This window comes from Nothobranchius furzeri, chromosome 1 (assembly GCF_043380555.1).
Source record: "Nothobranchius furzeri strain GRZ-AD chromosome 1, NfurGRZ-RIMD1, whole genome shotgun sequence".
Taxonomy (NCBI): domain Eukaryota; kingdom Metazoa; phylum Chordata; class Actinopteri; order Cyprinodontiformes; family Nothobranchiidae; genus Nothobranchius; species Nothobranchius furzeri.
The window spans coordinates 35,247,530-35,319,618 of record NC_091741.1 but is presented as its reverse complement, the minus strand read 5'-3'; the positions used below and the strand labels follow the sequence as shown (position 1 = coordinate 35,319,618).

General features: G+C 41.9%; 4 protein-coding genes across 8 annotated transcripts in view; 1 reads left to right on the top strand and 3 right to left on the bottom strand.

Moving 5' to 3' along the window:
* dgki (diacylglycerol kinase, iota) overlaps positions 1 to 3,624 on the bottom strand; it is a 100,695-nt gene extending 97,071 nt beyond the window's left edge. For all 4 annotated transcript variants that reach the window (XM_070544025.1, XM_070544061.1, XM_070544071.1 and 1 more), the window contains exon 1: positions 3,171 to 3,624. In XM_070544025.1, coding sequence (XP_070400126.1) covers positions 3,171 to 3,403 — 233 coding nt within the window. In that variant the 5' untranslated portion in view covers positions 3,404 to 3,624. The remainder of the gene's footprint in view (positions 1 to 3,170) is intronic.
* Positions 3,625 to 12,475: 8,851 nt separating this feature from the next.
* creb3l2 (cAMP responsive element binding protein 3-like 2) lies at positions 12,476 to 47,839 on the bottom strand. 2 transcript variants are annotated; one of them, XM_054739885.2, is made up of 12 exons: positions 47,508 to 47,839; positions 22,166 to 22,409; positions 21,271 to 21,473; positions 21,115 to 21,193; positions 20,670 to 20,863; positions 18,911 to 19,057; positions 18,657 to 18,715; positions 17,693 to 17,761; positions 15,810 to 15,909; positions 15,551 to 15,680; positions 12,846 to 13,074; positions 12,476 to 12,763 (listed from the first exon to the last, which is right to left on the bottom strand). In XM_054739885.2, the coding sequence occupies exons 1-12, from the start codon at positions 47,604 to 47,606 to the stop codon at positions 12,688 to 12,690; spliced, it is 1,629 nt and encodes a 542-aa protein (XP_054595860.1). In that variant the 5' UTR covers positions 47,607 to 47,839; the 3' UTR covers positions 12,476 to 12,687. The 2 variants fall into 2 exon arrangements, with proteins under 2 accessions (XP_054595860.1, XP_054595861.1); XM_054739886.2 differs by having other exon boundaries at positions 21,271 to 21,470.
* Positions 47,840 to 50,507: 2,668 nt separating this feature from the next.
* Positions 50,508 to 63,148, bottom strand: ssbp1 (single-stranded DNA binding protein 1). Its single transcript, XM_054739887.2, has 7 exons — positions 63,030 to 63,148; positions 55,690 to 55,774; positions 55,309 to 55,366; positions 54,312 to 54,452; positions 52,663 to 52,750; positions 50,941 to 51,029; positions 50,508 to 50,868 (listed from the first exon to the last, which is right to left on the bottom strand). Exons 2-7 carry the CDS (start codon positions 55,711 to 55,713, stop codon positions 50,825 to 50,827), a joined length of 444 nt encoding a protein of 147 aa, XP_054595862.1. The 5' UTR covers positions 55,714 to 55,774; positions 63,030 to 63,148; the 3' UTR covers positions 50,508 to 50,824.
* Positions 63,149 to 64,663: 1,515 nt separating this feature from the next.
* The window catches only part of lamb1b (laminin, beta 1b), a 39,236-nt gene continuing 31,810 nt past the window's right edge, over positions 64,664 to 72,089 (top strand). The window contains exons 1-3 of the mRNA XM_015962333.3: positions 64,664 to 64,800; positions 65,071 to 65,243; positions 68,089 to 68,224. Of these exons, the coding sequence (XP_015817819.3) occupies positions 64,767 to 64,800; positions 65,071 to 65,243; positions 68,089 to 68,224 (343 nt within the window). The 5' untranslated portion in view covers positions 64,664 to 64,766. The remainder of the gene's footprint in view (positions 64,801 to 65,070; positions 65,244 to 68,088; positions 68,225 to 72,089) is intronic.

The following is a 72,089-nucleotide window of genomic DNA, read 5'->3' as shown; positions in this document are numbered from 1 at the left end:
GAACTAACAAACGGTCTCAGCTGTGACGTGAACCAAATGTTCTCCGTCCAAATGAAATTAATCCAACTAGGGAATCCACTGAAGCCGCTGACTGAACTCAGACACAGGGAAGAGCCTGGAAATAGAGCACGAGGTGACAAAGGTGGGACATTTATCACAGCTCGCTGAATAAATGCTTCACTACATTTTATCTTATTATCTTGTTGTCCTAACGACATTTACCATTAGAATAAATAATCACATACATACAAGAGTATCAGAGTGATGTAAATAATATATACCATTTTAGTTTGATTTTGTGGTTTAGAAAAATCAAAAGGAGCCTTGTTATGAGCTAACAAGATATCTAAGATAAGTACACAGACCAGAAGAAAGAACTCGTGCTTTACTAGCTTGTACCCAATAAAAGAACTAAAAAAGGCTAATTGTTATTATTACTTTAAAGGGACATTATGGAAGTGTGACAGCCAAAACATGTATAGAAATAATAAATGTCTTCTTCATACATTCTCCTGCAATGCCCTGGTCCTGTAGAATGAGCCCTGGCATTTTTACTGTGATTGCCTGTTTTTCTGTAAAATCACAGAAAAAGAGAGATGCTCGGGTCGAGCAGGCTGCTTCATGCGCGTTCACGCTCAGGCATAGCCCGTAGCATTTGCTATCCGTAGCTTTAGCAGCAGAGAGAGAGGCAGTGCCACTTTGTCGCTGTTCCTAACGCCTAGTGACAAAGCTAGCTACATTTCTGAGGACCCTTAGCTACTTTCTGTAGAACTTTCTTCTAGATATTTCCTGCTAATTAGCAACAAAATAGCCGTTTTCACTCCGAACCGTTCTTTGTTTCAGCTGTCATCAAGGATATAAATGTTACAGATACAAAGGATGTCACTGGTGTGTAGCCCACCTAGTAAGATGTCTGACTCTCATGTAGAAGACCTGGGTTTGATTCTGGATGTGAACATAGTTTATTTAGAGTTTCTTTTTTACATTAATGGTATATTTTTTACAGTAAGATGCCCAAATTTTTATTTGAGACTCGCCTAACGGCATTGAATTCACAGATAAAAAAGATGTGGGTTCAACTTTCATTTTGGAACAATTTTTCAAGCAAGGGAAGGGAATGATCTGAGCATGCAGGAGGACTGACCCATCATAAACCTTTGTCGCTGTGCTGAAGAGAAAGCTACAGAACCACATTATTTAATTAATTAGCTGCACGTTCTCCTGTCCTCTGTCCTCCGGGCCACGCACACACACACACACACACACACACACACACACACACACACACACACACACACACACACACACACACACACACACACACACACACACACAACTGTCTCAGCTGTTATTTTCGTTAAGAAGTGTGCACGTACAGCATGCGCGCCTCGTGCACGAGCCTACTATTGAAGCTGCCGTTACGCTTTTGGCCTGAGGGGGCAGTCGCGAGCATAAAAATTCAAAAGTCCGTCCCTTTAAGGAAGCGCAACATCATTGAATGCACATTTGTGGTTGCAGTGCACAGTAAACTGTTAAAGATGTAAAACGGTGAACGTTCAGATGTTTTTGATTACCAAGACTAGAATTATTCTGAAAGGTTAGCTCCCAACTCGCACAGGAAACAGTTTTCCCTATGAACTACACCTGACCAGCTGTGGCACTCCCTGATTTCCTCAAAAACTAACTTTTGAATAGAAGTGGGGGGTAAACAACCAGAGGAAAACAGCTCTGATGACGAAAATACAATAGCATGGGAAGCCTCTGGTGGGTAATGGGTTTGCGTTTTGAATAAATCTAACTCAAGTGGCAGTTTAAAAAGACCCCAGATGATCCCTGGGAAATGTTAAACACTGAAAAGAAAAATGCATCATCCTTCAGATAGATCATAAGGGAAATACAGTGCATCGTTCTATTTTAAAACACACTCCTTCTCCCACCATAGGCCAACTTTTAATCGTAACATTTCATTTTAGCATAAATTTTGCCTCCAACTGCAACTTGAACATGAAGCTATTGTATTTTTATCAAATGTCACTAAATTAGATCCTGATTTCTAAAGTCAGACATCTGCTTGGGTTTCAGCTTTTGATGAGTTAGATTTTATGGGATTAATAATGTTATTTGATTGCTTAGACCAATGACAGACAGACAGACAGACAGACAGATAGATAGATACTAGGGATGTAAGAAAATATCGATATGGCAATATATCGTGTTATTTTTTCTAGCAATATTATATCAATATTCAAAAGCCGTGTATCGGAAATATCGATATGGCAATATATCGTGATATTTTTTCCTGCGATTATTACATTGATATTCAAAAGCCGAGCATCTAATTTTTGAAAGAATTTACATGCAAACTTTTGTGTATTTTCTTTTCGTTTTGTACAATTCAATCGCCACCCGCTAGTTGGCAGCAGTGTGCAACGGGTTTTGTTTCCACCACTGAAATGTAAAACCCTCCATCCTGGTTCAGATACCTCATGTTAAACATGTTGCGTATCAGTTTGGACTGTTTAATGAACATTCTTACAATAAACTCAGTAAAAAAATTGCTTGTAACATCTGAATGAATGTATCGCAATATATCGTGATATGTATCGTATCGCCAGAATTTCAAAAATACACATCCCTGATAGATACTGTGTCTACAATCAGCAACAGCTGCCAGTCACAATGGGGTGTCAGGCTGCTGCTGGTATTCACACACACACACACACACACACACACACACACACACACACAGCTCACGAATCAATACCGTTTCTCTCCCTCCCCTTCACAACAACAACAACAACAACAACAACAAGGCTACATGCAGGAACACTCGGGTCCTGAGATCGTCCCGTTGCTCGGTGTGGATTTAATATTCGTGGCAGCAGAGAGAGAACAGCATCACATCCTGGCCTGTCTGAACAAGTCTCCACTGCTCAGTGTGAGGATTTCAACTAACTACACAGCCTGGGCCGTGCAACTGCTAATGTCCATCATGTGTTTTTGCCAAACGGGTCCCGGGATTAAATATTCCAAGTAAACAAAGGGAATTACACACAGATTCCGGGTAATATCCAGAGAAATATAGAAACTACGTATAACGAGAGTAGATCCCGGGAGCCCATCCTGCTCTGATCGGCACTGTCCCCGCATCCTCCCAGCTGTCCACTCACCGATACGAGGTCTGCTTCCTGAACGCCAGTCCCCTTAATTTCTCCTCCAGGGACTCCTGCTCCATGTCGGGTAAGCTGCTGAACGTGTCGCTGCAACCCATGGCTGCCTCTTCCGAGCCCGCTCCGGACTCCGAGTCGCCCCCGTCAGCTCCGAGAGAGGCCGGGCGGATGCCGAAGCCCCCCGCCGCCGCCGCCGCCCCCGGGCTAGTGCGGTCCGTTGCTTGGGGGTCCATGCTGGTCGGTCCTCGCAGTCTCGCCCCGCGCTGGACCCCCGCCTCTCTCTCTGCCCCGGCTCGTGATGGGACACGGATGCCGGTGGTGTTCGGATGACAAGAACCGAACCGTCTACGCGACGTCTACGTTTTGCTGCTGGACTGTTCGGCTCGCTCTGTGGCGGCTGAACGCTTATATACGCCGCAGCAACGTACAGCGGCACGCGCAGAACAGCTCTCACGCGCTCCTGGACCAAGTGGCAGCTGCGTACGTCAAGTTAAAAACGTAAAACAGGAAATGATGCTTTGTACTTTCAGAATAAAATACAGGCTTTGTGAATTTATTTGCCGACCTGATGAACCAGAATTTCTCCATGGCAAAAAGTCTATTTTAATACTACTTTTAACAAACATATTAGTACATTGGATTTTATTATTATTTGAGGGAGTTCAAAATAATCTCGGGATAGCTCTTGTGCTAGCAATTCACAGTTCACAAACGGAGATTTTATATTAAATAAACAATACTTAATACATTTGATTTATGTTATAAAATGGGTGGACTTTATTTAACTGGAATGAAGTAAACAAACTTTTAAAATATATTAAATAGATAATAAATTACTGAATTTTGACTTTGTGTCAAAATATCTGTGTGCACATTTCTTTAATATAGTTTCCCCTTAATTGTTATGAGAGAAAATATCTCAGAAGACTTATTTTGTTGCACATTTTAGCTTTTAAATATAAATGTTTCATAAAGATTGATTTCCCATGGCAAAGACAATGAACAACGGGCAATAAAAGCTTATCTAAATATAAAATTGACTCTAAAATCTATTCAATTTGACACACAGTAATATATCTGAATATTTTACAGCAATAATTATTGTTTTGCCTTGAGGCCATGACATTTTCAGATTTTCCTTAATGTACTAAACATATGATCAACAGTAGCTACCAACATAAATATTCACTACATTTAGATGACTTTCAAGACTACATTTTATTGTAGCTGATGCACAAGCTCCTGTTCAGTACGTGTATGATAATGCCAACAACTACGAAAACAGAACAGTTTTCTTGAAGAACCTAAATATTTGATTTTGATTCCCTAACCGGAAATGTATTGTTTGACTATTGCTAACATGACACAAGTTTAAAACCAGAAAAGCGCGAGCTGGTGAAGGCCGAGACATAGTGATGGGAATTCCGGCTCTCTTTAGAGAGCCGGCTCTTTCGGCTCCCAAGTGGCTCATCAGATTTTCTGTTGCGTAGAGCACATTTATAACCAAAATAATGCAAAACTATATGTAAAATTATTTACTAATGTAAAAAAATTTAATATATAAAATATTTATAATTTCAATGGATTTAATAACTGAACACTTTAAAAAATCTACACTTTCCGACTGCTGGCACTCATTTTCTCACCGTCTCCTCTCTCGCTCGCCTTCTTCCTCCTCCTCATTCCCTCTCGTCTCCCTCCGCCCGCATGTGCTCTGCTGTGTGTCTGAGTCTGATCCTCCCTCTTCCCCGCCCCTACTGCTCTGTGTGTGGGCAGTCTGGACACACAGTTACACATGTTGTCCAATCGCCTGTAGCTTTCACCAAAGCAAGAGGGGAGGGGGGAGGGGATGGCTCCCAATGACGAGCCGGCTCCCGTTGTTCACTTCAAAGAGCCGGCTCTTAGAGCCGGTTCGTTCGCAACCAACACATCACTATTCGACAAGGGCATGCTCATTTATGACTAAATCCAGCCTCCATCTATCGTCATGCTCATCCATCCACCTACCCATCCATCCATCCATCCATCCACTCATCCATCCATCCACCCACCCATCCATCCACTCATCCATCCATCCATCCATCCATCCATCCATCCATCCATCCATCCATCCACTCATCCATCCATCCACCCACCCATCCATCCACTCATCCATCCATCCATCCATCCACCCACCCACCCATCCATCCATCCACTCATCCATCCATCCATCCATCCACTCATCCATCCACTCATCCATCCATCCATCCATCCATCCTTGATCCATCCATCCATCCATCCATCCACTCATCCATCCATCCATCCATCCATCCATCCATCCATCCATCCACTCATCCATCCATCCACCCACCCATCCATCCACTCATCCATCCATCCATCCATCCATCCACTCATCCATCCATCCATCCATCCATCCATCCATCCATCCATCCATCCATCCATCCACTCATCCATCCATCCATCCATCCACTCATCCATCCATCCACTCATCCATCCATCCATCCATCCACTCATCCATCCACTCATCCATCCATCCATCCATCCATCCTTGATCCATCCATCCATCCATCCACTCATCCATCCATCCACTCATCCATCCACTCATCCATCCATCCATCCATCCACCCATCTCAGGGGACAGGCAGTGTGGCATTATGGGATATTCCCTCTCCTCGTTTTTGCAGCATCATCAGTCAGAAAGTAGGGCAGAGAGTGCGCAATCTCCCAGAACACATGTCAGTAACACCCACACAGAATAAATGTCCCTATCTGCCATCATGGTAACACTTCTCCCTCCTCCACCACATCCTCCTTATCTTAACATTTTTGTTGTACTCAGCTACATCAGTCGGGGTCTTTTTTTCCCCTCTCTACGGGTTTTTCTGTATCACCATAGCTTCCTGAACAGCATCTGTTTGAAGAAATAGCATAACAACCCCAGTGTACCAAATGTATGGCAGCATGTGTGTAAAGGAACGTATTCTGTTGCGCTAGGTCCTGAGATGCCAGATTGATCGTCACTGCTCATAACTCAGAGTGTTGGCCAGAAAACTCTAAGGCCAGGCTGTAGCTCAGATTCTCATGAGGTGAGGCAAAGAGAAGAAAGAAAGATAAAATGCAGGTCTCATTCAACTCCATATTCCAGCAGAACAGATGGAGAACATCAGCTTACATCTGAAGCAAACACAAGGCTTATCTTCTAAGTAAGTATGGTGTGTGAGTGTGGTTTCTTGTAAATAATAACAAATGTAGGTATTAATTGTCCTTTGGGCCAGATTGACAATCACACCATAACATAAACACACATCCAAGTTGAACATAACATATTACACCACGGGTTAACAGGGACATGTTATGTAAAATTCACTTTATACATCCTTTGTTCTGCCATGTGGGTCTGTGCTGCCTCTGTAAACACTCCAAACGCATAGAAAAGCAGATATGACAAAAGTGTGCCTAAAAGAGCTGCTTCAAAATGTCCCTTATTGTGACATCACAAAAAGGGAAACTAACAAAGAACCTCACTTACCTGTCAATGCTGACAGGCAGCGGCTCTAATTCGAGCCTCTCCTGGACATCCAAGCTCTTCTCCACATAGCAGCTGATCATTGGGTGGCTGGAAAAGGCCAGCAATAGCTTGTTTTCCCAAAGTGACTGAGTCCTGAAACAGCTCACTGAAACCGCTCCCCCCCCCCCCCTGCCCCCCCGCCTTCGGATTGGTGGACTTCAGCCTGGGGAGGTCATCAACCTGCAGGAGTCAATGTGCTCTTCACTTCTTTCAAGATCTCCCTCCCACCTGTGACTGTACAGTGGCTGAGCGCCGTAGATGGCAGCTCTCGCTGGGGGAAACAGGACACCCCCCCCCCCCCGCCTTCTCATTGGAGTCTCATGTTGTGTTGTCTGAAGTCTGTTGCATACCTGTTGAGGTGTTTTTTTGCAGAGCAAAGCTGCCCTCCTGGTGGAGGGTAACTCTGAAGTGCCTTTTTTTCCCTCCACCTGAACCAATCCTCATGTAACCCTCTGATCTCTATTAAGGTAGCGAGACTCGGGTTGCGAATGACCACAGTCACCAATTCTTGTCATGTGTCTTGCCCATGTATGTCCGATCTCTGAATTGTGTGTACTGAAACTCTAATCTGGGATTAATAAAGTATCTTTGATTGATTGATTGATTTTTATATCTTATGTCCCTCTTCAGTTCAGGTGAATGCACAATTAACAGGTACGATTCAGCAGCTCTTTTCTCAGCTTGATGCATACGTGGAAAACTTCATGAAGGTGTTTTCCAGGAAAGGAGGTGTCCTTGGGAAAAAGAGAAAGATGACAAGGGTCCCAGTGACTCAGATATGGCCGAGTCCCAGCAAATGAAAAATGTTTACTCAATTTTCCTGGAGGATTGAATGTAAGTCAAATAGAAATCAGTGGAATCTGATCTTCTTCCTCTTTCTAAATCTTCCTTTAAGATTTGAAAAGGCTGGAATTAGAAAGGTCTGCATGTGAACTCTCCACGAGCAAAAACGTATCAAAAATTCATAAGAAAACTGCAGTAGCTGCGGTGTTTCATCTTCTGTCTGCGTACATTTCTGTCAGCTTTATAGCAGCTTCAACGCTGGAATTTATCAGTGAGAGTTATCGGGAAGCTACGAGGCCGGGAATCGTCTCGGGACTGTCGCAGCAATTCACACTTCTCATTATGAAGCGCTGCTGCTGACCTATTTTTAGATCCTTCTTTGTCATAATAAAAGTAAAAAAAAGGAGACAGAAGCTCCTCTGTCTGATAGCTAACAATAAAACTCCTCTCTGGCTAATAGAGTTAGGCCTTAATGTGATTTAACTTTGCATGAGAAATGCTTTGAAGTTAGTGAAATATGTACTTCCTCCAACCTAAATGAATTCACGTGGTCTGCAGAAATTTTATTTAATTTATATCCACCTGCTCCAATATGTGTGGTTAAATTTTATAGCTGCATAGAAGTTAAGAAGAGTCTAATTATTAGTTGTTTTAGTGACATTCAATTTTTGCTTCAGGATAAAAAACTTCAGCTGTAAATACTTAAATTATAAAAATATATCAGAATGCTTCTGCTGCAGTACAATCACGTTTCATGATGGATTCGCCACCGTGCTCAACAGCTGCGGTTTGCTTCTAGTATGCATCAAGTTCAGTTTTAATTATTAGTTATTTGTGAAAATTATTCAGAAAAATGTTTATGCATCCAAAAAAAAAGCTTCTGAAGACAAAAATAATTCAGCCTAACCCATCACACCCAGGGAAACAGCTCTAACATGCAGGATGGAGGCCCCTGTGTTCCAGGACTACACCACCTTAAAACATCTAAATAAACTGGCTTCAAACAACACACCAACAGCTTATTTTTATTCACAGATCTTGGGGGAAGTAAAAAATATATTTTGCACTCATTAAAAATAAATTCTGTCTGAAGTTTTCGTTGTCAAGTAGGAAACCAGTCTCGAATTTTACTCTGCAAAAAAGGAAGAACATTCAGTCTTCGATAAAATAATATAAAACCACATAACATGTAATAAAATGTCATAAAAATACATTTTACTCAATTAAAGTAACATTTCATGAAGCAATTTAGATACAAATAGAAACAAGTAAAATGCCTGAATAATATTTTCTATTAAACTGACCAAAAACATTGATTGTGTCAAAAGTTTACAAGAGTACGCCGGGACAGAAATATGTAGAAAAGATGTAATGGTGTAAAGAAACGCTGAGCTGTGGTTTAAACCTAAAACACTCACCTGGAAACCGGAGCACCTGGAGAAAACCCACGCAGGCACGAGGAGAACAAGCTAACGCCTTGCACAAAGGCTGCAGCTGGGATTGGAACCTGCAACGTTCCTGCTGCGAGGAAACCGTGCTACCAACAGGACCACCGCTGGGCCATTATCAATACACATGCTCAATCTGGTAGGGAGATTATCGATACCACAAAAAGCAGTTGGATGTGTTTGTTTACTTTGCAATAAAACTCAGAACAAGTCCATCCCTCCATCCATTTTCTTCCGCTAATCCAGAGTCGGGTCGCGGGGGCAGAAGGCCCGGACTTCCCTCTCCCCAGCCACTTGGGCCAGTACTTCCGCGGGAATCCCTGGCCAGGTGAGAGACATAGTCCCTCCAGCGTGGTCTTCCTTTAGACCTTCTCCCGGTTGGACGTGCTCGGAAAACCTCACCAGGGAGGAGTCCTAATCAAACGCCCAAGGCACCTTAACTTGCAACGGATCTACTCCGTGCACGGAAGTCCAACAACAAAACACCGCTCAAATTCAGATCAGGGGCCGTTCCTCCCAACCACACCTCTCCAGGTCAACACGAGTGTTCAGAACGATTATTCTGTGTATTTTTGATTTTATGGTTCGGGTTAGGCTTCATATGAATGATGGTGTTTCAGTTCAATGTGTTTTAATTAATGTCCTCTTAGCCGCTCTAATAAAACTCCTTTATTTTACCTAAACGTTACATTTTTTACAGCCAACCTTAAGGACATTTGTGGGCGACGGTGGCACAGGACTTAAGTGCTCGCCCCGTAATCGGAAGTTTGCAGGTTCGAGCCTGTTTCTGTCGTTGTGTCCTTGGGCAAGACACTTAACCCACGTTGCCTGCTGGTGGTGGTCGGAGGGACCGGTGGCGCCAGTGCTCGGCAGCCTCGCCTCTGTCAGTGCGCCCCAGGGCAGCTGTGGCTACATCGTAGCTCATCACCACCAGTGTGTGAATGTGTGCACTGTAAACCCGAATAAGTTCCCAGAACTCAAAAATTTTGAGGCAATCAATTGCCTAAATTTTTTTTGTTTTGATACTGAAAATTTTAAGTTTTCATAAATAAAATTTCTTAATAAATGTTACTCATACATTTGAAGTTTATTCAATTAAAACTGCTCATCCAATCAACTCAAATTATTTTAGTTACCAAACTGTAAACCAAAAAACTCAAAAATTTTGAGATGCAAAACAAAATATTCTACGTCTTTAGAAATTAAATTTATTAATAAATTCTACTCATAAACCTTGAGTTAGATTAAATTAAAATTCGTTATCCATTCAACTCAAAATATTTTTGTTATGGGTGAATGACTGATTGTGTTGTAAAGCGCCTTGGGGGGTTCCAGGACTCTAGAAGGCGCTATATCAAACACAGGCCATTTACATTTGACACTTTTGCTATTAGAGACATTTTCTGGCTTCACAACAAGAAAACTCCCGCTCCTTGAGACGATTTCCAGCTTTCTTTGGGCTTCAGCTACTTGAACTTTTACCATTTTCAGCTTTTTTAAGTTCTTGGGAGGATTATTAATAGTAGAGAAAAGAAGAAACGGAAATCCAGAATTGTGTTCTGAATCAAAATCCAAAGGAGGCTTTTTAAAACAGCTTCAAGGACTCTTATTTTGAAAAAAGCAGCAGGCACAACGATACGCTTTTACTAAGGAAAATACTTTATTCACTTCCAAGGCAAGATGACAAAAGAGATTCAGAGTGTATTTACACAGGAGCAACAGAAATGACATTTAAAAGGAAAATCTTCAGTGATTTTTACACAAATGTCTTTTCTCCAAAGAGCAACCAGGATGTTTGTTGTGTTTCCAAAAACACGGCAGTGAAAACTCTACAGGGTGAGCCTCGGCGCTTCCTGCTGATGCCCAGAAATCTGTAGAATCTGAAATGAAGACTCAGATCTGGTGTTCGGGGCTAAAAACCTCGTTGGGTTTATTCCAGAGCCGATCAGTGACCCGACAGCAGAGTCAGATTGAACCTGACGGCAGCTCTCGAATCCTCCCTTCATAATTCATCAACAGCCCAAAATAGAGTGATGATAAATTATGGATTATTACTAATCTACACACACCAGATATGTTCATAAATTAATTACCCGCTTTTACAAAAATAGAAGCTTTTCTCTTTTGCTTATGACAGGAATTACTGCTACAAAAACAGGAAGTGAAGGCTGACGGGCAAAAGGAAAGGAGGCAGTTAGCTTAGCTTAGCTTAGCATAAAGACAGGAAACTGTCCGCCTCACCTGGTGCTAATCATATCTCCTCATCTCTTCTAACGCTTCTTTTGTAACCAAAGCAACGTTTTCATTCTCTTGAAGGACACCAAATATCAGAATGACTTCTGGTTTGCACAGAATAAAAATAACCTAAAACAAAAAGCTGCAAAGGAGCTGAAACGTAAAATATCTGTAAAGATTAGGACCTTTTTTTTTTTTTTACATTTGCTGTAAAAAATGAGGAGAAACGAAGACGGCTGCAGACCCACCCAGAAACGTTCATCCAGGGGCAAACTCTCTCACGTCTAACTAAATCTTATTAAGGAAGATTTCAGGTCCTTTCTTAATTGGACTCAAACATTTCAACCTCATGAAACTTTGATAAAGTAAATAAGAACAACATATACAGAGCTCGCTGGCGATTACTTTGCGCCCAATGCGCCAGTAGGCGCCGGAGGAACTAAGTCTAATATATATATATATATATATATATATATATATACATATATATATATATATATATATATATATATATATATATATATATATATGCATACACACATATATATGTATGAATATATACATACATACACACATATATATGTGTATATATATACACATATATATGTGTGTATGTATGTATATATATGTATATATATACATACATATATATATACATATATATATGTATGTATATATATATAAAAACACACACACATATATATGTGTATATATATACACATATATATGTGTGTATGTATGTATATATTCATACATATATATGTGTGTATGCATATATATATATATATATATATATATATATATATATATATATATATATACATATATGTATATATACATATATGTATATATATATACATATATTTATATACATATATGTATATATATATATATACATATATATATATATATATACATACATATATATATATATATATATACATATATATATATATATACATACATATATGTATATACATATATATATATATATATATACATATATGTATATATACATATATATACATATATGTATATATACATATATATATATATATATATATATATATATATATATTTACATATACATATAAAGAGTACAAATAATAAAAATACAACACGAACACAAGCTTGTATCAAAATAGGATGAATGCATGACTGGAATAGAATAAAAAATATTTCATAACACAACCGAGAAAACGTGTCTATAAATACAGACGTGGTCATCAGTGTCCCGTAAAAAGCTAAACATTTAAAATAAATTTCTTTGGAATAAATGCATCACTGCTCTAAACGTCACACTCACGTAGCGCCTCAACAGGAACCACCTGCTGAAGCGATCAGTGCAACTGCGACTCGGAGAAGACAGCCAGTGCCTCTTTCATTCCATCCTTTCTACCTCTACAGTGTATGGGATTGAGCCGCGACGCCGATCTGATGTTGGAGGTTTGCTTCAGGACACCGAACACTCTCCGCAGGAACCTCAGGAGGTCTCGTTGACTGAGCGGTCCAGTTCGATCACTTTATTGCTGCTCTCGTTCACCCTCCACTCCAGAGACCTGAGAACAATCCCGGAAAACACTTCAGCAGGTCTGAAAACTCGGACTTGGATCCACCGGGTCGTGAAACCCAGCAGCTCACCTGTGCAGGTCCAGGAGCAGGTTTTCCTGTGTGTCGTTGCTTTTATTCCTGAAAGGTGGGTGTGTCTCCGCTCTGCTGGACTCCGCCCCCTGTTTCTGTTGCTCCGAGCGACGCCACGCCGCCATGACGACAGCTGGCGTGTCCTCCCACTGGTCGGGATATTCGCCGCCCAGACCAAGGAGGTGTGGCTGCTCATCCTCGAAGGTCGATAACAAACTTCTGGACTTCACTAAAAGGAGAAAAAGCAACAACTTACATTTTACCTTTGTTTATCTTTTGTATTTTCAACACTTTTACATTTAGTTTTACACCAAAAGACACTAAAAATTACTCCTGGACAATAGCACTCGCGTTTGTGAGGACAGGAAGTGACAGGAAACGGGATTTGATCGTTAGGAAAATGATCCTAATTATCAAGGTAAGTTGTGTGTGTGTGTGTGTGTGTGTGTGTGTGTGTGTGTGTGTGTGTGTGTGTGTGTGTGTGTGTGTGTGTGTGTGTGTGTGTGTAGGAGGTAATGAGGATGCTGCTGAGCTAGAATCTGATTAGCAGCACCGGGGGGTTTGGGGGGGGGGGGGTGCAGAAGTTTGAGTACAAAAGCACTTTTATTAGATCTAACTTCCTGGTGAATGGGAGCAGGAATCCTCACAGACTGTTCCTCAAGGCAGACTTGGACCTTCTGCTCTTATTGCTGATAATAAAATTAAAGATATTTTCCAATATCTATCCAGGGAATTTAATTTAAAGAGCAAGTCACCCCCTACCAGAGTCTTACTCCACTCCCACTTCCTGTTTGAAAAATGCAACAATTGCTGTTGCCTAGCAGACCGAAAGGGCGGAGCCTCCAACAAATACACACACACACAGGCTCACAACGACATTGGCCGTGTTCGAGTTGAGCTGCACCTCGCCTGGAAACCAGACGAGAGCAGACGGAAGCAGCAGGGGGAGGGGCTGAAAGCCGGCGTTTAAGTCGGACAGATTTCCCTGCATGTGTAGCTCGCGGGTGACGATGGCTGAAGATATCGCGTTAGCATTCACACTTGTTTAATTTTCAGTTTTAATTCTGGTGCCTGTTAGCAGCTGAAACACATCCTCATGTACTTGTGGATATCATATATTGTATATGAAGACATGACTGTAATAATAAGTAAAGGTTATCAGCTGTAGGTTTACAGTGATCCCCCGCTACTTCGCGGTTCGTTTATCGCGGATTCACGATTTATTCAAGGGAAATTCGCCGATTCGCGGTATTTTTCTATGCGTTTTCTATGCGTATTCTAATACCCACAAAAAAAAAGAATGTGATCATACGATAATTCAATATAGTACTGTATGTCAGACTGGTCGGCTGGATTCGGGAGTTGAGCTTGTAGGGAGCGTGGTTTCGCAGACGCGGAAGTGAGAGCGTTGGTGAAACGCCGGCTGATCTAGGAAACCCCCGAGCGTTCGAGCGTCAACGAAGTGACACGGAAATGCCGGGCTTTCCAGAAGTAAGTAAGATAACTTACTATGAGCTGATAGTTCGTGGGATGGATCAGTAGGTTGGAAACTCTGATCATGAATCTGAAGAAACGATGACTGAGTGGTGAGCTGGAAAGGCGACTTCCGTTTATAGCCGCGGTTTGTGACGTAGGTGCAACGTGGAGGGATTCCCCGCGAGGGGCATGCTGGGAGTTGTGGTCCATAGTGGAGGCCAGCTAGCTGGAAGAGGCTGGCCTGGGAACTTGGGTTCTGACACTGTACTGTAAATATGGTGTCCCTACTTCGCGGATTTTCACCTATCGCGGCCAGGTCTGGAACGCATCTACCGCGATAAACGAGGGATCACTGTAGTGTGCTCATAGGAAACGTGACAAAAGAACACAAATCACATTTCTCTTTATGACCTATATAGTTGTCATCATCAACGTAACATGATTTCATGTTCTACCACCGGATGTTTGGATCAAAATATGAACCAATCAGATCTTAAATCGGGTGAGAGCCAGGCGTTTCCCTTCATCCCCTAGGTTTTTCAGCCGGTAGAGAGCAACTGCAGCGCCTTGCTCCAAAATCTGCGGCCGCCTTGATCTCACGAGGTTATCATTGCCTACGTATGCATGACGTCAGAGCAAGTCGGCGTCAAGTCGGACACAAATCTAACCGACATGCACTGCTCGCCGATCACCGCTGGTCTAATCTGCACAGATCTGGCTCATCTCGAACGCAGACATTGTGACATCATATGGTACCAGCTGACGTTCTAGGGTACCTCTTAGCCAATAGCGATGGCAGATTTAAATTCAAATGCAGTGCAGAGTTTTACCTGACAACAACACTGACAGTTTTAGGCAGAATATTAAATTTTAACTAAAATGCACTAAAGTGCAAAACCATTGACTACACGTGTCTGCAGCACGATTAGACACACATTTATATAGTTTATCAGGGAAAATAGTTGATTTGGAGGTGACTTGCTCTTTAACTTCTGTTATTATTTACAGATTATTTAAAAAAAACTAATACTTTGTTGTCTTCAACAGAAATTTGAGAATTTAACTGATGAAATATATATTTTTTCATTTGAAAAATTCTCATGTTGGTGGCCTGTGAGGATTTCCAGCTTAATCTTTTTCTAATTTTAGCTCCAGCATCATTTCTGATAAATGTCATCAGAAAAAGGGTTTTACGTGTCAGAAAGCTCCTAACTGATGGTATGAGCTACCTGTAGCTGTGTAGGACTCTTTCACAGACATCTGACTGGACGAGACGCCCGTTTCAGCGACACTTGAACACGGAGACAAGCCGCTCGGGTAAAAACTCCCCAGAAACAGAGCGAAACACAGAACCACCACCTACAAACAGGAAGGAAGAGGAGGGCGGGCGGACACGGAGAGGACAAATAAATGATCAGTCACAAAAAACAGCTAACGAGTGATGGAAGCAGATGTTTCTAATTTAATAACCCAGAAACACACGAGTACCATTAGGCACGATGACGTCTGGGTGCCGGCGACCCGGCAAGACCTGTGGACTTTTCCTGCCACCAACGCCTGCAGCGACTGCAGCTGCTGCAGCAGAGACCTGCAAGCACACACACACACACACACACACACACACACACACACACACACACGTGCATGTTCATTTTTTACTCTACATTAGAAAAAGGTACGGTGGCCCAGGAGGTTCAATGAAAATACAAATGCAACAAAGCAACACCCAGAGCAGAGCTAAAAATAAAAGTGAAGTAATAATAAATAAATAAAAAGCCTAAAACAGAAGCTGTGGTCTGCTGAACGTTTCACTAAAACTGAGACCATGTGGGATTTTTCTGAGTTTCAAACGCTGTTGTTGCTCATTTATTTACTTTTTGGTATAATTACACCGCTAGCATAACTTCTGCTTTAGCGTAAGTTCCAACTGACCGCAACTTCTGGTTTATTAGTAATTCTGCCTTTTATTGAGCCTACTGGGCCACCGTAGAAATATACTGGTTCCATATATGTGATTAATTACTTAAAGAGCAAGTCACCCCCTGCCAGATTCTTACTCAACTCCCACTTCCTGTTTGAAAAATGCAACAAATGCTGTTGTCTAGTAGACCAAGAGGGCGGAGCCTCTGACAAATACACACACTCATGACATTGTGACATCATAATGTACCGTCTAACATCATAGTGTACCTCTTAGCCAATAGTGATGGCAGAGTTAAATTCAAAGTCAGTGCTGAGTTTTTACCTGACGACGGTGCATCGCTGACAGTTTTAGGCAGAATATTTAAATTTTAACTAAGATGTACTAAAGTGCCGAGTTATTGACTACACTTGTCTACAGCACAATTGGACACTCATTTATTAAGTTTATCAGCAAAAAAATACGGTGATTTGGAGTGACTTGCTCTTTAAAGGACCGATTTATTTTATTTGTAAAATATAAATCTGAAACGACCCCTTTGAGCTTCAGTTATCAGGCTCAGAATAACCTGAGTTTTACTTTATTTTAATCTAGGATTAATATGAGGAAATTATAATTAATTGACGTAATGTTCCGTTTGATTATCTGGCCGTGTGTTCGTGATGCATCACCACATAACTGCACCTAAATAACCACCATACTGATCCAGAACTTGTTTTCATGCTTTTTCTCTGCAGGAGTTGACAATTTTTGTCGGAAGTTTATTATTTTTTCTGCTCTTTAAAGCCGAATATTTTTACTTAAACACTGTGGGAAAATGACTGAATGTACATAAAGCAATTTATGTTTTAAAAACATTATCCATATAATGTATTTAAAATATAAATGATGCATAAAGTTTTGTAATTAGGCCCTCTCTCATCTCTGATGCGATCCTGGAGTTGAGTTTTGTTCGCCATCAGCTGTTTTATTTGTCCATCTTTAGAAAGACAGCGAGGCTCTCACGGCCACGCTGCCCAGGCGTGGCAGCACAAAAACAAAAATGGCACCATTCATCTCCTCAGCAGCCCACTTCAACCACGACCTGCAACGGCTGCCCGAGTCTTGCTTGACCCCGGGCGCTCTTGCTCTGAGGAGCAGAAACACCACCTGACGCAGCTCCGGCATTTCGAAATGGACTCCTGATCATGGATGATGAGTGAATCCAAAAGGAGCTTCTGAGGTAGATTTATTCTCTAATCGTTAAGCTGAGCTCATGTTTCCAAACCTTCCCAAGCATCTCCAGGAGGAGATGTTCAGCATCCCTCCCTCACCCTTGACCTCTAACTTCTGTTTTAACTTCTGGGCGCTGCTCCTGGATACGTTTCCTCTCCTCTCCTGGGTGAGAGGAGGGGGGTGAATGGAAGGAAGGAAGGAAGGAAGGAAGGATGAGTATTTTAAGTGTTCTTACTTGTTAGTGCACTCCAGAGTCTCCACTTTCCTGCGAAGCTCGTGGTTTTCATTGGAGCACGTCTCCACCCTGTGGTCAAACAGCAGAGCTGCAGCTTAGTGACTGCTGGTGCTGCCTGATTTATTTATTACATTTACTAAACTTGACTTACGATGACCTGATAGCAGGTAAATCACCAGCGGGACACGACTTCTTCATATATTTGTAGGAATGCACAGATACCGATAGTGGTATCGGTAAAAGTTAACCGATAGTGGTATCGGTTAACTTTTACCGATAGTGGTATCGGTAAAAGTTAACCGATACCACTATCGGTATCTGTAAAAGTTAACCGATACCAGTGCAGTTGCTTGAAAATGGCTTCACTGTAACTTGTTATTTCTGTTAAACTAATATTTTAGTTTTGTGATGATTTCCATTCATATATTTTACTTTTTATCTTCCTCACAGCAGAGAAGAAAATAAAATCTGTATTCCAAGTCATTGCATTGTTTTTGTGTAGTAGAAGTATCGGTATCGGTATCGGCGAGTACTCAGATCCAAGTATCGGTATCGTATCGGTTTGCATCCCTATGCATTTGTGGTTTATCCGATACCAACATGCAGTTTGGGTGTTTTTTTTTCCTGCACAGCTCAGTAAAACCCTGAAGGTTACTTAAAGGTTTAATCGTACAGGAAATAAACGCCTTGAAAGACAGATCTGTCAGGCTCTTCCAATCCTAGAGTTTCATTGTCTATTTTCTATCAGAATCTAATGCAGGAGATAGGTGTAGGAGACTACTTTCATGTTCAGCCCGCATGAAAAACTCAAGAGTGACCCGTTGGAATCAGAAATGATCTTCCACACCTTTAAGGTTTAATCAAATTTTAAAGAAAAACAAAACCAAAACCTCCAGTTTGTGGTTTCAACTTTTCCTTTTGATGCTTTAATTTCTGTCAATGAAAAAGAGAAGCGTGGACCTACTTTTTCTCCAGAGCGTCCATGTACTCCTTCTTTTTCCTGCGACTCTCTTGAGCCGAAATCTGAGAGGGAATCACAAAAAAATTTCAAAATAAGAGTCTGCAATGTAAATAAACACTTCCTACAAACCTTTCAGAATCAGATAAACATCGCTGTGTACCACCTACTGAAACGAATGTTCACACAATACAGAATTTTTCTAAACTGAAACCTGTGTAAATCGGATTTAAGCGGAATATTAACCGTTTGGTTCCCACCTTGTTTTTGATCTTCCTCCGGATCTTCTTCAGCGCCTTCTCCTCGGCTTTGGTGAGCGGCAGTTTGGTGGGAACGGGGTAACCTTCGGCCACCAGCGTCCGACGCTCCTCCTCGGTCAGGATCAGAGGACCAGATCCCTGCAGTTTCTGCAGAAGAAGATAAATTCTATAACTTATGGATTTACACTCGAGGAGAATATTTCTTATGTATTTCCATATTTACTGTATCAAGAAAATGCCCCAAAAATTACAAATATTATACTTTTATTGCCCAAAACAGATTTATTTTACCATTCTGGGAGGGTTTCTCACTTGGAAATGAACAAATTGAACAACAAAATGTTTAAATGTAATCAAAGTTTTAGTGTCTTAAAGAAGAATGTTTGTTTTTACTCTTGAATGTGACGGCCACTAAAAATATAACTGAAATCTATGGTATCAGTGGCGTGTCCAGATCTTTTAAAATGGGGTGGCCCAGATGAGGCACAACTTTGTGCATGGGTGGCACCGATGGTTGTGCTTTTTTTTTTTACCCACAAGTCTTTTGTGGACAATGAGAAGCCTATTTAAAGGTAAATTAGTGTGGTGGCACCTGGGATGGCCAATCAGATTCCAAGGGTGGCACGCGCTACCCCAGGTCACTCCCTGGACACGCCCCTGTACGGTATTTAGTTTGTTTGGTGTAAAATGATCTGCCATTACTCAGAAATGTGAGCAAAAAGGATTAAAATTCCATAAAAAAGGTTGCCTAATTTAAAGGTCGACTTCAGATTTCCATTATTCTCCAGGGGCGCCTCCAGAAAGTTTTGATAGGGGTGGCCGGATGGGGTCAAACACATTTTTGGGGTGGCACAGCAAATCAAACCTTGTGGTAACTCTGGGAGTTTAGCCTGTGGCGATGTGCTGCATTGCTGCTTTATTCATATTTGGGGCAGCAGTAGCTCATCAGGTTGAGCGGGTTGTACAGTAATTGGAAGGTTGCGGGTTCGATCCCGGCTCCAGACAGAGAATTCTGCTGTTGTGTCCTTGGGCAAGACACTTAACCCACCTTGCCTGCTGGTGGTGGTCGGAGGGACCGGTGGCGCCTGTGCTCGGCAGCCTCGCCTCTGTCAGCACGCCCCAGGGCAGCTGTGGCTACATCGTAGCTCATCACCACCAGTGTGTGAATGTGTGTGTGAACGGATGAATGATGCACTGTGGTGTAAAGCGCTTTGGAGTCCTTACTCTGAGAGGCGCTACACAAGTGCGGGTCATTTATCATTTATTAAAAAAGCAAGTACGTATCCAAACATTTAACTTATACAAACACAAACATGTCAGAAAAGTACATTTCAGTTATTTAAAATGTTATTTCAAATTTTATTTACAATTTTATTTTTTTAGGTTAACTCACCTGTTGCTGTGTTTCCAAAAAATATAGAGATAAAAACTTTTTTCAAATGGTGAGCAGCGCAAAACATATGTAATTATTTATTTATTTAATCTGATTATTTCTTTACTTGTTAATTGTATTATTTTTATTTTGTTCTACAATTATGTCTTGAATAAACAAGATCAATGTATGGTTTGACTGAACATGAATATGATTTATTAAAACTGACTTTTTCCTGGGGGGGGGGGTCAGCACTTTTCTAGTGTTGGCCGTGGCCACCCCTGGCCACCCCTTGGGGGCGCCCTTGGTATTCTCATGAAAAGATTTAAAACTGCAAATTTTTTGTTCGGGTTTTTGTTGATGACGCTGTAACGACAGACGGCTTACATGAGGAGCGGTGAGCAGAGGGGAGTTGGACAGGGAGGACGCAGCTCGAGGAGACACTTTGGCGCTGGTCTGGGATGGAGGGGGGCTGGAGGGGCAGGACAGAGTGGATGTGGCGTGGACGGGGCTCTGGCTGCCCTCGGAGTCGCTGCCATGGGAACTGGGAGGAGTGGGAGGCATCTGCAGAGAGTCCAGACCTGAAACAGCACAGTGGATGATTAGATCAAACACATTTATCTGAATATGAAAAAAAAAAAAAAAAAAAAAACACTTTAAGGTTTTTATTTATTGAAACATTTCTAAGGATGAAATTTTGGATTATTTAAAAGAATAAAGTTTTTTTCAGATGAAGATTTTAAGAAAATTTAATAAAATGTGCTTTTCTGTTAAAAAACCAGCACATGGCCAGCAGGGGTCCTCGTACAACAGGAAAAGGCTGAATTCAGACCTTTGGGGGAAAGATTGAGGAACTGGTCCACTTCATGAGGCTCCAGCTTGATCTGAGGGATTATATTCTCCTCTTTAATCTGAAAACACAAAAGTTACACATCGTTGAGAATCAACTAGACATACAGACTCCATCCTGCTTCTCGGCGTCTCCCACCTTAATAGTTTTGACCTGGTTGTTGCTGCCGGTCACCGTCTGAGCTGCGGGAGCCACAGCGGGGCCCTTTGCCTCCTGGGGCCCCTCGCAGGAGGACACAGAGAGGGAGATTGCAGGGAGCAGAGAGGGAGTCTCGCACAGGAGGCTCTCGATGGCGTCCTCCTGCTCCATGGCCCACTCCGCTGAATCTCCGTCCGACTCTGCTGCAGAACAGGAAGCAGCGACTCTCCTTAGAGGCTTTATTACAGGAAAACTACGTTCTTTTGAGAAGTGAAATCATTCAAATTTCTTCAACCAGGGAGCGTTCACTTTTTGTTCTGCAGGTTTATTTTGGTTTTCCGTCTATTTTTCTATCATGTTGACGACTAACACCAAAATGTGAGCAGACCAAAAGTTCAAACTGAAAAACGAGTCAGAAAGTACTTAAACACCAGATGTTTTATCAGAGCAGAACTGGTAGAAATCTGATGTTGTTCTTTCTTCTGGTTAGTATCTGCGTTTGGGCGGTCAGAAACGGGAAGTTTTGGGTTTCTCTTTCATGCAAAACCGAGTTAACGTCCCACATGTTTACTGGTTTGGATCCAGTAACTGCAGAAAGCAGCAGCTGCTCTCCTTTTACAGGCTGTGATAGCCGTCAGTCAAAAGGAATCCACGTGGGACCGAGTCCTGGCGTCCCTTTAGCTCTGCCCATCGAGGGAAACGTGGAATATTTCTACATAGTGATGAAGAAGATGACTACATGAAGGTCCAGTAACAACAGAGATGCAGCATGAAGGAGATGAGCCAGGACTTCATGTTCCGGACCTCTGGTTCTGTTGTGGTGCTGAGGAGCACGGCCTGGGTACGAGGTTTTGATGGTGGTGGTGTGTGTGTGTATGTGTGTGTGGAGTCTCACCTGCGTCACTGCCATGCTCTCCTGTCAGGTGCGACAGCGGCGACTGAGGTCGACTGTCGCCACACAGCGAATAGCTGTGCTCGGCGGTGATGTGCGGGGGGAGAGGGGAGGACGGGGACAGCTCGCTGCCGTCCTCCCCCTCCATGGACTCCACTCCGCACTTCCCCCCAGACAGGAAGGGGTCGCTTAGCAGCTGGCCTAGCAAAGCATCCTGGGAAAGGTCGTCCAGGAGCTCGGAGAAGTGCTGCAGAGAGAGATGAAACGTTTTCAGGATAAAACAGGAGACGGCAAACAGGTGATTACAGAAAACCACACGGCGACGCGTCTCAGACGGCAGGTCTGTAATCATACACACACACACACACACCCACACTCAACCACCCATTCCCCATCCACTAATCACGGTCTCTGTCTCCGTTTGTCTTTGTGAGTCTCAGCGTGGTGATGGTTTCACAGAAAACACACACGTCTCACCCCCATCACCTCTCCTTCAGCTCTAAACATGGTGAGCACAGAGCTCCGCCTCCACCTCCAGGTGTTATGGCTGACACAGAGGCCCGACAGATGTGCTGATAAAGCTTCAGACATCTGGAACATTTGAATTTATACAAGATACAAAGTTTTTACTAAATTCTTGCAAATATTATTATCACTATCATTATTAATTAATAAATATAATTTGACATTTTACATAATTTTTTTTTTTTTTAGTAGAGCTCAGCAATCTAAATCCGATTTTCCTTTCAAGGAAAACAACAACGCAAGCTGGAGAATTGTGTCTGTCACACTTTTCATGATTTAAAACATAACGTGTGTGTTTTGTTGCCTTGATCTTGTTTTTTGGATCTAAATGAAGAAAATATCTGAGCAAAAACTTTCTGTAAATTAGGAATTATCCATGAAAGCAAAACACGGAGCTTTTGAGGGTTTTAAAAACAAAGTGCTGAAATCAGGAGGAGAACCGGGCACGGTCCAGTAAACACCCAAAGCCACCCCGTCATTTCACGTGTGGCTGGGATTCGGGACGGGACGTCGGCTGGGCGTGGCTCACCACACGCCCAACAGAAACCGCTTTGTCCCTGCAGCCCGTGTTTGGGCCCGGCTGTAACCCGACACCGTCCAGCTGGGACACAGAGCCAACCAAGGCCCCTTCCCGAGCAGCGGAGGAGATAAAGGAGCCACGCTGGAGGTTTTCCCTGGACAAAATCCTGCCGCAGCGCCGAGACGGCGCAGGACACCGCTGACAGACAAGATTATAATCCTAACTGTAGATGGAGAGCAGACAGATTATCACTCCAGCTCAGTCTTCCAGGGACTTGGTGGTACTTTAAATACGTCCGATCTTAATCCAATCAGAGATGAAGATGCCAAACTGGGTCAGGCGAGTCATGAAAAGAAAGCATGGCACTTTATGCTGACGGGTCGGATTTCACACTAAACCAGTTTAATCTCACACTTCCATCCTGGAGCTTGTCTGTGGTTCTGGAGCTACTCCGGATTCTGGGCTCCTGAGTTTACAGATCAATACTAAATACTGTCAGGTTGTAAAAGTGAAAATAAGACAAAAACATATTAAATCTGCAGAATATCATCTGAATATAATCTCCTTATTGAGGTTTTAATCTTAACCCCACTAATGAACATCCTACTTTGTTTTCCCGCACGAACCTCATTAAGTTCTCTCATTAGTCCGGTCTGAATATCTCCTTTTCTTTATTATGACCTAACTGTCTTTGAAACTTCTCTTTTTGGACGTTTTTGCTCTAAGAATCCATTCATCTATTGATCGGAACACGTTTATCTTCACTTTATTGGTTGTTTCTCAGGATTTTAGCTACTTTATTTCCTGTGCAACGAAATCTGATGTAAAAATCTCACCAGCAAAGGAGCAACTGCACCATCATGCAGCTATTAATGCATTCATTTATATATTTAAATCAAACCACCCTTAATTCTTATCTGGCGGTCTGACTTGTGCCTAATCAAATCCGCGTTTGCCTCTCTAAGCCAGGTGTGCAGAAAAAAAGGCCGTGCACCGCAACAGCTGGCGGGCCTCGTGTCGGGTCCAGCTGATTGTGTGTTTTGTACCTTGCCCTGGACTCAGCTGTGTGTACACTCCAGATGACAGAACACACACCAGTAAAACAAACATCCTAAAACATGTGTGGGCTCCTATTGGGACAAACCCAATGAGGCCGCGTGTCTGAATGAGAACCTCGGCACAAACCCTCAACACGTGTCCGCCTATCAGCCGGGTTTTATCTGAGGGTGAGACGCTCCGTCCTGGGAAAGCTCGATCTGTTACGCAACTCCCAAAACTGGGAAAAAAAATCCAAGACGGCTCTGATTTAGGGTTGATTGCCTTCATAATACTCCTGTGGTTGAAAATTAAAGCTCCCACTGGAATTCTAACGATGCGTGCGAGCCATTTTCACACTTAGCCGAGATACAATTATCCACTAAAGTCTCGAGCTTCCTGTCGGTCCTTTACAGTTTGCTTCCAAGTTTCAGGCCATTGTAATTTTCCAAACTATGTTCAGTAATGTCGTAAAGCCAGAGATGTCTTCAGCTGACAGGGAAAACCACGCAAACATTAACAAGAGGGTGCAACAACGTGACTTGTAGCTTGTTTTTTTAATACCAAAACTCTTGTTTTAATCCCCATGAAGCAGTGGCGTGTCCAGATCTTTTAGAACGGGGTGGCCCAGGTGAGGCACAACTTTGTGCATGGGTGGCACCAGCGGTTATGCTTTTTTTTTTGTTTTACCCCCAAGTCTTTTGTGGACAATGAAAAGCCTGTTTAAAGGTAAATTAGTGTGGTGGCACCTGGGGTGGCCAATCAGATTCCAAGGGTGGCAAGCGCTACCCCAGGCTGCTCCCTGGACACGCCCCTGCCATGAATCCAATAAACTTCATCTTGTGGTTTAATGGTGGCTGGTTTTGGTCTAAATGTGCAGCTGAACTTTCAAATTGACCCCTTAAAGCCTGAAATATACAATGATAATAACAATAAATGTAAAAACGGTAAACGGCCTGTATTTGATATAGCGCACTCTAGAGTCCTGGAACCCCCCAAAGCGCTTTACAACACAATCAGTCATTCACCCATTCACACGCTGGTGGGGATGAGCTACGATGTAGCCACAGCTGCCCTGGGGCGCACTGACAGAGGTGAGGCTGCTGAACACAGGCGCCGCCGGTCTCTCCGACCACCTCCAACAGGCAAGGGGGGTTAGGTGTCTGGCCCAAGGACACAATGACAGGGCGGGGCTCGAACCTGCAACTTTCCGATTACGGGGCGAGCACTTAACTCCTGTGCCACCGTCGCCCCAATAACGTGGTTTTTAAAACTGAACTATTTATTGTCTAATATAACATAGCCTAGAATCGAGACCCTCATTTGCCGAAGTAAAAAGTTTTTGCTTTGCATGACGGTCAAGCTACGCTCCATTGGAACCTCTGCAGCCCCGGACAACTTTGTGGCTGACCAATCACAGCGCATTTATTTAGAGAAAAAAAAACGTCTTTGCATCTTTCTCCCTGCTTCTTCCGCGATGTATGGTGGACTGCTCCGCTGACGGACATCCGTAGCCGTCCAATCACAGCGCTCTATTAGTTTGATGGGCCAATCGCCGCACTCTCAGCCCCCACGAATGAGAGCCGTCAATGGATCATCAGCAGACTATATATTCACATACAGGGATTGCAGAATTATTAGGCAAGTTGTATTTTTGAGGAATAATTTTATTATTGAACAACAACCATGTTCTCAATGAACCCAAACAACTCATTAATATCAAAGCTGAATGTTTTTGGAAGTAGTTTTTAGTTTGTTTTAGTTTTAGCTATTTTAGGGGGATATCTGTGTGTGCAGGGGACTATTACTGTGCATAATTATTAGGCAACTTAACAAAAAACAAATATATACCCATTTCAATTATTTATTTTTACCAGTGAAACCAATATAACATCTCCACATTCACAAATATACATTTCTGACATTCAAAAACAAATCAGCGACCAGTATAGCCACCTTTCTTTGCAAGGACACTCAAAAGCCTGCCATCTGCTCACTGGGAAAGCCAGGAGTGCCTATGTACACATGGACATTGAGGAGGTGCGTGACTATGAGTCTGTTAAGGCAGCCTCATTGGCGGAGGTGTTTGTCGCAGCGAGGCACAAGGGACAACCCTGGAGTTACACCGCTTGGAAGACTTCCAAAGAGAGGGCTTATAAGGGGATCCCCATATGGACGTGCAGCCTGGGAAACTAAGCAAGTCCCGTCAACAGCGAAGGCGGGAGAAGTTTCTGCATACTGCGAGGATGTCTAAGGAGGACCTGATAGAGAGAGCCCGGGGAGATGGGAGTGGTGAGCACAATGGCTGTGCGGAGTATGTTTTACAGGATGACATTTTGTATCTGTAACAAGGAGTACAGAGGCAGCTGGTGGTCCCACGAGAGGCACGAGAGATGGTGCTGGAGTTGGGTCATGCTATTCCTTGGGCTGGCCACCTGGGGAAGCAGAAGATATGGGCCTGTATTCAACGCCATTTCTACTGGCCTGGTCTGAGGTCCGATGTTGCCCAATTTCGTAACACAAATCTCTTAAAAGCTGAAGGTTCCGGATGTGCCGAGAGCTCCGGCGAGCATTTACAGTTTTGTGACTAATACCATTATCTCATCTATGAAGGTCTAATAATACGACTGCTGATTATCTTTCCCGCTGGAGCGGGGTAGCTTCTTAAGGAGGGGGGACTGTGACAGCTGCCCTGCTGTCACACTTCAAGTAAATGACTGTTAATGTTTCTTTTATTTTGAATAAAGGTGTTTGTTTCTATGGATTGACTGTTTGGGTGACCGTATGAAGTGCACACGTTCAGTTACTCATCGGTTTTAGTCTGTAGGGGTTTGTATGATTAATACGTTTTCTTTGAGTCGCCAGTGGCCTTGGAGTTGGCGCAGCTGTAGCACATCACTTGGCCTAATCAGCACCATTGGGTCAGACCAACTCTCAAGGGAGAAGATTCCTGTGTTTGTGTATTTAGTTATTCTCTTTTGTAAATAGTAGTCGGGTTTTGATAGTAATGTTTTCATTTGAAGTAACTCAAACAGAATGGACTGATTAGTATGAATTTGTTAGGGATAGCCTATTTATGTTCTTTGTTTACTGATGTCTCCCCACCCTAGTGTGTTGGCAGTGGTCTGATCAGCCACTATTTAAGTTGATCCTGTTGTGTCTGTAGGAGGTTTTTTTGTTTGGTGCATGTCCGTAGTCAGGTCCTGAGTTTGGGTTACTTTGTTACTACGTCCACTGTCATGTAATGTCAAGTGCTGGTTGGAACCCTCTCTGGAGAAAAGAAAAACAAAAGGAATAAATCAAGATGTCAAGAAAATCATCCGTGCTCTCCTGGCTGGTTTATGCAAGTCCCTGACACGTGGATTCTGTCAGTGTTTTGATCTGTTCACCATCAACGTTGCGTGCAGCAGCAACCACAGCCTCCCAGACACGGTTCAGAGAGGTGTACCGTTTCCCTCCTTGTAAATCTCACATGTGATGATGGACCACAGGTTCTCAATGGGGTTCAGATCAGGTGAACAAGGAGGCCATGTCATTAGTTTCTCTTCTTTTATACCCTTTCTTGCCAGCCACGCTGTGGAGTACTTGGACGCGTGTGATGGAGCATTGTCCTGCATGAACATCATGTTTTTCTTGAAGGATGCAGACTTCTTCCTGTACCACTGCTTGAAGAAGGTGTCTTCCAGAAACTGGCAGTAGGACTGGGAGCTGAGCTCGACTCCATCCTCAACCCGAAAAGGCCACACAAGCTCATCTTTGATGATACCAGCCCAAACCAGTACTCCACCTCCACCTTGCTGGCGTCTGAGTCGGACTGGAGCTCTCTGCCCTTTACCAGTCCAGCCACGGGCCCATCCATCTGGCCCATCAAGACTCACTCTCATTCCATCAGTCCATAAAACCTTAGAAAAATCAGTCTGGAGATGTTTCTCGGCCCAGTCTTGACGTTTCAGCTTGTGTGTCTTGTTCAGTGGTGGTCGTCTTTCAGCCTCTCTTACCTTGGCCATGTCTCTGAGTATTGCACACCTTGTGCTTTTGGGCACTCCAGTGATGTTGCAGCTCTGAAATACAGCCAAACTGGTGGCAAGTGGCATCTTGGCAGCTGCATGCTTGACTTTTCTCAGTTCATGGGCAGTTATTTTGCACCTTGGTTTGTCCACACGCTTCTTGCGACCCCGTTGACTATTTTGAATGAAACGCTTGATTGTTCGATGATCACGCTTCAGAAGCTTTGCAGTTTTAAGACTGCTGCATCCCTCTGCAAGATATCTCACTATTTTTGACCTTACTGAGCCTGTCAAGTCCTTCTTTTGACCCATTGTGCCAAAGGAAAGGAAGCTGCCTAATAATTATGCACACCTGATATAGGGTGTTGATGTCATTAGACCACACCCCTTCTCATTACAGAGATGCACATCACCTAATATGCTTAACTGGTAGTAGGCTTTCGAGCCTATACAGCTTGGAGTAAGACAACATGCATGAAGAGGATGATGTGGGCAAAATACTCATTTGCCTAATAATTCTGCACTCCCTGCATATAGGATGACTTGCCAGGCTAAATATTACAACTACAGGTGTTCCCTCGTTTATCGCGGTAGATGCGTTCCAGACCTGGCCGCGATAGGGGAAAATCCGTGAAGTAGGGACACCAAATTTACAGTATTTATTTAACAGGTACGTATTCAGCATTCAGACTTTTAAAACCCTCCCTTTACATCGAAAAAAATTTTACTTGGTTTTTTTATAGTTTTATTACAAAAAGTGCATTTTATGATGAAATTGATGAAAAAAACTGGAATTTCTTGATATTTCGCATAGAAAAATACCGCGAATCAGTGAAAAATAACGCGAATCGGCGAATTTCCCTTGAATAAGGCTCCAAAGAAAAAATCCTCGAAGTCGTGAATCCGCGATAAACGAACCGCGAAGTAGCGAGGGATCACTATATATAATAATCTTTTTTATTTTATTATTCTATAACAATATTACAGTAATAAAGGGGATAGAAAAGCCCCTCAACACCCAAAGTCCCTCCACTAGGGGGCGGTAGTCATTGGTAGGACTGAATATGGTTTCTGATGAAGGTACTAATCCTGATTCTCCATCTGGACGTTTTAGTGCCAGAGAGGGTTATATGAGGATTTGAGATGATAATCTAGAATGATTTAGTCATGTTTAAATGCGTTTTTAGGTCAAAGTTACATATAATTACCATCTTATCCTGTTTAGTTTGCTTCCTCAGTTTGGCATAAACCCCAGTCAGGACTGATAGGCTAACGGTTAGGAAGAGTGCAGCCAAGAACAAAGGACCAAAGCACGTTAAATGTAAACAAAAACAGTAAAACCTGTCTGGTATTTACACTTCTGAGCAAAAACAATGGAGCCATCAGATGTTCTTCAGCTGCCTGAAGCCATCCACGAGATAACGAAGAATATAAACAGGACTAAAAGTCACTTATCAGCGCTGGATGGCTGGGGCACCGATATGATGAGAGAGAGTAAAGCAAGACCAAACACAGACCTTCAACTGCTCCTGCTATCTGGGTCTTATCTGAGGGTGTCGGGTGCAGGAGGTGGGTCTGATGTGACAGGATTATGTCAGAATGCTAACAAGATGCAGCTTTGTTTATGTTCGACACGAAATCAGCAAAAATAACATGTTTTATGTTAAAGTTTGGACTCTAAGCTGAACTTCATACACAAACACGCCCACGTCTGCGACTCCAGCCAAAACCAGCTCGCTGAACAAAAACGTCCTGGTTCCCAGGGAGATCCGAGCCGGTTCTCACACGGATATCAGGGCGGCACAAACATTCCTGACCTCGATTCTCAATATGCATCCCAGACGGGGTTTTCCAAAACCAAGAAGTAATCAGAGATACCAGAACAGCTCCAAGAAAAAGGCTCAAAATCAACCGAGGGGGTGAAAGATGAGAGGAGACAAAAACAAAGGAAAAAATCCCACGTTTTTCATTAGAGCTGCAATTAATGCCCCAAGAATTACAAATTATTTTGATTTTTATGTTTTGTTTGCTTGTAAAATCCTAAAAACCTAAGTTTACATCTCAGTCCTTTTGTTTTGGCTGATTTTTCCATATTAAAAAACCAGAGTTGATCCTAAATCTCTTAAACTGAAGAATCCTCTACAGTTCTGCATTCGGCCACTAGGGGCAGTTGATCTCCACAGATCAATAAAAGATTTTAATAACATGAGTCAGCTTATTCAAATTCTCAGACATCACAAAAACTACAATTTTATATTTTTGCATTATTATTACTGGGCGGTGCTTATTGCAAAGAGCTGCTTTTTCGTACTAATTTCATACCGTAAACTCTGTAAGCACTTTGGTCAATGGAAATGATTTAAAAGGTGCCATAAAATTAAATTTTAGTGATTAATTTTTAATTCTAGAAAAAAAAACATGTGTGCTTGTGTATCTGGTTACGTCTGGCCATCATACAGAGTTCTAATATGAGCAGTGTTCGTACATAAAAATAAATGTAAAAAACTGTTGGGTTATTTGTTAATTAAAGGGACTTTACGGACTTTTGAATTTTTATGCTCGCGATCGCCCCCTCAGGCCAAAAGTGTAACGGCAGTTTCAATAGTAGGCTCGTGCACGAGGCGCGCATGCTGTACGTGCACACCCCTTAACGAAAATAACAGCTAAGACAGTCCCGTGTGTGTGTGTGTGTGTGTGTGTGTGTGTGTGTGTGTGTGTGTCCCGGAGGACAGAGGACAGGAGAAAGTGCAGCTAATTAATTAAATAATGTGGTTCTGTAGCTTTCTCTTCAGCACAGCGACAAAGGTTTATGATGGGTCAGTCCTCCTGCATGCTCAGATCATTCCCTTCCCTTGCTTGAAAAATTGTTCCAAAATGAAAGTTGAACCCACATCTTTTTTATCTGTGAATTCAATGCCGTTCGGCGAGTCTCAAATAAAAATTTGGGCATCTTACTGTAAAAAATATACCATTAATGTAAAAAAGAAACTCTAAATAAACTATGTTCACATCCAGAATCAAACACAGGTCTTCTGCATGAGAGTCAGACATCTTACTAGGTGAGCTAAAGCGCCAGTGACGTCCTTTGTATCTGTAACATTTATATCCTTGATGACAGCTGAAACAACGTCAAACCAAAGAACGGTTCGGAGTGAAAATGACTATTTTGATGCTAATTTGCAGGAAATATCTAGAAGAAAGTTCTACAGAAAGTAGCTAAGGGTCCTCAGAAATGTAGCTAGCTTTGTCACTAGGCGTTAGGAACAGCGACAACGTGGCACTGCCTCTCTCTCTGCTGCTAAAGCTACGGATAGCAAATGCTACGGGCGATGCCTGAGCGTGAACGCGCATGAAGCAGCCTGCTCGACCCGAGCATCTCTCTTTTTCTGTGATTTTACAGAAAAACAGGCAATCACAGTAAAAATGCCAGGGCTCATTCTACAGGACCAGGGCATTGCAGGAGAACGTATGAAGAAGACATTTATTATTTCTATACATGTTTTGGCCGTCACACTTCCATAATGCACCTTTAACTCACATATGATGCAAACCACCTTCTGACACATGAAGATTTATTCCTCTCATTTATTATGAAGTCACATGATTCCTTGATATAAATTTAACCAATCATTGAGTTTGAGGCGTGTCTGGAGGAGGAGGGTTTAGCATCATTTAAAAGAACAAAATCATAAATATACATCTATAGTTGCACTATAACCACAGGTTTTACTGAAATATAACATGGAGCTAAAAGACAACAGGAAGTGAGAGGGGGACTGATGTCCAGCAGGGTGGTAAGTGCTCATTCTCCACCCACACAGGCCAGGACACCATGACTCAAACATATAAAACATTTAAAAGGTGGAAATAAATCCCAGCAGCTCCATTACTCACCAGTTTCCAGCCTGACCTTCACAGGAAGTTACAGCAGGAAGGAAATAATCTCATGAAAAAAGTAAAATACAGCTCGGCTGTTGCTGTTCAGTTGGCTGATATTATAAAAACGGAGTTCATTTGGGCTGATGAGGAAACAAACCCACAAGTTGAGAAAATGGAAAACAAATTTCATACTTCCACAGTTTTACCCCTCCTGGAGCTTCCCAGAAGCCAAAGTTTAACAGCAACTCCCCCAAGGTCTTCGAGGCAGGAGGATACAACTGTTGAGGGTATGCCCTCGTGAGAAATTGCTGCAGTAATTTTCTCCAAAAGACTGTTCTAAATTTGCTTTGAAAAGCAGATATTAAACATCAGCGCCAAAAGACACTTCATTTCCCATGATGCTTTGCACACGGAAGCAATGTGATGACGTCACCGCCTAATACCAGAAACACATTCTGCGCATGTGCGGGAGCTCAGGGACACTTTCCCGCGACTTAAAAGGCTATAAATCACCACAAAGACAAAGAAACTCCGTTCTTTTGCCCAGGATACCTGGCGGTAAGGACACGCTTGTCGTACGCTCCGACTAACTTGAGCACGCGGGAAGTCTAAGTGCTCCATCAAGCTCACTGAACCGCTGAAAACTAAGCTACAAGCCCATCGGGTCTGTTCAACCGCTCGCTGCCTTAGCTGCTGAAGAGGAAGAACACACAGAACCGGGCTGGAAAACAACTCCATCAAACTCACGGAGAACACGGAAAACAGCGGGGAAAGCATCAAACCGACGGACGACGCCGAAAACTGCGGAGAAACACGGAGAACCGTCAAATCAAACAGCGGGGGACGCCTTGCTCTTCTGGTGATCAGAAAAACCATCTCCTTCTCTCTCCTCCTTTCCTTATTCTGTTTCCTCTATAGTCCAGAATAAGCAATAAAACCGCGCTATTGCTTAAAAGTAGCTTCGTGTTTTCCTCTGTCGTTCCCAAATGCGTCCGTCAGGTCATTTTTTATAAAGAATAAACTGCTTATTGATCATGGTTTGAATATCTGGGTTGTGTCTGCTGTGGCCAGGCTGACAAACTTATCAGATATTAATTCAGGATTAATCTTTTGGGTTGTTTCATGACCATTTTGAAGTGTTTTGAGTGATTTTAAGGTTAAGTTACTACTGATTCTAAGTGCTTTGGAAGTTAAAGTGCAAGTTGCCACCCACACTTTAGCCAGACAAAGGGGTCAGCCATCTTGTATTCAAGACTCCATTTTGAATCCATACACACGCACACACACACACCACTCCTTTGTGAGAACAAAGGACCCCATTCATACATCCTCCATCACACAAAACATCCATCTTTGATTATATCACATGTTTATTATTCATTTATTCCACTGTTTATTCATTTGACAAATTGTTTAATTAAATGTTATAAGATTCAGATTTTGCCTCAAGCGACTTTTTGTGTTGACTAGAAATCTCTGCTCCTGGGATTCTACGAACTTCAACAAATACTGATAAGAGTTTTGGATTCAATTTTTCCCCGGTTGAAGGGGATGGTGCCCCGTATTTACTTAATTGTATCTTAATTAATTAATAACTCAGTAAATATTCCCATATTTACAGAATTTATTGAAGAATCCAAAAGTAAGTTAAAGCTTACTAATTGTTCGCTACTTGATAACCCCAACACAACACTCAGGGTTCTTATGTCTTTACAAAAACAGGATTCAAGCACTTTCAAGGCGAGTTTTCAAGGTTTTCCAGCACCGAACAATGTTAACAATTCACACATTTAAACAGCTCCAAACTAAACGTGTACTGATTCAGACTGACTGCAGATACCAAAATATTATTTTTGTATAACTGTTACATTTCTTGAAGGTCTTTGTTCACTGAGTTAACGTGTAATAGTTTTTCTTTTGAAATATGATCGATGACCGAGTTCACACGCAGTAAATGTTCTCCAACCCCCATCAACTGCGTCAGCCGCAAACAGGAAATGGACAGAAAAACAAACGAGTCAAAAAAAGAAGGCAGTATTCATGGCTCCACCCACCTTGGTTTGGGACTAGGGTTGCAGGGATTAACCGGTTTGACTCTTGATCTCGGTTAACCCACTGTAAAGACATCTCCAATGCTGCCTATAAAAACAAAAAGGCAATAGCGCGACCCGGACGGACGACCATTGAATAAAGTCGTCAATTGCGTTTTTTAAAGACGGCTCTCCCTTGCCCTGCCTCCAACATGCCTCCATCTAAGTAGGATAGATTATCCAGAGTTATCTCTGTAGTTATGCTGCTATAGGCTTAGACTGCTGGAGGACACACTGACCACTTTTCACACTCTACTGCTTTCTTCTACTATCTGCTCTTTAACTGTATTATTTCCTGCTATTTCAGCTGTTAACTTTATTTTCTCTCTAAGTGTTTTTCTCCCCAGAAGAAGCTACAATGATGTTCTGCTGAGCTGTGGTGGCCTCATGGAGGGGGCCATCGTCTAGCACACTGCTGCTAACCACTTAAACATTCTCCCTCTCCTGATAATACCTTTTTACTCTCTTTGACGTTGGATGTGCTACTACTAGTTTACCCGTTTAATTATAGATTCACTAGGATAAGTTTATCTCTCGCCAAATAGAATATTTATTAAGACATCACAATGTAACCATAGACGCATTACTTGGTATATACCGTATTTTCTGAACTATAAGCCACTACTTTTCCCCAAGCTTTGAAGGCGGCTTATAATGAGGTGTGCGGATTTAAAAGGATGGATGCTGGAAAGGAGTGCTACGGAAAGCACCCCGGAGGATATTTTCACAGTAAAACAGCGCTGCGTGTTTTCACCGCTTCACCCCGGGATGATGACAGCAACACGGAGAGCGACACTGACAAACTACGTTTTCAATTCAGTAGATATCTGCGGCTTTTAGCCCGATGCGGCTTATATTGAGGTGCGCTCTATAGTCCGGAAATTACGGTATGTTTTGTGTGTGTGTGTGTGTGTGTGTGTGTGTGTGTGTGTGTGTGTGTGTGTGTGTGTGTGTGTGTGTGTGTGTGTGTCTGCTCTGTCTTCTCCATCCCCAGTGAGTCGTGGAGGATGGCTGCTTATACTGAGCCAGGATCCTCTGGAGGTTTCTTCCTGTTAAAAGGGAGTTTTCCTCTCCACTGTTGCTACATGCTTGCTTAGTATGATGATTGCTGTAAAGACTCTGACACTAGTCAGTGACTCGATGCAACCTGCTGGGTTCCTTATATAGGAAACTTGTTACTGATTGGCTTAATGAACTGACCTGAATTGGAATGTTTATGTGAAGGTCCTTGAGACGACTCGTGATTTGTGATAAACTGGATTGAATAACTGGTCCTGCCATCACACTAGAGTGAGTGAGTGAGTGAGTGAGTGAGTGAGTGAGTGAGTGAGTGAGTGAGTGAGTGAGTGAGTGAGTGAGTGAGTGAGTGAGTGAGTGAGTGAGTGAGTCAGAAACATCTGCTTTAGCTTTACTAAAGTCCGAGCCAAAGTTTTTATCCAGGTGACGAGCAGATGTGGAGCAAGATTAAAGTTATGCAAGAAATGTAAAAATATACTTTAATTATTTTAAATATATTTTTAAAAACAACTGATTGTTTAGCAAACAGACAGAGCAACCAAAAACAATCCCAAGTCAGTAAATTAAAGGCTACAAAGAGAGCAGGAGAAGTCATATTTGATCCTAGAAGAAGAAGCCTGCAGATGTTTGAGGAATTTTGGACAGGAGCCGACTCGTCCTGGCTCACCCCGAAAGGAAAGACGGATAAGGAGGTAGAAGAGGTGGAATAGGAGCTAATGGAGGCTTCTGGCCTTTAACTGAACTAGTTTTAGCACTTCAGCCAAAGGAAGAGTTATGAGCCACAAAAAGTCATCAAAGCTGAGGGGTTTGTGAGCTCACGCTGAGCAGCAAGCAGTTTACAGGCTTTGATGTTTAATATCTGAAATACCAGGCACCACGCAGGAATCTTAACAAAAATCTGACTATTTTAGAGTCTAAAACATAGAAAGAATATATTTAAATAATCTGAAATTACAGTTTTTTCTATTAGGTAAAAAAAAAACAATAGAAAAATATGTTTTCTCCATATTTTACCAAACTGTAGCTTTATAAAACTCCACCGGGGTCTCATTGAACCACTGAGATGGGTGTGTGAGCTACCCAGAAGTTAAACCCACACCCTCCAAACCCGCACACGCCGAGTTAAATAACAGGGGATGTAGATCCGCACAGAAAGAGGAGTGAAACACCAGAAAACAAAGATAAATTTAGCTTGGGCTCTTCGATTTCCCGTCATCATCCCTACCGCGCTGATTACTACCTTCGCTCTCCTCCTAAACCACCGCCTGCTCACACTCAGAGAGGAGAGGGAAGTTGCATCAGAAAAATGTCTCCTCATGTTTGAAGCCTGACTCAGATGCCGCTTTTTTAAACAAATGTGCAAAAGCTAGAAAAAATAAAAACCCTGAAGCGAATGTTCCCAGATGTGCACTAAAATCAAGCCGACTTCAGGTATTTTCTCGGGATTTCAAACACTTATAACTTCACAGGGTTTTATTAATATAAAATACACATTTATTTTTGCGTGAGTCGACTCGGCTGATAGCAGCTTGATGCATTCACTCATTCTTCATCTTTAAAGGGACTTACGGACTTTTCAGTTCAGTTCACTTTATTTCAAACATGTACTTTCACCAACATTTCATAAAATCATTCCACGCAATTGTTTGAAAAGGAGTAGGGAGAAGTGTATACTTATTTAGCCCTACCCCCTCAGGTTTACATCCTCATCTTCAAAATTTAAACAACAAAACAGTTACAATGCCTTCAACAAAGAAAAACCCACAAAAAAATAACAATAATAATAAATAAATAAAATTCTCATGGTCAACTAGAACTATATTTAGATTTTCTAATTTGTAGGAGATTAAACATCAGTTTGCATGCCGTCCTGGGTTAATTGCATTTTCTTCATTCTTATACTTATTTAACATTTCTTTTTTGAGTTTTATTTTAAACTGGTTTACATTACTACTGTACTACTACTTTTGAATTTTGATGCTCGTGATTGCCCCCTCAGGCCAAAAGCGTAACACCAGCTTCAATAGTAGGCTCGTGCACGAGGCGCGCATGTGGACGTGCACACTCCTTAACGAAAATAACAGCTGAGACAGTCCCTTGTGTGTGTGTGTGTGTGTGTGTGTGTGTGTGTGTGTGTGTGTGTGTGTGTGTGTGTGTGTGTGTGTGTGTGTGTGTGTGTGTGTGTGTGTGTGTGTGTGTGTGGCCCGGAGGACAGAGGACAGGAGAACGTGCAGCTAATTAATTAAATAATGTGGTTCTGTAGCTTTCTCTTCAGCACAGCCGACAAAGGTTTATGATGGGTCAGTCCTCCTGCATGCTCAGATCATTCCCTTCCCTTGCTTGAAAAATTGTTCCAAAATGAAAGTTGAACCCACATCTTTTTTATCTGTGAATTCAATGCCGTTCGGCGAGTCTCAAATAAAAATTTGGGCGTCTTACTGTAAAAAAATATACCATTAATGTAAAAAAGAAACTCTAAATGAACTATGTTCACATCCAGAATCAAACCCAGGTCTTCTGCACGGGAGTCAGACATCTTACAAGGTGAGCTACACTCTAGTAACATCCACAGTATCTGTAACATTTATATCCTTGATGACAGCTGAAACAACGTTCAAAGAACGGTTGGGAGTGAAAATGGCTATTTTGTTGCTAATTAGCAGGAAATATCTAGAAGAAAGTTCTACAGAAAGTAGCTAAGGGTCCTCAGAAATGTAGCTAGCTTTGTCACTAGGCGTTAGGAACAGCGACAAAGTGGCACTGCCTCTCTCTCTGCTGCTAAAGCTACGGATAGCAAATGCTACGGGCGATGCCTGAGCGTGAACGCGCATGAAGCAGCCTGCTCGACCCGAGCATCTCTCTTTTTCTGTGATTTTACAGAAAAACAGGCAATCACAGTAAAAATGCCAGGGCTCATTCTACAGGACCAGGGCATTGCAGGAGAATGTATGAAGAAGACATTTATTATTTCTACACATGTTTTGGCTGTCACACTTCCATAATGCACCTTTAAACTGTATTTTCCGTCATGCTGATTTGAATGTTTTTGCCATTCTTGCTCATGGAAAGCATTTTGAATTGCCTCCGTGTAAGAAATGCCCCATATAAATAAAGCTGCCTTGCCTTATTTGGTGTTTTTATTGTCAGAAAATACATTTTGGGCTCAAATCAGCCGACTTTTTAGGCGTGTCTCTTGTTTGAAGCGTTTTAATGAAAAATTCAAGCATCTCCAAGGATTTCAGCATGAGGTGGAGTGTTTTTTTCTGAATCCCTGCATGTTTTTAATAAACATTAAATCAACACATTTTCAGGCTTCTTTTTCTCAGACATGACCATAATCTGGTGGTTCCAGACAAAAAGCAGCACAGTTTGGGACTGTCACACATCCCACAGGTTCTTTGTGAATTCTTAATGTCGCTGAAGGTTTTCCAGCTTTGTTTTGGTCTCTGTGGGTTGTTGGAACAACCTGAAGATCCAGCACCACGCCTGCTGTAATTATTCTGTCGGCTTCATTGTGTTGTGTTTAAGCTGAGGCTTAAAAACACAACCAACATCAACTCGGAGACGCAGGTTTGGTGTGTCGAATTAGAACAGCAGCATAGCTGAGAAACGTTTGGAGGAATTCAAACGTTGAAAGCGTGAGGTAGGAATGTGCGTGTGTGTTGTTTCTGCTGCTGCACGCCCAAGGCGACGTTCCACACATGGAATACTTAGCTGGAGGTCACGGGCGAGGGAGCAGGATGCCCTGCCCCAGCGGAGAACAGGCTCTCCTCTGTGACCAGGCTGTTTGCGCTCCGCTCTGGGTGTGTTTGGATAAAACGACACCAGTGTTTGCCGAGCTGTCCCTCATCCACACCTGATCAGTAGAAGTGTTCCCAGCGATGATGGGCAGTGTTGCTGTTGCGTAACTAGATACAAACCCAACGCTGCGGCGGGATCACCGTGTGCTCCGCAGCACGACATATTTGAAACTTAAGGAAATCCAAACTTTGGGATTTAGTCTAAACGTACTGTTCATCCATCTCCTGACCTCTCAGACTCAAATGTGTCTTTGTGTGTTTTTTCTTACATTCGTCTGCATTTACAGGAGCCAAAACTCTAGAAACTCAAGTTAAGTGTTTAAGTTTTAGTTATTTATAAAACTTTATTTACCCTAAACTTTTCTCATGGGTCTGAAAACACTTGACTGGGATCATAACAGGTGGTACCAGGAACTCGGAGTTCTTGCCGGTGCCTCAAAAGGCTTTAAAGACGCTTTTTGTGTTAAACATTGATGATACATGAAGACATTCCTGGTTGCCGGTGGCAACCAAAACAGTCCTGGATAATTAGCCGAAAGGTTTTAGATTTAATGAATGTTTATCCTCCATCAAGGTGACGACTCATCTTCCGTCCTCCTCGTCTCCAGCTACCTTCTCCAGCTCATCCAGAGGAACTCCGGGGCGTTCCCAGACCAGTTGTAAGAAAGCTGGGTCTACTCCGAGATCTACTCCTGGTTGGACATGTTGGAAGGCTTCCAGGTGACATCTTTACCGGATGCCCAAACAGCCCTAAACTGGGATGCTTGAGCGTTCCTACCTGCAGTAGAAGCTCATTGCCAACCCAGAATTGATAATCCACCCTTTTCCCAGTTGAGGATCATAATCTCAGATTTGGGCAACGGCTCTTAATATTTTGCTAAATGTACTCTTAGAGAGAGGAGCCAGCAGGACGCCTCCCTGGTGAGGTTTTCCGGGCACGTCCAATCGGGAGAAGGCCTAAAGGAAGACCCGGGACACGCTGGAGAGACTATGTCTCACAGCTGGCCAGGAAAGGTCTTAGGATTCCCCCAATGAAGCTGGTCCAAGTGGATGGGGAGAGGGAAGTCTGGGCCTCCCTGATTAGGCTACTGCCCCCGCGACCCGACCCCGGATTAGCGGCCGAAAATAGATGGATAGATGGTTCTCATACAGTCTTTGACTGTTTCTCAGTACTCAAGGACGCTAGTACGTTCTTATGTACTTGACATGTATGTCATTGGCTAGTACACCAGAAAATCCGGGGACGGCCTTTCTGTCTAAATAAAAGGACCAGGTGGCCAAATCTGCCGCTAACATTAGACTCCTCATTGCAACGTGAACATTTCTAATCTCAAATGGGATCCATGATGGTTGCTGATACTCACCAGCTCCAGCCAACGTAGGAACACGAAACTCAGCCCAATTTTAGTTTTCATTGCTGATTTTTTGAAATAAATAAATATTATTCCTGGTTTGGAAAACAAACAATTCCTAATTAATGGCACAAAAGTCCATGACACAAAGAATTAAGTCAATTCTGAACTCACCCACTAACTTTGGCTTAAAGGGACAATGTGTATTTTTCCTGGCGATAGAGGGCAGTAAGGAAGCTGTATTTTTGTGTTGGAGTAAGACCTTAACAACGGATGCCCATTAGGGTCAAAAAGCCGTATTTGAGTGCAAACTTCATCAAAATAACGAGCACATGAGGCTATCTTATCTGTGGCAACGAGTGAAGAGTGTAAAACAACAATGTTTAGGACTGGTGAAAGTTTTGTAACCATTTGTTAGATATCAGTAAATGCATTTTGTCCTCAATGGCTTCCGTAGAAGGAAACATGGCATCTAAAATGGCGTCGCCCTGAGACTTACCCCCAAATTCCACTACCTCCGCTCCGCTCCGGTCCGCCCCCGCCTTCCGCAGCCGCTCGCTTCCGAACTCAGTTTTTACTGGTACCCGCTCTACAACGGCTCCGCTCCGGTGCGGAGACCTGAGGTGGGCAAACAAGCATGCGCGGGATTTTCGAGATCTTGCGATACAGTCCGAGCAATAAACGCGGAAGTTAGATCCAAACACCCGTTGTGTGGGAGAAGCATCGGCATGAACTGTTTAATCTGCCCATCATTTGTGTTGAGAGATCAGCAGTGTTTGGATCAACAAAGTGTGACTACTTTGATAGTAGAAACTGTATTCATGGCTTACTTTTGTGCATTTAAAGTTCAGCCGCCATTGATAGTTGTTAAAAGTTGTTAAACCTGTGCAAATGAAACAAAAAACGCTTTTTGTTTATCGATTTATTGTGAAAAACGGAAATTGTGCTTGCTCCCTTTCCTGTTGGGCGGTTGTGATTTCTGTCCATTTACTTTGTAGGTGCTCCGGCGTCCGGCAAAAATAGGATCAATTCTATTTTTGCCGGACGCCGGAACAGAGGGCAGCGCACGGCGCCGCACGGCCGCAGTAGTGGAATTGCTCTGATTGACCACAACGGGACCGATTTTGCTCCGGCGTTCGTGTCGGAGCGGAGGTAGTGGAATTTGGGGGTTAGACCTGCTCCCGTGTATTTTAGACCTGATTTTTATGGTTATATGTTAACTCATTCACTGCCAGCCGTTTCCTGATCACTAACGGCCTTCGCTGCCAGCGTTTCTCACCGTTTTTACTGTTTTTTTAAGAGTCACAGAACGTTGCGCGCTAGCATGATGTCGATGCCAAAACAACCAAAACAAAGAGGAGACTCAACTCTTACATCAGGAAGAATCCGCGTGTTTCGAGCGTTATCCGTTCTTTCATAATCCGTTGTCGAATTGTGATCGGCAGACGCTTTTCCGGTTCGCGCCTCACTTTTTTACAGCAACGGCCCAAAACGACCTCCTAACACATGGATGTGTTGCTTCCTGATCACGTGATCTGCGACGTATACGGATGAAGATCGGCTTCAGGGCTGAGATGTTTGTTCTCTCTGCGCGGGGGCCAGTTCCGATGCTCAAACAGTAAAAAAAAATGCGAATGACTACTTTAGTCGTCAATGGCAGTGAATGAGTTAAGAACCTGCCAATATTTTTCAACAACTGGGTATCATTTCATTCATTTTCAACAGCAATTTGATGGATATTTCCAGAGATTAATGATTAAAACTACACATTGTGCCTTTAACGAAATAAATCTGAACATGCATGAGCTCCATCCTTTACTAAACCTCACTTCTCACTGGAGTCCAAGACTCACTTTATAATATTACCTGTTTAATCATTAATATCTGATCACATTAATATCCAACAACATGAATACATTTACAGTTGCCCCTTAATTCCTGCGTTTGTCCTCCCGGAAGACAAAGGGAAGTTCGTCACACAGACAAGCCTACGACATGTGGCGACGTCACAGAAAGAATGTGCTAGTGAGAGCGTGAAAGAAGAAATACGCCTTCATGATGTCAAACCTGAACAACCTGATCTATAGAAGACTTTCACACAGCAGAGAAGGGAGGAGAAGAGAAAGGACGCCTGAGAGAAGCAGGAACTGAAGACCGGTTCTGGTTCACGCTGCTCTGAGGAACCACCCCACCACCACCCACCAGGAGATGGGGGGAGCCGAACCCGCGACCAGGAGACGTACAAAGACTCCAGTCTGTTTCTCAAGCCGCTGGAGATTCAAACACTGAACGTCTTGTTGGTTGTCCCCCAACTCTCATACGCACCATTCATACCCTACTAGATGGAACACTCACACAGAACAACGTCACTTTTGAGCATCAGACACATTTCACTGTAATGACACCAAAAATTTAGAGATTTCAAAAATGTTATTGATGTTTGGATGATCCCCCAAATAAAAACAACCAAACAGCAGCTTAGAGGTGATGCGGAGTTTTCTTTCAGACTCTTTTCAACAATGGCGTGAGCTGAAAGCGAAGGCTGGGCTCCCCACAGACGACTCTGTCGCCGGTTTTCTGCTCAACAGGTAAGCTAAAGTTCAGCATGCTGTTTGGAGAAATGAAGTTCAGATTAAAGCCAGAAGTTAGCAGCAAGGCCGGCAGCGGCTTGTAAACAGAGCGTGCACGAGGAGGAGCTAGGAGTTCTAGCTCATGCGTGTTTTTTATTTATTATTTTAAAGTAGAGAGGGCGGGTATTTCCTGAAATTCACAAACATCAGCTGCATTACCTTTAGGAACAAACCAGTAGATGAGTTTTTATTAATAAGACAATTAAATGTCTGTCTTCAGCTGTGACCACTAGATGGCACTACAAGCCACACCCAGACCCTTTAACTGTTTGAGCTTTGTTAAAATATTCATGTAACCTGATATATAAGACTGAATACAGTAATCCCTCGTTTATCACGGTAGATGCGTTCCAGACCTGGCCGCGATAGGTGAAAGTCCGCGGAGTAGGGACTCCCAGCATGCCCCTCGCGGGGATTCCCTCCACGTCGCACCTACGTCACAAACCGCGGCTATAAACGGAAGTCGCCTTTCCAGCTCACCACTCAGTCATCGTTTCTTCAGATTCATGATCAGAGTTTCCAACCTACCGATCAATCCCACGAACTATCAGCTCATAGTAAGTTATCTTACTTACTTCTGGAAAGCCCGGCATTTCCGTGTCACTTCGTTGACGCTCGAACGCTCGGGGGTTTCCTAGATCAGCCGGCGTTTCACCGACGCTCACTTCCGCGTCTGTGAAACCACGCTCCCTATTGAATTATCGTATGATCACATTCTATTTTTGTGGGTAAAACTCAAGAAATTTTTTTTTACTTGTTTTTTTTTTGTTTGATTACAAAAAGTGCATTTTATGATGAAATTGATGAAAAAAAAACAAGAATTTCTTGATATTTCGGATAGAAAAATCTGCGAATTCCCCCTGAAAAATGCTCCAAAGAAAAAATCCGCGAATCCGCGATGAACGAACCGCGAAGTAGCGAGGGATTACTGTACACATTGAAAATAAAAATAAAGCAACAGATTTTAATTAGTCTTTGCTCTGAAAAACTTTTCGAATCAGTTTTTTTTATCTGACAAAAAAAAAGCATGCAAATAAAATAAAGATGCTGAGTGCTGACACTCAAATGCTTCTGGAGGCTAGCCACTTTAGCTTTTTGGGAGGGAATAATAAAGCAATAGTAGATAGACACACTCCTAAGGAAAAACAAATGAATGACATTCGCTAATGATAAAGATCAGACCATACCTAACACAACATGCCACCCAGCTCCTGGTGCAATCTTCTGTCATCTCCCGCCTCGATTACTGCAACGCCCTTCTAACTGGTCTTCCAGCCTGTACTGTGAGACCTCTTCAAACGGTCCAGAACGCAGCGGCGCGTCTGGTCTTCAATCAGCCAAAAAGAGCACACGTCACCTCTGTGTTCATTGAGCTCCACTGGCTACCGCTAGCAGCACACATAAAATTCAAATTGCTAACACTAGCATACAAAGTCCGAGATGGTACGGCTCCCATCTACCTGAATCCTCTTGCAAAGGCTTACGTCTCGGCCCGGCCGCTCCGGTCATCACAGGATGGTCGGCTAGCAGTGCCTACACCACGCTCAGGACAATCCAGACTCTTCTCATGCATCGTTCCACAAATGTGGAATGACCTACCAAGCACTACCAGAACAGCGGCTTCCTTTTCAACTTTCAAGAAACTCCTGAAGACCCTGCTCTTCAGAGAGCATCTTCTAAACTAGCATCCTCCCTGCACCCGTCCCCCCTCTCTACTGTCCACTCCTTGTTCCCTCCTCTCCATGATTGATGTCAAGTTGTTGTTGTTGTTAGCCTCAAGGGCAACATGCCGGTTATCACTTGTAAGTCGCTTTGGACAAAAGCGTCTGCTAAATACATAAACATAATGGGACCAAAAGCTTGTAAAGTGAGATAAGATATATATATATATATATATATATATATATATATATATATATATATATATATATATGGTAAATGGCCTGTATTTGATATAGCGCCTTCTAGAGTCATGGCTCAGTCATTCATCCATTCACACACACATTCACACACTGGTGGTGATGAGCTACCATGTAGCCACAGCTGCCCTGGGGCGCACTGACAGAGGCGAGGCTGCCGAGCACTGGCGCCACCGGTCCCTCCGGCCACCACCAGCAGGCAACGTGGGTTAAGTGTCTTGCCCAAGGACACAACGACAGCGACAGACTGAACGGGGCTCGAACCTGCAACCTTCCGATTACGGGGCGAGCTCTTAACGCCTGTGCCACCGTCGCCCACATGTACATATACGTATATACATATACGTATATACATATACGTATATACATATATGTATATACATATATGTATATATATACACACACACTCACACACATATATATATATATATATACCCATATTACAATAAGATAATTTCCTGAACATGTTTGAATCTGGCTCTATTTTATGTTGATTTTATCTGACAGTTTTCATTGGTTCACTCTAGCCCTTGTTTTACACATTTGTCTTCTACTAGAATGTTTCACCTTTTTTGTAATTTGTATAGCTTTTATTTTCTGATTTATTCACTATATTTAACTTTGTACTGTACCATGTTCAGCGCCTTGGGCTTCCTGACAGGGTTGCGGAAGGTGCTTTATAAATAAAGCTTTGATTGATTGATTGAAGATTAATATCAGGATTCTGATATTAAGGAGAATACAAATATATATATATATATATATATATATATATATATATATATATACATATATATATATATATATATTCCTGTTTAACCTTAATAAATACAAGAAAATAAACGAAAAGGTTTGGGTCTGGATTCACATACTGGACTTTTCATTAACGTACGATTTAAGTTACATATGTAAAAAAGATCAAAATGTCCTGTTTCAGAGCATTTCTGCAGAAGTTGGTGTTTAAGATGAACATGTAAAACGTTGCTGACTGGTTTTCCTGCTAAATAAAAACCTAACCACCTTCTGACTCTTGATCTATTTGAGAAGAGAATGTTTTATTACCTATTCTGACTGTTGAAGTTAGTTAAATCAGATCTGGAAGTTTGATCCGGACACTAATAGAGTAACCACTGAGTTCAGTCTCCAAGTTTGGGTTTGATGGAAATCGTAGCCTCGGGTCCTAAATAAAGCAGCATCATGAAGCGTCTCGGAGACTTCGACACAAGTTTTTTACCTGCCTGCTAAGACACGACAACCACAACCAGTGGGGATGCACGTTCGTTTTCAGGACAAATCATTTCAGCATCAGACGTTGGTGTGATGTCTTAGAAGTGATGGAAACAAAAGCAGGCTGATGCAGCCTCTCTAGCAGCTCGTTTCCATCTTATGAGCCAGCTGTTTTTAGACTCTGTGAACCCTCCGGTCACTGTTTCCACACACACACACACACACACACACACACACACACACACACACACACACACACACACACACACACACACACACACACACACACACACACACACCAGCCTCACTCTTTCCACCCCACACCCTCCTCTTGGCTCGCAGTGGAGCAGAAAAATGTCTGGAAGAAACACGTTAAGTTGCATAACAGGAGACTTTAAATGCAGAGTTTAGGTTACTGAGACGACATGCTGTGTGTGTGTGCGCGTGCGTGTGTGTGTGTGTGTGTGTGTTATCACCATATAAACACCAGGAGATATGCTGTAATTCAGGTCGAGGTGTTTTTGTATGAACAGATAAATGATAAAGGATCAGTTCTAATAGATTAAACGTCCTGCAGTATAGATGTTATTAAACGTTTTAATGATGTTTAAGACGTGTTCACGTACGGTAAAGTTAACATTCTGATTCTGCTAAATGAAAATAGTGAAAAATTCCTTCACTTTTGAATCTCAAACCAATATCTAATCCTACCAAATTGGAAATATGTTGATTTTTTTATGCATTTCCAGAATCTAAAAGAAGCTTTAGGAAATATACATGATTTTATTATTATTATTATTATTTGCTTATTATGTACATTTCATCTGGAGGTATTTAAAAATACTCTAGAGGTCTATTTCAGCTTTTGTTAATGGGAACATTGTGATTACGCTGAAGTCATTGCAGCACATGCGAGAGCTGTTTAATGTTTGGTATTTTGCTCAAAACTTTCTCCCACAACTTTTGCTATTCCTACAACTAAACGTCTACTTGTAAGTAGAAAAACTAAATTCTGGGTGATTAGTGTGTTGAAGTTGCAAATACATGAGGCGGATTTTGAATAAATGTCCCATTTATGTAGCAGATATGCTTCAAAATGTTTCCGGTGTTTAAACTTCAGTGATATTTGAGGTAAAAGTCGATGTAAAAGGGCAATAAATTAAAAAAAACTGAAACTTCTGCTGAGTGAACCAGATGCACCCTGGACCTCAAGGCTCAGCTTTTTGAATGGAGGGCAGGGTATCATGAAAACAGTTTCCTCCCACTTAATCTTCTTTAAAGAGTGATGAAGTAGATATATTTTTGAAGTGTCAGCCCATGTCTGATCAATAATCGATGGCTTACATTAGTGTAGAGCACAGAGTCGATCTCTCCGGCCTCGGACAGCTCGCTCAGGTTCCGGTCCCAGTGGAGAAACGCTTCGCTGCTGTCCAGGATCTCCATGATGATTTCCTTCACCCAGACTTTCTCTCCTCCTGCCCGACTCGTCCACTCGATTTATTCCTCCACCGAGAGGTCTTTCACTCCGCAGCCACTTCAAAACTAAACAAACTTTCCAACAACTTCTGTTGAGCGTCTAAAAGTGGAATTCAGACGTCAGAAATCGCGTCCAGCTGGAAACGCACACGCAACAATAAACGCGCGATTGATCGGATTTAAGGTGAGAAATGTGGCTGTTTCTGATCATCTCCTCTCCGGTTCGGGTCCACGGACTCTTTTCAGAAGCCTCTCCGTCCCGTTTCTGTCCTCGTCCCCCCAGAACAGCGCAGGCAGACAGAGGAATGTCTGGGCGGAGACAAGCTAACGTCTCCGGTGGAGAGGAGGAAAAAAACCGTTTTACTCACGATAAAAGCTGCCAGCGTGAAATAGTGTCACAACAACGCGAAACATAATAAAAGTACGTAAAATCAGGTGGAAACTTATGTCCCCCGAGTCGTTTATGACACTATTTTTAAATGCCACTTTAAAAACGTACACTTCCGGTCATTGATTACAAAATAAAATGCTCCTTTATTAGTTAAAAAAACTGATAACAAACTATTTCCACGTTTGAAGAGCATGACGCAACATATTGTGTCTTTTATCTTAGTAAAGAATTAACGAATAAGTAAAATAATCATTGCTTTTAAACAATATTCTGAACGATATAAAATAATCAAGCTAGTAATATTTGCCTTTTTTAAGCTGATTGAAAACCTTGTATCGTGTGTACATGATTTATTACATCCACTAACATTGTAAAGTTATAGTTTTCTATAATTCACTAACCATCACCGCAAAAATTCATTTCCGGTCCTGATGTTTTTATTCTGACTGTTTACTGAATCAACAGGTTTCCGTCAACTTCAAAGCCCCGCCCACATTCGGCCAACTGACCAATCAGATAGCGATTATATTAAAAGGATTAATCCTCGCAACCAATCTCTTTCGGACAAGACTACCTTGTGTTGAAACCCGCCTACAGTCAAGAAAAACGCTGCTTTTCATTTACCAGGATTATTTCAACACACCATATTCTTTTAATAAAAGGAAATAAAAAAAACGAATTACAAACGTTCTTTTAAACAGATATTTTGAAGTTTAATGTTTAACCATTTTTTTTGTGACGCATTTTTTTCCTCCACTATGCACACGACTTCTTTAGAGAAATGATGATCAGCATTAGTTTAATGAGACAATATTTGTGTCTCTGAGCAAATGTTACATAGATATTCGTCCGTGTCGAGCAAACGGTCAATCCAGGAAGGAAATTAGATCTATGTGACAAGAGTGCCAAAGCAGAAAACAGGATCAAGATTTTAAAATGTAACCAGTAGATCTAAACGTCTCAGTAGTGAAACCAAGTCTGAAGACGCTTCCTGTAATGTTGGAAACTTTCTTTTTGACCTTCAACCAGTTCCATCGGTAGCACGTTTCTCTGCAACTAAACAAACTTTAAATCAAGAGAAATCTAAAAAGGAGAAAGAAATGCAAAGATGAGACGGTCTGAAAATCCTCTCAGATGGGTTGTCTCTCTACCTTTATTCAGAGACTAAAACAGTCCGTCCACTTTTGATTTATGAGGAAAAGTAAAACATGAAGAAAGAAAAAAAAAGCTTTTTGACTAGAATAATGTGGATAATGTGGGGTGTATTTGGGATGATCAGGACGCGGAGTACAGAGGTCTGGTGAGAGATTTCGTCGCATGGAGTCACTTGAATCACCTGCAACTCAACACCTTAAAAACTAAGGAACTGGTCGAGGACTTCGGGAGGTCAAGAGGGGGTCCAGTGCCGATTAAGATAGAGGGGGAGGAGGTGGAGGTAGTCACTAAGTACAAGTACCTTGGGCTGTGGGTGGACAATAAACTGGACTGGTCATGCAACACAGGCCACCTGTATAAGAAAGCCCGAGGCCGACTGTACTTCCTCAGGAGGCTGAGGTCTTTTAACATCTGCAGGAAGCTCCTGAGGATGTTTTACGAGTCAGTGGTTGCTGGAGTACTTCTTTTTGCTGTGGTGTGCTGGGGGAGTGGCAGAGCGAAGAAGGACACATCTAGGCTGGAGAAGCTGATCAGGAAGGCAGGCTCTGTGGTCGGCGTGAAACTGGACACGTTGGTGTCAGTGGCAGAGGAAAGGACATTAAAAAAACTGTTTGACATCATGGACAATGTTGGGCATCCTCTGCACACGGCCATAAACAAACAGAAGAGTCTATTCAGTGAAAGGCTGCTTCTCCCCAAGATGAGAACTAACAGACTTAAAAACTCCTTTGTCCCACACGCCATCAGACTGTATAACTCCTCTCTGGAGGGGAGAGGGAGGAGAAAGGAGGGGGGGGGACACCGAGGCTGTAGTGACTCTTCACTTCACTGTGCAATACCTCAATGCAAGTACCTTTGTTAAACAGTTAAATTGGTTTAATGGTCAACGGTGCTAAGGACGTTGATATCCGGAAGGTGCAATTCAATTGTATTTTTATATTTATTTCTATTTTTATTATTATATAATATTTTCTGACGTTCTGTAACCTGTCGGTGTTGCGCTGCTTTTTTTGGAAACTGAATTTCCCGAAGGAACTCACCCGAGGGATTAATAAAGTTTTTATCTATCTATCTATCTATCTATCTATCTATCTATCTATCTATCTATCTATCTATCTATCTATCTATCTATCTATCTATCTATCTATCTTTAGTTGTCTGTTTAACCTTTTTTAAGACAGGAAGTAACTGGACTTCTCTCCACAAAGTCTGAAGTTTTTATCGAGTCACAACTTGACAAAAAGCGTTAGTTCTGTGTATAAATGTATTTACATCTCTGAAAAAGCACCTGAATGGAACAACAAAAGCTAAATGCAGCTGGATGGATGAACAAAACCTCCAACCTTTATTTTGAGAAGAAGTTTGAACAGAAAAAAAAGGGGCTCATATATGTCTACTTTTGAAACGGCACATGGCACAATCCGACTCATTTTTTGTGAATTTTCTGAACAGATGCATCTTTCTGCTCCTTTTGATGTCCACATGTCGTCATCTCCAACAGCGGGCGCCAAAGTCAATCTGCTTGTTCTATCTCCCTTTTCTCAACAGTTCCTTCACATCGTTGCCATCAAAAATCTTGTTTTGGTAGAAAAAACTAAAGAAAAACTAGAAGTAGTCCTGTGGATGGACGGAGAGGGTTTCAGGTTCTGTCTCTGACGTTGTCGCTCAGAAAGACAATATTATCTAAAAGGGAAAAAAGCAGAATCGGTGCTTTGTAAGTAGCTTTTACCGATGTATAGAGGTGTTTAATCTTACCTGCAATGATGGTGGTGGCCTGACGTCTGACTTGGTTCTTGTCCAGGTACTCTCCATAATCCAGTTTTCCTTCTACTAGAATCCTCGCCCTGGGAGAGATCATTAGTTGGTGATTTTATTGGGTGTTTCTGGACGGTTGTGCTGTAGACACGGCCGGTTTGTAATGCTCAGAAAATAATTGTGTTAAAATGACATCTTCTCCATCATTCACTAGTTCAGTGATTCCCAACCTTTTTCCCAAGGGACCCGTTTTTTACCAGTAAAATTTCTGACGACCCCTCCCCCATTCTCTCTTCCAGTACAAACATTATTAAGAAATGATAAAATTGTTCAAGCACATTTTAATATGCTTTGATTCAATAGATAACAGTAATAGTAGGCTCCAGTACAGAACAAAGTCATTAACAAAACCAAACAGAGCATAATGTGCTTGACAGTTTGTATTACTTTTCTGAACACATTGTTTCTTGTAAACACTGATAAATCAATCATTCCTTTCAATAAACGTTTGACACATAAAAATACACTGAGCAAAATGTACTTAAATGTGTATATTACTGTTTATACTAGATTATTTACTGTAAAGGCTGTGATTAATCAACCAGTCCTATCTTTAATGAACTTTTGACACTTGAAAATAAAACAGTGAGCTGAGCAAAATGTTCTTAAGTGTGTTACTCTTTCTGTACTAATTATTTCCTGTCTTAATATCAGTAAACTTTTCACTCGTGAAAAAAAATGTGAGCAAAATGTAGGCTATAAACAAGTAATAAATGAAGTTTTAACCCCTTAAAGTGGAGAGGTCCTGGCGACCCACTGAGAGCAGGGTATCTGCAGGTTTAAGGGAGCCAAATTTAAGACTTTTTAAGACCTTTTTTAAGGCCACTTTGACCAAATTTAAGCTATTTAAGCAGGGCAGCAGTGGCTGCAGATTCGATCCCAGCTCCGGACAGAGAATTCTGCTGTTGTGTCCTTGGGCAAGACACTTAACCCACCTTGCCTGCTGGTGTTGGTCGGAGGGACCGGTGGCGCCAGTGCTCGGCAGCCTCGCCTCTACATCGTAGCTCATCACCACCAGTGTGTGAATGTGTGTGTGAATGGATCGATGATACACTGTAGTGTAAAGCGCTTTGGAGTCCTTACTCTGACAGACGCTATACAAGTGCAGGTCATTTATCATTTAAGCTATAATTTCCAGCTATTGCCTGGAACCGGTGCTAACCACGCCGCAATCATGGGATTAGCCATCCATTTACCATTAAACTTGCCCTTCCCCATGGCGCAAGCTCCCACTAGCTTAACCAGCTAATGTGCTCATCTAAAAATAGCCCCCTTTCACAACCAACTGAACGTGTATGGTTCCATTTACGGCAACATCGTACACAAAAATGCTGAACACTAACTAGAAATTCACGAAAATTTTATAGAAATAAAAGAATTTTGTTTATTGGGTCTATGGTAATTTAAGACCTGTGGAAACTGCATTTAAGGATTATTTGTCATTTTAAAGGATTTTTAAGGCCTCAAATTTGGAAAAGCTAATTTAAGACTTTTTAAGGACCCACGGATACCCTGTGAGAGGCTTTGGCGCCCCCTTGTGGGGGTCGGGACCCCAGGTTAGGAACCACTGCACTAGTTCAATGTGGGTTTAAGAATAAAACAACTAAAACAATCCAGAGTGTAGAAATGCTCAGCCCAGTCGAGGAAACAAGGTGCTCGTACCCTTTCTTGACGTACTGATAGGCTACGTCTCTCAGACCTGGTTTAAACACAGAGATGCGATGCCACGTCGTCTTCTGACTGACATCACCTACAGACAGAAAACATCAGACTTCACGTGAAAATGTCTGGAAAACGCTCAAAATTTTGTTTAACGGTAGCTTCAATAAAAAGAACAAGCTGAAAACTCCCCAAACTCCAAAAATCCTAAAATGCAAACAGAAGTGTGAATCTGAAGCTCTCAACAGAGAACAGCAGCAAACGTTTCACTTTAAGGTTTCTACTGACCTCTAGTGGTGAAACTCAAACGCTGCATTTTCTGTTAGAAATGAGCTGATTTCTTCTTGTTGAGAAAACTCCCGCTCATCCATGAATGAGAAACATTTTGGTTTAAAAGGACAAATTTCTGGAAGTCAAAAATCTTCTGATAATAATAAATGTTGGACTTCAGATAGCCAGACCCCCCCCCCAAAAAAATTTGTCAACTAATCAACTTGAGCTGAAACAGATGACTTTAACTAGGGCTGTCGCGGTAACCGCAAAAATGAAATATCGCAATATGAAGAAGCCCACCGCGCTGCATCATGCGCCACCGCGATTACTGAACTTGGTTCAACTCAATGATGCATGTTGAGAAGGATGGCTGCACTGGTATCAAAACCAAACGTTACTTCGCTCCTTTGGGAGCACTTTGGTTTTCAGTACGTCAGCTGCTGCGCAGCCAGAGTCCTTGGCCGAGACAGAGCTGCCACCAGCGGCAAAAAAAATAATAATAAACGCTCGGAGACCTGCTGAAGTCCCGGACAAGCACTGCTTCTGCAACCGTCCCGAAGAGAGTTTGAGCCGAGCTGGAGCTCACTCGCTACCTGCAGGAGGAACGCATCCACCCTAAAGAAACCCCCCTGACATGGTGGAGCAACAAGCGGGAGAGATTCCCTTTGCTCGCCAGAGTCGCACGCAAGTACGTGTGCGTTAGTGCAACGAGCGCACCATCCGAGAGGGTTTTCAGTGTTGCTGGAAATGTTGCCGCCCCTCTCAGATCCTCTCTCAAACCGTATATGGTTAACATGCTGGTTTTCCTTGTGGGTAACAAGGACGTGACCGAGCTATAAAGCACCGTCATTCGTGTGTGTGAAAGTGAAATGATAGTGCCCCGCCCCCTGGCGCGCGCGCGCCCAGTACATGTAATTTTTTATGCTTGATTTTAAACAACTAAACAAAATGGGGACTTGTTTCTTATTTGTTAGATGCTGCAGCCAAATTTGCATTTAAAAGTTTAACCTTCTCCTGAATTTTGTTGTTTTTAAGTTCAGTCGGACTCCGACTGTCGGAGAAACAAACGTTACTGCGATCTGAGTTGTTACTGCCTTTGATCTGCATTCAGTAAAGTGTTATTAAAGAAGGCACGGCAATTTTTAACCTTTTTTAAATGTGTAAACATTATGTTTAGATAGTACTGCAATAAAAAAAGGGCTGCAATAATATCGCACACCGCAATATTAAGCCACCCTGAATCACCGCAGGGGGAATTCCTCAACCGCGACAGCCCTAGACTTAACCAAACCATAAAATGTAGGAGAAGCTTTATTTTTTAAGAAGACTTTAGTAAAAACAACTTAATGTCTGAATGAAACTGTACTCTGATGTCCAACCTGTTGAGCTTGTTTCCGTCTCTCCAGAGCGCCACATCTCGTTTGTCGCCAAGGAGAAGATGGTGACGGGGTTCCGACCCTCCACTTGTCTCATCACTGGGTCCTGACCAACTCGCCCCAACAGCTGCACCTTGTTTATCGCTGAAAGAATATTTACTTCAGTTCAGTTCTGCCCAGTAAGCTTTTCCAACTTTGTAAGTCAAGGCAGATGAGGTAAATTATTCATGCTATACTAGGGCTGGGCAATATGGCCGAAAGCCAACATCACGATATATTGAGGATTTCACCCCGATAACGATAAATGGACGATAACTACAGGTATGCGCAGAGACAAAAGATGTCCACTAGATGGGGCTGTCACGTGTATTACACTGAGTCACATTTTTACGTGACAAGGTGGTGCCGCTCAACTCATTCGCTGCCAGCGTTTTTACTGTTTTTTTAAGAGTGACAGAGCGTAACGCGCTAGGATGATGTTGACGCCGAAACAACCAAAACAAAGCGGAGACTCACCTCTTACATCAGGAAGAATCGTCGCGTTTCGAGCGTTATCCGTTCTTTCATAATCCGTTGTTGAATTGTGATCGGCAGAAGCTTTTCCGGTTCGCGCCTCACTTTTTTTACAGCAGCGGCCCAAAACGATCTCCTAACACATGGACGTTCTGCTTCCTGATCACATGACGTGTGACGTACGCAGATGAAGATCGGCTTTAGAGATGTTTGTTCTCACGGTGCGGGGGCTCGTCCGACGCCCACACAGTAAAAAAATTGGCAGTGAACGAGTTAAAGGGACATGAACGATGGCAACCTACACACATCCAGGGTTTTCCCCAGCACTTTATAAGCCTGGCTAGGCGTCAAGCCCCGCCCCCTCCCGTGCCTGCTGACTTTGTTACTGTTATCTTTATCTGAACATTCGAGAACTTTCAGAAAATAAATAAATAAAACACGACACGTCACTGCTTAATCCAGACGACACCCAACATCATTCACTCACATCTTTCCAGGACGAGGCTCTGGTCTGTACTCATGTTCCTCACAACCTGTCTGAAAATCTGTGACATCAAACAAAAACATGATAAAATATTTGGTTTATGCAATGCAGCTTCTTACATAGGCTCTTGAACAGAACAGATCCTGCCTAAACCCCATTTACTAAATGTACTTTTATATCAAATAAATGAGTCCAGTTAAAACTGTCTCAAGGGAAAAAGCATTAAAAAATTGATTAATTCTTCAACCATCTTTTATTTTTAGGATATCGCTGTCCTTCAAGGAAGATCATCAGTGGAGGCTATTTTTCCTTTTATTGATATTTGCAGTAAATTCTAATATAAAGGAGTAAAATTACTATTTTTAAAAGTCTGGTTCTCCTCACCTGAGCTGAAGCACTTCTCAACATCTCGTCTGTGGGGCAGGTAGCTCAGAGTCCAGGCACACGCTGCAGCAGAAAGATGATCAACCTGAACAATGTGAATAAAAAAAATTAGATAAAAAAAATAAACTGTTAAAAATGTGCACTTATTTTCTCACGGGGATTTAAAATCATTCAGCAAATACGGTAGATATAACAACTTTGTCTACATCTATATAACACTAAACACCTAGAGGTGCTGAAAAGAATCGATTCAAGTCTGAATCGGGATTCTTATTTATAAAGATTCAGAATCGATTCCAAGAACTCAAATATTTGGCACGTTACGGGTTTGAGATGCACTTTTTTGGTCTTTGTTAGGAGAGTCAGTACTCAGATTACTTTTGTGGTCCCATAAATTGAGATGATTTAAGTTTGAATCTGCTGATAAGAGGGCACTTGAATGTCATTCTTTCCATACTCAGAAATTTGAGATATTCTCATATTTATTTTCTAAGTTGATAAACGAGTACTCAGGATTACTCGTGTAACTTGTTTCTACACATACTTGAAAAGTATTTGATCGTATTACTTTCAAAGCTGCTGTTAGGTAACTACAGATTTGTTATATTTTACAAGGTAAGCAAAAATAAATGTTGCCTTTTGGTCAAAAGATTGTTTCTGTTTACAGTTTTAGAATCACTTTAGTTTAACTTGTAAATTAGCATTTTTGGAGCACGACCAGTTTAAAGTCAAATAAAAACGTCTCATAGCTTTAACTAACTTGTACAACACAGTAGTTCATCCTGGAGCTGACGCTCTTTGTTAATCCTGATTGTGAATCGAGTTAAATTGAGAATCGATTCTGAATCGAATCGGCACCCCAAGAATCGGAATCGAATCAAATCGTGAGTTGCTCTAAGATTCACGTCCCTACTAAACACACTAGACAGAATAAAGAGAGTGATGCAACACCAGCGTCTTTACGTTTAAATGTTCATCGTGCCGTAATGTTTTTATTCTATTTTAAAACTAAGAGACATTTCTTGTTATTCTTCATCACTGCTGAACAGTTGTAGGAACTACTCCTATACTGATCATTCATTTGAGCCTTTTTACACTTTTCTACATATTTGCAAGGAAACTAAACCTTGTTCTTACGTGGTGCTGCTTGCATTGACTGAGTTTTGACTTGTACCACAGTAGATGAACATTTTAGAATGCATGTCGATTGAATTATCTAATTCCCCAAAAATTGTATTTGCAACTGCCTCTTTATTGTCGTTTCTTGTCTTTAAATTTCCTACGTTCTTATTTTAGAAATTAAATTATTATAATAATTTTACACATCAAAGTATGAAAATGCTTTACATTAATATCTCGTTTATGGAAATGTAACGATTATATTTAGATGAAAAGGCCTGTACACAGGCGTGCTGCATGCTTTTCAAAAGTGTGGGGGATGTTGTCTGTGCCCAGGGTCCGAAATTAAATTTTTTACTCACCGGCCAAGTTGGCTGGTAGATGATGAAAATCTACCGGCCAAGCATATCTTTTACCGGCCAAAATCCTAAATGATTTAGATCTACCTAAAGCATGTTTTTCTATATTATGTTGATTCCGAACAGAGTGAAAAAATAATTAAAACATCAATTAATAAGAAAAACAACTCTTTTGTCATTTTTTACCATTTATTTATTTATTTTTAGAGATGTTTTTATGAACTCTTTCATTGAAATCTAGTCAGACTCCTTGTTTTCTCTGTCCATGAAGTCTGGCCTCCTGCTTCTGACACCGTCTTTGTGCCAAAGCATTACAGCCTCATTTGGGTCCTAGTCCTTGATCTCTGGAGAACACAGCTGCACCACGAGAATATCTGAAAGTGTGTCAGGGCTAGGGTTGTCACGGTAACCGGTGTAGCGGTAAACCCCGGTAAAAAAGTTGACAATAATAATAACAGTCTTGTTTAAAAAATATATATATTATTTCGGTGGTTTACCGTGACTGCGGTGTAGGCGCGGTGACCCTTACCAGCCACCGTATCATCTGCTGAAGTTGCCTGCGGCACATGCGCACTTTGTTGTTTACAACCAAAACTTTCTTTAAGCTAAAGCTGAAATAATGGCCAAAGGAGGAGACGGCAGCGCTCAGGACATTTATTATCCCTCAAAGAAGACAAAGTGGGAAGTATGGGCATTTTTTGGATATTTGAAGAATGCCGAGGGCCAGTTGTCTGTGAAAGGCAGCAACGCTACGTGGCCATCATAATGTAGCCATTGTCTCACGACTCCGCCACCTCCGGTTCGCCACTTTTCACAAAATCTTCTGGTTGCCACTGGTCCTGGTGGTTTTTCTTCCAGTTCGACGAGTTTTCCTTTGGAAGGCTGGCTGACTCCAGTTAAAAACCGCCACATTTCACCGCTAGTTTTAACACGAAGCTAACTGCTAACTTGATAAACTGATTGAATGGGATAGGTGAAAATGACGTTGGATGCGGCGTTCACGTTTCGCGTACGTTTGTGTAAGTTGCATGCAGGCGGGAGGAGTATCAGAAATCCGTGGAAGATGACTGATAAACATAACTAATTTGGTGCAAACATTTACTCGCCATGTGGCAGATAGAGCTCAAACATTTACTCGCCAAATGGAGCAATTTACTCGCATTTGGCGAGTGTTGATTTCAGACCCTGTCTGTGCCTAAAATAAGTTCATGTTATTCATCTTGTTAGTTTAATTTCCATAATAGCGGAGCAGGTGCGGATTTTAGACGCGTCACGCATGTCTCCGTTTTAAACATGTTTAAACTGTTCAGAATACAAATCCAGGCTCTGTCTCGTTAGATTGGTGTAGGGCTGGGGGTAAACGATTATTTTTAAAACGATTATTCTGACGATTATTTTATCGAATAGTCGACTATTCTAATGACTATTTAGAAAATTAATCTAATGATTATTTTTCTATTGCACAATTAACAAAAATCAGAAAATCTCAAATAAATTCCTCAAAAAAATTGATAAATTCTTACTGTAAGAGAATAAACACTAGAGGCCTTCCATTTTGTATAACACTGCGTTTATTGTGTTGCGGTTGGTTATGTTCTGGTGACATGTAGAACTTGGGAGTGCAGGCTGCTGCCTGAGAGGTGGTAGAAGATGGAGTGTCTCCATGCTGCTTTGTTTTGGTCACTTATGTGCGTGAGGCGAGTGGTCTTACGGGTTAAACCAAACTCAAGGTGATATTTTACAGTAAACCGAAAACCCACAACACTCTAAATGTAATAAAAGGGAGATCTACACCACAAAAAAGATGAACTCTAAACCAAAACGTAACGGCTTATCCCAACGCAAGAAGCTGTTAGCGAAGATGCTAACAGTAGCTTTACCAACGTTAAGTTTAAGTTACCAAGTTTAAATAAACCAAAAACACCCAGCAGCAACCAGACCAGCATGGAGGAGAGACTGCTACCACCAAAACAGCTCTCCTCATGCCTGAAAGAAGCTCCTTAATGAAGGGAGAAGCGCTCCCGGTGATTTTCTACATCTGCGATAGACACGAAGCAGCGCATCTGACCCCGGAAGTTGTTGTCCGTTGCCGGGAGACGAAGGCGGGCAAAACAGGAAAATAATCTAGTAGTGGACGGACGTTGTTCCGGGTCTTCGGTATTTGGCGGAGATGTTAGTGAAGGCGGAGAAGAGGGCGAACTAGAGGAAAAACAGGCAGATTCTTCCTCTATTTACAAACTCCTGGGGATGCAACAAGTGGGCGCGGTGCGTCGACTTCCGGATCCGACGTCGACAAATTTTTAGAATCGAGCCGTCGACTTCGTCGAGGCTTCGCTACAGCCCTAGATTGGTGTAACTAAAGTTTGTACTGAATGAAACTTTACATTAAACCATGTTGAAAAGAAAAGGATCCGATTAAATCGTTCCCCCTCATTTACAGTCACGACGTACAGCGCAGTGCGCGTGGCTCTGGGGTTAATCACGTTTAGTTGTTTCTCTTTGCAACAATCTTCACAAGAAGGCAAAACAGTTAAATGGCAGGTTACAGATATTTACATTTGACTGTTTATTTTGACGGATAAACTCAAGGATGTTGGTTGTTTTGAAAGAATTACCCCGACGCACACTGATGCGCACACAGATGAGCTGACATTTTAATCGTTACGCACATCGCAGAGGTAACTAAATCAATCAAGAAATGATTCCCATCAGAACATCAGAGCTTTATACTGGACATGTGCTCGGAGCGAACACGGCGGACAGTGGGCTGAAGATCTGTAGAGGGGTTCGGAGCGCAGCGCAAAACCACGACGATGCGATAAGATTTCCTCCCACTGAAGCCGTCTGGAAACCCGGTCTCTCTGAGGGATGTGTCACTTGGAAAAATGTTATTTTTATGAAATTATGAAACTTTGGCTGAATAGCGCTTGTTCCCGTCTCTAATGTGGAGACGCATGACGCGTCCAGTCTGAGGCAGAATAGCCTCTTCAGCTCAGAAAGCACCTATAGAGACATTTGATCACGCACAAAGTTTATGTGGAGCAGAAGCGGTCTTTTATTGGTAATATAATAGTTGATGAGCTTTTCAGTTTGGTTGTACGTGTAATGGAATTTAGTAAGTCCTATCCTTATGTGAATTTTCTAATCTTCATTTTTTTACTCTATTTCTAAAAAAGATACATAAATTGAGCTAATTATTCCTGCCTAATAATCCAATAGAAATGTGAAAAGTAAAATATTTGAATATGTAGAGAATGTTAATATGTGTAAATTAGATATATTTAATCACGTATCCCATAAAAATAAACATTGTTTCATTTCAAGTATTCACACCAAGAAAAGCAATTTTAGTACATTTAATGTTATGTTCAAATTCAAGATACTTTTATTATATGATCCTGAGGAAGCTTTTTAATGCTTTATTTGTCCATAAAGTTCAATACACCATTCATTTTCAGTAGAATTGGCTGACAATACAATGAAATACAAACATTTACCAGTAGATGTCCTCACAGAGTTTTGAAGCATCGAACCTTGAACCTTTTTTCAATAATTTCCGGCAACTCCCAAAGAATATGCCATACTGTTTGCTGCAATACCTATGGGTGTTAGAATGCTTTTTAAAGATGTTCTACCAGTTGTACCGCCTATTTCTGCCCCCGACCCTGTGAACACATACGTAGGAAAAGTTTGTCTTATCGAGCATAAAAATAGTAATAGGAATATTCGTGCTTTATTTCAGAAAGAATCCTTATCTGTTCCATATGTGATTTTTTTATTGGAATTCCTTTGTCACTGACATCAGTTGGGAAAGAGTATGGACCATTCCTAATAAGTATTTTGTGACAAATAAGGTCAAAGAAGTTTCATTCAAAATACTTCATAAGTGTTACCCAGCTAATCACTATATGACAAAGTTTAAGAGGGACATTGATGTGAATTGCTGTTTTTGTGGAAGCCACCCTGAGACCGTTCAGCACCTCTTCTGGATCTGTTCACATGCTACAACGTTTTGGAAAGACTTTAGCAGATTTATTATCAGACAGCTCTGCAAGGACTTTGTTTTAAAATGGGAAAATGTTGTATTTTGTTTTTTTCGCAAGCACATAAAGGAAGATGTATACTTTGTTATAAATTTGTTAACTATTCTAGCTAAATTCTATCTCCACAAATGCAAATATAGTAACCAAAAACCTAATTTCAAGCACTATTATGGTGACACTCTATCTTACATAAAATTGATTAGTGGATCACTAAACAAAAAAGCTTTAAAAACTATATCTATTTGCACCACCTATAAGTTATTTGGATGTGTGGAACATTTCTGTAGTACACCCCCTGGCATATGTTTCATCTTTGTTCAATTTTGTATGCAATTTGATTGTATACTTTCACCTTGTTCAATAAAGTTTTGAAAAAAAAAAGAACCTTTTTTCAATACAATTGGATTGTAAAGCTTTGTTGGTTCAAAAGGCTTCACATCATCATCACTAGATATCGTGCGCAGCAGCACTGGCTTTCTCACAAAAACACTGAGATGAATTATCGTTTTGAGCTTGGCGTCTACGGCAGCAGCAGCAGCAGATTCATATTTACCAAAGCTCTGCTTTTATTGGTGGATGGGGGAGTTCAAAGTTCATTTTTAACCATTCTTATTGGAACATAACATACCACATGACAGCATACGTCATTTCCTCTAACAGTGTTTCCAAAATAAAAGTCTTATGTAAAACATTTAACACATCAGAGCACATATCTCAACACCCCCACTTGCTCTGACCTTAGTCCTTTATATGAAACAAAAGTCTTTAACCTTTACCTCCGAACAAAAACTTACTAAACCTTGTTAACTTGCACAGGGTAGTGGGCTTTGTCAAAATGTCTGCGACCATTTCATTAGTCGGGCAATAGTTTAAGTTAACCTGTCCTTGTTTCAACGTAGATCTGAGAAAATGATAATTCACATCTATGTGTTTACACTGCTGTCTTTTCACGGGGTTCTTAGCTAGAGCAATAGTTCCCTGGTTGTCTTCAAATATCTCAGGTAGCTTATACTCATATGGGCCATTCCCATCTGTACCGGGCCGGGTAGCGCCAGTCGGCCCCAGCCTGGCCCGGTTGATTCCACACATCCTTGTCTTAAGCCCATGTGGGCTGATTCTACCCATCAATCAGAGGCTTGCTCTAATGGAAGGTGTGAGTTTGCTGTCAGCAGTGGGTGTGTTGGTCCTGGTCGGCCTGAAGCAGACCCCCTCGAGAAGAGGGCTGAGAATGAGCCTTGGTTGGCCCGGAAAAATACCAGGCCACCCAGATATGTAAACAACCTACGCTACCCGGCCCGGGCCGACCCGGTACAGATGGGAATGGCCCTATAGTTATCCATATGCTCTAGGAGTTGCATTAAATACAAACATTCCTGGATTGTAACAGCCAGTGACACATATTCAGCTTCACAAGTAGATAAAGCAAAGTGTGGGTGTTGCATCCCCCACATGTGCGACGCCCATGCCTGTGTGGGTAAGGAAAGAGCCACGATGAAAACCAAGGTTGGCGGAAAGCAGCCTCATGTTTAAGCTTCGGATGTATAACAATGAGAATTATTCTACACGGACAAAGGCGCAGCCCGTCAGTAAGCTGTTATTAACTAAGATCCACACCTGTGAATGTTAAATCGCTTTGGTGGAAATGTACGTAAACGTGGAGTACCGCAGTTTTTTCCAGAGAAAAAAATCTCCCGCCACTGGATTCTGACAACAAACAAACATTTAGAACTAATAATTAATACCAAATGTGAGACTCACAAGCTAGATTAAGTGAACACTAACAAGTCTAGCTAAAACAGATAGAGACTAATGAACTTACAGAGGGCAAAGCACGTAGAAAAACTCAGCCGATTCCACGCTTCTGAAGCACTTTGGTAACCTCACGCTACTTCCGGTCCGGTCCGTCTTCGGCAAAAGTCCGACCAACGTTTTACTGTGAATAGAAGTTCCGTTTAACGACATCAGTAGACTAAAACCGAATAGACATTTCAAATAGCCTAGTATCAAAGGTCAAAATAAATAAAGGCTTATATTTAAATCTTATTGCATTTAATATTTTAACAAATTTGTTGTATTATATATATATATATATATATATATATATATATCGATGGTTGTGGCACATTTATGTAAGTTGTCTTTGGCAGACACTATTGTGCTCATTCAAATGAAAACAAAACCCCTTATAGCATCTTGTTGTGCTATAATAAATAATACAATTGGATTTGATCAAATTCTACAACCATCAACTGTTTCATTTAAATTTGCTGTGATCTTATTTGAAATTTGCAGTTCTCCTAATTTGTTTTCTTTGCCTGTTTGATAACTTTTGTAAGTGTGTTTGATACTTGCTGCTGGAATTTTTTTTTATCTCAGTGGACTCTTTCTGGTGAAATAAAAGTCCAATAAAATATAAAACCTGAAACCCTCAGAGTTCATTTAAACAATAGACTCGTTCATTTGCATGACATGAATGAAATAAGCATTACTAAATAACAAAAAGTTATTTTATTATGGACGTCTGTGTGTATGTTTGGTTATAGCTTTTCTTTTAGGCGGACGTGTTTATGAGATAAAGCTTCCGAATCCATTGAGGATATCTTATTAACTTTAACTTTAAAATTTAGGAATTTTATTAAAAATGTTATTAAAACTAACTACATTCCATTATCCACCTTCAATAATTCATTGCTGTCAATAATTTCTGATGAATGTACCCGCTTCTGATTACTTAAAGGCTGTTTTAAGTCTGTTTTGATTGCTTGTACACATTGTAAATGAGAACAGTCCGTTAGCCTAATTTTTTAATCTCGTTTTTGTCTTGTTTTTTTAATCGTACCTGTTTTTCTTTGATGTAAAGCTAACTATGTGTTTGTTGCTGTGGCTTCTTGGCCAGATCGTCGTTGTAAATGAGAATGAGTTCTCAATCGACTCATCTGGATAAATAAAGGTTAAAATAAATAGAAATTTATGAAAATAACACACATTTTATTATCTGTATTTATTGAAACATGTGTTACATGTGAATGTACAGTGTTTATTGTCTTGTTTTAGTATATTTGGTAAATGCAGTTAAAACAAAGTCCCGTATGTAGAAAGTAAATAACTGTACTTAGAGGTTCAGGCTGATTTATTCTGGAAACAAAACTGTGTTTATGTGATTTATTATTGATGTGTTTAAATTTCACAGAGCTACTCTGCAGTAACTTTTATTTTAATAATTCCTCAATTTTAAGTTTGCTTTTATTTCGGCAAAAATTTTTGCTGCTTGAAAAACCTTTTAAAATTTATACTTTTTTCTCCAAACTGAAACAAATATAACTAAAAGTTTGAAATATCCAAATCTAAAATGTTTCCTAAATAAGTTTTATCCGTTTCCACCAGCAGGGGGTGCGCTTGTTCTTTTACACCTCTGCTGACAGAGGGGCGGAGTTGACGGGATAGTAACTTTTTTTCCCCCGTAGACAACACCCTTTACTGGAGTTTTACACTTTTCACAAGTCATCACAGCAGTCCTCAGGAGGATCCTGAAGCTGTGGAAGCTCCAGCCCGGAAGATGCTGCCCATACTTTTCACCTTGACAGCTTTGGGTGAGTCTAAACTTAGTTTTAGTAAAAATGTGCTGAGATCTCGTTGAGAGGAAAAACATCTCCTGATCTTCCAGAATGTTTTCTGACCAGCAGCTCATGTAATGAAAACCACACGATTTGTCTGATTATCTTCCACAAGAACTACTCTGTTACAAATGAACACATAGCCAGCTGCACAGTTTTATCCTTGCTTTTTATTTTTTTCTTTCAAATAAACACCAATAGGAGCAACGATTGAGTCATCTTAACAGAGGGTTTTCCTCCTTGCAGCCCTGTGGTGTCCCGTCAGGATGCAGGAACCAGAGTTTGCAGATGGGTGCACAGAGGGCAGCTGTTACCCCGCCACAGGTGACCTTTTGATCGGCCGGGCGCACAAACTCACTGCCTCCTCCACCTGTGGCCTTCACCAGCCAGCACCCTTCTGCATCGTTGGACACCTGGAGGTGAGAAATAAGCCGCTGAGGTGGAACTCTGGGTATTTTAATCATTTTGAAAGCAGCTGCGGTTGCCACCATGACTTGGAAGAGTTTGGGCACTTAAACTGTCGTCTTTGTGAAATTTGTTCAACATGAATCTGAACGAACTGCATGAGGATGATTTACAGTCGTGGGCATGGATGTCATTTTCGCTTTAGAAGTGGGGGGGGGGGGGGGACACAGGGAGTGTGTGTGTGTGTGTGTGTGGGGGGGGGGGGGGGGTCTTTACAGTATGCTCTAATGGGAAACAGGCTTCAACACAAATGGTTGTTTTCCGCTTGGTCCTAGAGCTCAACCAGTGTCAATTTAAAATAGTGTAATATTGTTTTTGGATGGTAAAAAGTGCAGGGGTCAAAACTTGACTTTGGAAAAAGTGTGTGTGTGTGTGTGGGGGGGCATGTTCCCCCTGTCCCCCCCCCCAAAATTACGTCCATGGTCGTGGGGAAAGACTTCCAGATGTCCACTGCCTTGGTCGTGGCCTGGTCCCACGGAATGATAAAAGTTCTCGGAATAAAACTAATTAGATCTAACTGAAGTTTTGTTTTGTGGTAAAGGATTTAAATTAGGGACGTGAGTTTTCAGATCGCCCGCTCTTTTATACTCTGTACACACCCGTTGGTCCTCAGGGTCAAAGTGGCACTAAAGACTTAAAATAAAGGGATTTAATTTAATTTTAACTGCTAAATCTAATAAACATGAACTCTTTTATCAGAAGCTGAATGCAGAAACTCTTTAATTTCAACACATTGTCATTTGTGCTTCTTACTATGGTAGGTCATCATCACTCTAAAAGGTAGATTATTCTGGAAAAAGCTGTTCTAGCAAACACAATTCAAAGGTCCAACCCCCTTTATTCAGACTCCTCCCCATAGCCACACCCCCAGAATACAGGAGGAAGTCACATGGGGCAAATACTGTCAAACAGCCGTAAAACATAACCTTATCTTACCTTTTCGACCTGTTGTCGGCACCTTTCCTGATATAATTCCTGACACGATGCACCGATGTAGCGGCCATGAGCCGTCGTAGTCCAGTGCCTGTCAGGAGTTCTCCAGACTCTCTCCAGAGAAGCCGCCGTGACTCACGTCAAAGATCCTCCTCCGCTTCTTCCACTCCGGCCGTAAAATCAGTTAGCATGCTAGCTTATAAGCACTTCCCAAACGTGCGATGCTTGCACTTAGAGGGGTATGTGCCGAGGTACTGTGACTGGATGAGGGTTTTCCAGGATTGTGATCAAAATTATTCCTTTTTTTTTGACAAAACATCTATTGATTGCCATCAGCATGAAGAGCATTTCAAGCCAAAAGGTAAAAAGTGCTCCAGATTAAATCTCCTCTGCACCTTTAGGATAGTAAACAGTTTTCTTATCTAGAGAGGCCATCGGTGCAGCCTCATTCAGAACCAAATGTTCAGAGAAGGGCTGACCAGGAGATTCTGATGAGGTTGCCAAATGCTGGTGCGTTTTATTTTTCATGAGTGGTGGACAGCGTTCTGGTAGATGAGCTAAGAAATGACGGATGGCGGCCTCCCTGGGACATTCCCAACATCAGACACAGAGCTAGAACAAAGATAATGACGGACCCCGCCCATCCAGGATTATGTATCCTCCTTCCCGCCAGGCAGGACGTTGAGCAGTTTCCAAGTCAGGAAAACAAAACTAAGGAGCAGCTTCCTCCCCGAGGCAGATGAACTCTGACCCTTGAGCTGTCCTCCATGTTGTTTTCTTGTCTCCAACATGCTGTTGATCTGTAATCAACAAACCTGGAATGTTGCATGTTTAATTAAATGGCACCTTCACACCATCCTGAAAACATCCATTTGTTTCCCTCGTATTTAATCTCACACATTCTAACCCGGCAGCACTTTTACGCCGACATTCATTTACCAGGAACACGTTTAAATAAACCAACTTCAGGGATTTTCAGCCCACATTTGTGCTGGAATGAACAAACCCCCCTTTTTAAAGCCTGACCTGGTCCGATTTCAACACCGGCTGTAATTTTTACAGATAAGTTTTTAAACGAGTGTGTGTGGGAGCGTGCTCAGCAATCTGCTCGCTGTCTTGTCAAGTGGGAGTTCAGACATTCCCAGCCACAATAAAAGCTCTGTGTTAGCCTACAATCCGCGGCCTCATGGAGGAGAAGCGGGGGCACGGCCCGGGGGATGTTCTCCTCTCTTCTCATCAGCCCTCCAGTGAGCCGTTCTGTGTGAACGGTGTTTTTATGTCACACGGAGGCCTTCCTGAGATCTCCCAGGATGAGCACGGATCTTGAGTTTGAGCCGGAGATTACACTGAAAAAAGAGAATAGTTTAATCAACCTAATTGAATTGCTTCAATTGGTTACAAGCAATTTAATTAAGTTTATCCAACTTAAATTATTCTAAATGTACTAATGATTTAAGTTGGATGAACTTAATTAAATTGCTTGTTACCGATTGAAGCAATTTTTTAAGTTGGATCAACTTTTTCTTTTTACAGTGTAGGCGGGGAAGGAAGTGTGGTTCAAGTGACGGGATAGTTATTCCACCACGCACAGCTGCTTAGCTGGAGTCACTCAGATTCCTGCACTTCAAATTGAGAAATTCGTCACAAGCTGCAGCACTTTAGGAATGTGAGCCGACACATCTGGAATGAATACTTCAGAGCAGCTAAGATGTTTTGTCGAGTAAACGACACGCCCGACCATGCGTGGTTAAAATAAATGAGGTTTATGGCAACAAGAGTGTAGAAATCTGAGCGTCTGACACATTTTAGATCTCTGCCGTTCGAACTTGGACATTCCACTGAGCAAGGCTACTGATTGTCCTGCAGGAGGACACCAAGTGTTTCGTGTGCGACTCCAGCGAGATGTACGACGAGGACGTCAACCCCACCAGCCACACCATCGAGAACGTGGTCACCACCTTCGCCCCCAACCGCCTGAAGACCTGGTGGCAGTCGGAGAACGGTGAGAAACAGGAAGCACGTTTGTTTGTGAATTAAAGACTCGAAGGAGGCGACTCCTCCGCATTTCACCTTGAGCGACCACCGAAGGCATTCTCGTGGGAATCAAGCCCACTAATGACTAGACAGGCGATCACACGGCCTGGGGGAGGGGGGGATTACAGGTGTGCTGTTAGGAAAACAGATGCATCATCACCAGAGCCCATCAATCTCTCTAAAGTGTAAAACAGGAAGTACACAAAGACACAGTGGTGTTTTACGAGAGCGAGTGCTTAAAGGTATCATCTGCTCAGAGGAGATTCACTCTAAACCCCGGGTTTAAGGATAAGTTCTACGATACAAAAGGCTTACCAAAATGTCTCCGAAACAAAATCACTCTTCGTTATTTTTGACATCAGAATTCCACTTTAACATTTTCTCGCAGCATCAAATAGAACAACCAACTATTAAACACCAAAAAGTTAACAAGCTCATCTCGACTCACGACGGGGAAGGCTGTTGTTGGTTTAGCATCTAGGGAACGGCAGAAACTAGCAGTTAGCGTTAGCAATGCCACCACACAGCAGAACTCCCCCAGGCTTGTGTTATTAGTGGAGAAGTGGAGTTGTGTTGCTGCTAGCCAATCAGAGGAGAGACGTCCAAACACTAGGAACTAAAGATTCTAAACCCTTTCCGGGCCTTTTGAAGCTCAGCTCTGACGTGACTCACTTGTAGTTCCTGAAACAGGTGCCCTGGAGCTTTTCCCCCAGAGTACGCCTTCCTTCATTCGTACTAGAGACGCTGCATATGTATCGATTAAATTAGTGTTCCTCACCTTTTAAGGAACCAAAATCCATCCATCCACTCACTTATCTCAGTAGATCAACACAAATTAACCTTTAATTAGCTGCCATTTTATATGCATTTTAGTGGGCTAGGCCTACTAAGTCTGAATTGGTCATCATTAAGCTTTTATTAGGTGCTTATTACCAATTCTAATATAACAGGCCATAAATGAAGAGTTTTATCAAAATAAGCCATTCATAATGGTTTGTTGCTGATTCAATATCATCGATATGTGGCTTTTAACAAAGTAATGTAAGAGGAATAGTTCATCTTAGGTGTGTTCTTGCTGTGTCTTTGTAAATCCATGCTTTCGTTCTTTTTTAACACAGAAACAGTTTTGTTTACCTGTTTGTAGCTACGGTTTCGCCGACAGCTGCCGGCTTCTTCAGGCTGACGCTGATGGTGGCGCGATAAACGGAGAAGGAAGTGACGCGCCACCATCAGCGTCAGCCTGAAGAAGCCGGCAGCTGTCGGCGAAACCGTAGCTACAAACAGGTAAACAAAACTGTTTCTGTGTTTAAAAAAGAACGAAAGCATGGAAAGAGGAATAGTTATTCTGCATTAATAACCAAAAATATTATGTTCTGGTATAATGCAAATAAACACCAAACTCCATGTTAATAGAGCCTAAACAACAATCAATTAACCACTTGTAAGCAAGAATATGTTCCCCGTTCTAAAGTCAGATGTTGTTCATACCTAATTACTAGTAGTTTAGTATTAATGAGCCACTTAAAGGCAAGAATATGTTCCCCTTGAATTACTTATTTAACATCCACATATTGATTTGAGCTAATTAGCATGTGTGTTAATTAGCAACAAACCTTATGAATGGCTTGTTTAGGTAAAACTCTTAATTTATGGCCTGTTAATGTTAGAATGGCGGCATTAGTGATAAGCTCTTAATAAGGTCTTAAAGGGACGTTATGGAAGTGTGACAGCCAAAACATGTATAGAAATAATAAATGTCTTCTTCATACATTCTCCTGCAATGCCCTGGTCCTGTAGAATGAGCCCTGGCATTTTTACTGTGATTGCCTGTTTTTCTGTAAAATCACAGAAAAAGAGAGATGTTCGGGTCGAGCAGGCTGCTTCATGCGCGTTCACGCTCAGGCATCGCCCGTAGCATTTGCTATCCGTAGCTTTAGCAGCAGAGAGAGAGGCAGAGCCACTTTGTCGCTGTTCCTAACGCCTAGTGACAAAGCTAGCTACATTTCTGAGGACCCTTAGCTACTTTCTGTAGAACTTTCTTCTAGATATTTCCTGCTAATTAGCAACAAAATAGCCATTTTCACTCCGAACCGTTCTTTGGTTTGACGTTGTTTCAGCTGTCATCAAGGATATAAATGTTACAGATACAAAAGATGTCACTGGTGTGTAGCCCACCTTGTAAGATACCTGACTCCCATGCAGAAGACCTGGGTTTGGTTCTCTCTTTTTGTTTGGTTTTCAATTTTTCAAGCAAGGGAAGGGAATGATCTGAGCATGCAGGAGGACTGTGCTGAAGAGAAAGGTACAGAACCACATTATTTAATTAATTAGCTGCGTGTTCTCCTGTCCTTTGGGCCACACACACACACACACACACACACACACACACACACACACACACACACACACACACACACACACACACACACACACACACACACACACACACACACACACACACACACACACACACACACACAAGGGACTGTCTTAGCTGTTATTTTCGTTAAGGAGTGTGCACGTACAGCATGCACGCCTCGTGCACGAGCCTACTATTGAAGCTGCCGTTACGCTTTTGGCCTGAGGGGGCAATCACGAGCATAAAAATTCAAAACTCCATAAAGTCCCTTTAATAATGACTAGTTCAGACTTAGTAGTCCACTAAAATGCATATTCATGGGTAATTTGTGTTCCCTAAACTAAAGTGTTACCCAAACAGCTTATGTTCCTAAAGACTGAAATAAATTTATATCTACATTTTTCTTAATAGCCATCTCTACTGATGGCTGTCTGTAGACCAGTGGCTATCTTATTAACCTCTCTATAACTCGATAGTTACCTTTATCTCTTTAGATTGTTATTTACCACTTTTGCTCATCCGTTTCTTTATTTATAGATCATAGATCCCTCTTTCTATCTCTAAACTGATCTATCCTCTCCTCATTTCTAAAGATGAATATGTATCATGTATCAGTCTCTATAGACCATAATTATTTCTACAGGTCACACACGTCTCTGTAAGCAGATTTTTATTTCATTGGCTGATTTAAACATAATTGGTTATACAAAATACATTTATATACACAACCCAAGGAGGCTGGTCCACCATCCACCACCAATCCTAAGCAACCACAACCAAAAAGACTATTTACAATTATTCATTTACAAAATTGATAAAGGCGAGAGAGGATTTTAAAACTCAGGGTGAGCCAATGCCTAAAATAACAAACAAAACACCTCGAACTGACATGACTCCTGCTGATGTGTAAATGAAAGGAACCAAATGACAACAAAACTTACCAAAAACAGGAGCAAACTGGGTTTCAAAATAAAAGGCAGCTCACCCCTGTGATCCTCGAACGACCACATCTAGTTGCTTTACACAGAGCACAAACATAATGGGGGCTAGTGGCAGCATGGGCAGGAAATGGAGGACACAGCTGCTTCCCATCAGGTCGGCTCCTCCCAGTCACCCAATAAAGAAGTCTCACGGCCATCTTCTCCCATCACAGGAGGGCACCTGCACACAGATTTAAAGGGCAGAACAGAAAATAAAAACAAAACAGTCTTGCAGATTTAAATTTAAATTAATTAATTAAATACAATAAAAACCTCCAACCAAAACTGAAAATTGAGATTTACGTTTTTTCAGTTACTGAATGAAATCTTTTCTGGCGTGTTTTACAAAGTGCAGCCAGATGTTCTGCTCGTTTGAATCTATAAAAAGTGTTTAGTTTGGGTTTTCTGAAGGAATCGCTATTCCAAACAAACCAGTAGACTCGTAATGTTGGACACTATGAGTCATGAAGACATGGATCCTGCAGGTTACCAAG

Excerpts from the sequence above, each read along its gene's own strand:
- creb3l2 (XM_054739885.2), bottom strand. The coding sequence starts at position 47,606 with ATGGAGATCCTGGACAGCAGCGAAGCGTTTCTCCACTGGGACCGGAAC. Across the intron at positions 22,410-47,507 it reads ACTCTGTGCTCTACACTAAT|CACTTCTCCGAGCTCCTGGA; the intron begins GTAAGCCATCGA and ends CTCTCTCTGCAG. Across the intron at positions 21,194-21,270 it reads ACCAGGTCAAAACTATTAAG|ATTAAAGAGGAGAATATAAT; the intron begins GTGGGAGACGCC and ends TTGTGTTTTCAG.
- ssbp1 (XM_054739887.2), bottom strand. The coding sequence starts at position 55,713 with ATGTTGAGAAGTGCTTCAGCTCAG. Across the intron at positions 51,030-52,662 it reads TATCAGTACGTCAAGAAAGG|GGCGAGGATTCTAGTAGAAG; the intron begins GTACGAGCACCT and ends GATCTCTCCCAG. Across the intron at positions 50,869-50,940 it reads GGCCACCACCATCATTGCAG|ATAATATTGTCTTTCTGAGC; the intron begins GTAAGATTAAAC and ends TTTCCCTTTTAG.